The sequence below is a fragment of the Haliotis cracherodii genome, unplaced genomic scaffold (assembly GCF_022045235.1).
Source record: "Haliotis cracherodii isolate W230 unplaced genomic scaffold, xgHalCrac1.p SCAF_21, whole genome shotgun sequence".
In the NCBI taxonomy this organism is placed as follows: domain Eukaryota; kingdom Metazoa; phylum Mollusca; class Gastropoda; order Lepetellida; family Haliotidae; genus Haliotis; species Haliotis cracherodii.
In genome coordinates, this window is record NW_027266277.1 from 4,727,124 (window position 1) to 4,791,483 (window position 64,360).

The following is a 64,360-nucleotide window of genomic DNA, read 5'->3' on the forward strand; positions in this document are numbered from 1 at the left end:
TCGAAATTTATATCTCCAAAGTTGCCAAAACTTATAAAATGTCTTAGCTACGTCACAGTTAGACAATGGTTTTCAGTATATTAGACTGTTGGTTGAGATTTCCATATCCGTTGCTATAGTTATTGACATATCTACCTATGTATAGTGGTGGTTGAGATTTACAGATCCGTTGCCATAGTTATTGACATATCTATCGTGAATGTTGGGATTTCCAGATCCGTTGCTATAGTTATTGACATATTTATAGTGATTGTTGAGATTTCCACATCCGTTGTTATAGTTATTGACATATCTACCTACATGTATATATAGTGGTGGTTAAGATTTCCACATCCGTTGCTATAGTTATTGACATATCTGTAGTGATTGTTGAGGTGTCTTGGCTACATCAGCAGTATTGGCACGGGCCCTGCTGTGATGTTCCTGTATCAAAAGTTATCGCCGGAGCGGTTGTAGTAGAATCATACCTTCCTTCAACAGCGAACACAATGGCTGCTAATGGCAGTATCTATGTCAACAAGGTGACTGTAGTTTCCACTTGGTTGATGTAGTGATAGCGGATGGGGACCATGTTCTATGTGTTCTAGAGCGTGAACAGAACTACTAATGTGGCAACTGTGATACTTATAGTCCATATCTATATCCACGGTGATTGCTGTACTCGTTGCTAAGGGATATTTTCATACAAAGCTATTTGTACATTGGTTGCTATAGTAATGGTCACACAGCTTACCTGTTGCTACAGAGATTGACACAATGTTTGTTTCAGCCACAATTGTAGCAGTTGTCATTATATTACTCCATAGATATCGTCTCCATGGCAATGGTCTCTGTAGCAATTACGATATCTGTATCTATATGTCGTTGTTTTAGGAACTGTCGTACTATTGTACACAGAGAAAGACACAATCGTTGCTATAACAAAGACATAACTATATATAATTGCTGTACCCTCAGGCACAGTTACATACACGGCGACAGACACGACTACAAACATGGTGACGGACACGACTACAGACACGGCGACATACACGACTACAAACACGGTGACGGACACGACTACAGACACGATGACAGACACGACTACAGACATGGCTACAGACACAGCGCCCGACACGACTACAGACACGGCGACATACACGACTACAATCACGGTGACGGACACGACTACAGACATGGCTACAGACACGGCGACAGACACGACTACAGACACGGTGACGGACACGGCTACAGACACGATGACAGACACGACTACAGACACGGCACCAGACACCACTACAGAGATGGTGACACACACGACTACAGACGCGGCAACAGACAACAAGACTACAGACACGGCTACAGACACGACATCAGACATTGCTGCAGATGCGGTGACAGACACGATGACAGACACGAATACATACACTACAGATACGGCTAGAGAGGCTACAGACACGACTACAGTCTCGGTGACAGACGCCGATGTAGGTACATCAGCGGTTTCCAAGACTCCACGAACCACACACCAAACTACGCCTTCCCTGGCTTCGTCAACGACGCACTCAACAAGCCCGGTGTCTATCAACGCCACAAGTCCTACCGTCCGCAGCAGCGTCTGCAACCTTCGTAAGTAAGGAGTTTAGCAAGCGCAGATAATGCAAAGTATGTTTGTTGTTTAACGCCGCACACAGCAATTTTCAAGCTATATGACGGCGGCTTGTAAATAATCAAGTCTGAAACAGACAAGCCGGTAATATAGATAGAATGAGTATCGATCCACTCGATCCACGCAATTGGGATACGGAGATATGCAACAACCTGGTCAGCGAGCCTGACCACCCGATCCCGTTAGTCGACTCTTACGACAAGCATAGTCGCCTTTTACGGCAAGGATATAGTGCCAAAAGCCTATTCTACACTGGATCTTCACGGGTCTAATGCAGTGCAATCCTGTGGCAAGGAGTATTATTTGTTGTTCCATTTGCGGAACTGACTGACTTATTGTATGATCTTAACCTGACAATATGCAACAGGCATATAACACTGATGATGGCATAGCATGAGAAGTTATACGAACTTAATGTGATTTTTTTATCGTAACCGGTCCGATCACAATCCGATATTCATGATATATAAACAAAACAAAAAGGTAAAGGGATCATGAATATTTTGGGGGACAGTTTTTGTCGTGAAGCCTGAGCACACAATTTCATAAATAAATATACCAATATATTCACGATCCCTAACTTATCTTGTTCAGTATAGCTCTAACAAAGCGTTATGCAACGTTTTAGTTTAGTCTACACAAAGTCCACATTTCCGGTAAGGAGGACCTGGTATGACCTTGTTCTTGTTGAATGTGAGCAATAACGGCACATGTCACTAGCGTTGTACGTGTTCTATTTCCAGGTGCGTCTACGGCGCATGCGTGTTATACCTTCAAACTACTTCACAAAAACATGATCTTCAAAGAGGCCGCCATCTTCGAAGCCAGTGGGAAGACGTTAGCAAGCTGCGCGGAGATGTGCACGTCCGATGGTCAGTGCACGTGCTTCGTCGTCTACGACAACGGAGACTGTCGCCTGACTACGTGCTTACTGGGGGCACATCTGTTTGAACCCACCACAGAAATGACGTCAGTGTACAGCATCGTCAAGGTCGACTAGGTGTGCAAGACGGCCTTCAAATATCTGTTTGCACTGGGTGGGCTTACAATGCATGGCCACACGTATTGAAGTACCATGAGTGCGTCACTGTGGTGAAGTAAACGAAGCGCTTATAAAATCCTCAAATGCCTACCTTGTCTACGATGTCATTGTCGATTTCCCAGCACAATCACTACGTGTTTGCTGCATCACATAGACCAGTAATACCGTGTATGGTAGATATTTGTCCAGCATCCACCAATAGAAAGTATTCTGCTCAAAGCATCGTCAACTTCATCAGGCCTCTCAATAAACACATATTTGACCAGAAAAGACATTTTTCACCTTTTTTATGTTTTTGTGCGCCATTTTTGTGCACTCCGATATCCATTATGCCATTGAGAGGCTGACAGCAGTGCTGGAACTATAGTGTTGCACCACTTGATACATAACGCGGCTTATGATTGTTATATTAGAATAGAAAAAAAAATTGCAAGCGAATCCGTGGCATATGTTTGGCTTACCAAACTACTTTTTTGCGTTTGTTTGCATAAACCGAAAAACAATTCGCCCAAGCCCAGTACCAAACTACTGTTGCCTGATTGGCTGATAACAGAATGGGCGGGACTTGTGTTTCATCTTCTCACAGTTGGGTGTCACTTTTGTCTACATTTCGTTGAGTGCTTTAATAATAAAATAAGCGAAGTTTGTGAAGTTATTATTGTTGACGTGTTTATTTAGAACTGATTTTAATGTGTATTTCCGGTCATGGGGGTTTACCCTGGTTCACCCACTTTGCGTTAATCCGCACAGCGAATTTACACAGTTTGCACGTTGGGTTTTACGCCAAAAGACGTTGAGGTCATTTCTTAATTGAATGGTCAATGTAAGTATAATGCATTGACAGACGTGTCTCTTAATGTCGCCGACAGTTATGGAATATGTATATAATTATAATCGCCACTACCGTATAACTCGCTAGAAACACCATGCTTCTGACATTCCGGCGAAACTAGACTGCTGGTGATCCAGCCAGCATCGGAGTAGCAGCCTACCACTGCTGACTAATATACATATGTTTGAAAACGGAAATCAGCATCAATTTCACAATGACCTGGTTTTGTATAAAATCAATTAAGTTTAAAAATGTTAAGGAGTGTTGACATATGTCCGGCCATCGTGGGAGGCACACTTTCACAGTCCCCTGTCACATATAGTTATAATCTACCAAATTAGATTGTGTAGCGCAAATGTAAAATGTGAAATATTCCCCTGGTCCGGTTTCAAATATAATACACGTATAGCTGCCAACTTGTCATTCAAACAATTGATATAATATGTGTACAGTCTTCACGTCAGCTTGATCATGCACCGCCGCGATGTATTCGATGTATTCGAAGCGGACTATGAATCACCATAGCCATCCACATTCATACTTAAAATGCTCCCACGAACAAATCGACAGGGGAACGTAATTTTTCTGAAGCATTATCGTGAGTGGGTTAAATTTGCAATTGTTCATGATTCGTTTACCATGAATTGACCGCCAACACTGTACCCGTTAGGTAAAACGAACCAGGCCTTCGAGGTGCATAATTGACGCCCTTGCCACAGGGCTACTCAACACTTTCCTTAAGTTTTGTTTGTTTGGTGTTTCCTTACTCCTTAATGTGACTGTAATTTATGACGGCGGTCTGTAAAAAAATCGAATCTTGACAAGACAGTCCAGTGATTGACATCATGAGCAATTAGGATACGGTGACATACATCAACCAGAACAGCGAGCCTGACCACCCTATCCCGTTACATATTAGTCGCTTCTTACGACAAGCATGGCAGTCACGGGTTACTAGGCTGTGTGTTTTGCCACACTCGCTTAGGAGATCAACATTTTGGTTTTCAATGTAGAGCTGTGTTGTCTGTAGATATGACGGCACAAAGTTGAGGTAAGAAACTACGGCGTATAGATGGAGCTCGAGGTTTCAAACGTTGCATTTAGTGCTGCTGAATGTTATCTGTCCGTATAAGTATCCTCATTCTACTATAATCAATTTAGACTGACGGTAGTGGGCAGAACAATAACACATTGGCCAATGAACAGTCAACAAACACAATGAAACCGATCCGAGGGAATCCGAGAATTTCGAAACAGCTTGGATTTCCAAATTTATGGAAGCAAATGACAGACTATTTTTCTGACCCTAAATATCGCTTTTAGTTGCCAGTATTCCCATTTTTTCATGGCTGTTGGGGTTTCGTAGGTATAAAAATAATAGACATTTGAAACCTCTGATAAACAATCCCCAGTTCGCTGATTAGCTGACTGACTAAAATTGCTGAAGCTCATACATTCATTCATCTGCCTACTCAATGAATCTTCAGCCCAGCGTTCGTCATCGTCAGTACTATTCCATATGACTAACGTTCCGGCGATACAATAATATTATGATTGTTAATCTGACCTAATGTCCTCATTGTGATAGGGTGATGACTAATATTTACCAGAAATATGTCAGTCAGTGGAGATACACGATTTCAATTCAAGCGGGCAGTGTCCACTTCCGCTTGGCCATTTACGTAGAAATGTGACAAGCTTCTATATGTAGTAACTCCACACGGAAACCAGAGGTGGGAAACTCACGTAGCGGTATTAGGTTGCGAAAATAGCAGTGACTGTAACTGGCTTTCTGCTGCATCTAAAAGTTTGCCTGACTGCTTCCTAGTGCCTACTTTTGTTTCTCCATAATCTTAATTTAGACAACTTCGTGTTGGATTATAAATTGTTATTTCCTAGGAAAGATGTGATTACCTATAATTTGAAAATATGGGAAAGCCTGTAAGGGCGTTGTCATGTCGACCTGGTATGAATTTCAAGTGAAGGCTATTAGCTAAACTAAGCTTATTGCAAAAGCGACACCTTTAACATGGATTGGGTGATTATCACTAAATATTTTAACAATAAGATGTACGCTGTCAGTAGAAATGTATCTCAGATCCGTCAAATGTAATGTCGACGACCCTACATTTATCTATACTTTACAAATAGCTCACAAAGAAACATCCTATTGTACCTTGCAAGCAACTACCCTGCTCTGGAAACCAATCAATATACATGTACACATACAATTCAACCGACAAATTCAATAATGGTGCATTCACCAACTCCGTTCAATCCCCTTAACGCAATACTTATTAATACTTGACCGTGATATACAAACCCTGATGGAAGAGGCAGACAAAGCGCTAGTACTGTACTACAGCGGGGCTGAGCGTACCACCCCCTGCGTCAAGTAGGTTTCCGTCCAGTCACCCCCAGGCTCATTGTATATTACGTCCACCATATGGTCGGTGCACAATGCGCAATTTAACAAATCTGTTTTTGTCCAGATTGTCTCGTGGATAAATGTCTTAAGTATCGATGAAACTGTGATGAACTATATGTATGGCATGCTCAACGCACACGAACGCTGACTTTATGTTGGAATAAATATCGCCTAGGACCACATCAACATGTGTGGCATCTCTAACGTTTGCCTTTATCCATTGCAGACAGACAGCTATTTTATTAGAGTCGTCTCCACACACATAAATACAACACATTTGCAGTGAGAGGATTGAGCATTTCCACATTAAATTACGATAAAATGTACATTCGTTTGAATAAAAGAAAAGTGTACAGCATAAAATAAGCATATCTTTTATGCTTGAAATTTCTACAACATTGTACATAGTCACACTTTTTTCTTAGGACATATTAAAGCAGGTTCTGGCAGATAAAATACGCATTTCAGAAATGGATAAAAAAATCGTATCAGTCTGTTAGAATAGGTCTTCAGCAACCCATGCTTGTCGTAAGAGGCCACTAACGGGATCGGGTGGTCTGACTCGCTGTCTTGAGGCATGTCATCGTACTCAAATTGCGATGCTCGTGATGTCATTCTGTTGATTGTTTGGTTATGACTCGATTATTTACAGACCGCTGCCATATAGCTGGAATATTGTTGAGTGCTGCGTTAAAAAACAAAACAAACAAACAAACAAATACAAGAAATTGCGTAAACTCGCAGTTCGTTGCGTGCTGTGCTCGTGTTACTCTGTGGCACTGGTTAATTCCATCGGGTTTGGCATCTAACGAGTACTAATGCTTTACCCCTGATACAACAAAGATACATTATAGTTTTCAACAATTCTGAACTATCCAAGGCCGTGATCGTAAAGCTTAGCACTTGTCTTTAATTCCAAGTTCGTTACTTTGTTTCAGCTAATTATTGCTACAGATGCGTATTCTACTCGCTAACTGATCGGGGTCTGTATACCCCCATATACTCCACCTTGTCATGTCCCCACCCCTCCTCGAATAAACAAAGGGAAAAAGGATGTGTTTTATCACGCAAAGGTGTTTTTGTAACTGGTCATACAGTCATGGAGAAACTTGCGCAGCCACGAACCATGAAAATGCAACCATGTGCCAGTGTATGAACAACCGTTGTACGTCCTCACTTAGACAGGTGGCATTGCAGTGCGGAGCTTTATGAGATCTATAGCGGATGTATAAACGGAGACCTCTCGTTTAGGTTTAATTCTTACAAATTAAGCTGCAAACTATCTTAAATGTATGCATGTTGGTTTCGTTGCTTTCATGTGTGTATGCACAATATATACTAAAATACCTACGTATGACGTTGGATAGAATGAACAGAAGGTATATACAGTACATATAACAGTTGTTTAGTCAGTTGTTGTGTAAATAGCATTGCCGTACTAAATACGTACTTAAGCGTTCGGCTGTACAGTCAAGTTAATGGCCATCTCCTGATATCCTGTGTAGCTTCGCTGGTGTAATTGAGATAAGTGTCTGATGACCTCTAATTGCTTTGCCTGTACAGTCGCGACTTCAGGGATTACATCTTGTTTCCGCGAAGTGAATTAATGATGTGAGGCCATTGTGGCATATGTGACTGTACAGAATGGTTCAATATCTGGCTGACATCGTCAGAGTGAGGGATCACGGCATCCGCATCCTAGTCAAACCAGCATCTACACAACCATATGAGGACCTTCCAAGACTGACTCATTGCTGCCAGTTCCGTGTATGTAGTAATTATTCAGCAGTGTGGTTTCGGCTGTTGGGGTGTTGTCCGTGTCTAAAACACTGCTACGATATTTACTTACTTTCGTTTTAGAGGCAGTAGGGTAGCTTTGTGGATGAGCGTTCGCTCGTCTCGCCAAAGCCCGGATTCCTCATATGCGTACAATGTGTGAAGACATAATATTGACGGAATCGTTTTAAGAACGATGATAACACCACTCACTCACTCACTCACTCACATTGGCACAATAGCATATTCAAATAATTATTTAACTACACACAAGTTTAGTATGTTTCACTTCAATACGATGACCCATTTAAACGTATACCATATAAAAAAACAACTGCCGTGAAATAGACTTAAAAATTGGATCTGACCCACAAGTTCCAAACGGTATCAAGCTGGTACTATTCAAGGGAGATAGTTCTGTCGACATACAACTTCGATTTTACAAGGAATGTGGCATTTCGGTGAATATACAAACACCGTTATCAAGTAACGCAGCATGACTTTGTATATCCATAAAACTATCTCCCTTGTTCATCGAACCACCTGGGCGGTCGGGTAGCCACTCACTCACTCATCGAACCGCCTGGGCGGTCGGGTAGCCCAGTGGTTAAAGCGTTGGCTCGTCACGCCGAAGACTCGGGTTCGATTCCCGACATGAGTACAATGTGTGAAGCCCATTTCTGTGGTCCACCGCCGTGATATTGCTGGAATATTGCTAAAGGCGGCGTAAAACCATAATCACTCACTCACTCACTCACTCATCGAACCACCTTCTAAATGCCACTTAAAGACGGAATCGTAACTCGTCTGAAAACGGTCGCCGAAACACTGCAACCATAAGGTCCAAAACACAACTATGACACCCGTATCCAATACATCACCATCGAATAACCATTTCTTTTGTTTCATTTTTAACAAATCAAACACTCAAACTTGAGTGCATACCAACTTATGACCGGTACTCTACATGGTTGGGGACGGTGGGGTAGCCCAATGGTTAAAGCGTTCACTCGTCACGCCGAAGACCCGGGTTCGATTCCCCATATGGGTACAATGTGTGAAGCCCATTTATGGTGTCCCTCGCCATGATATTGTTGGAATATTGCTAAAAGCAGCGTAAAACCATACTCACTCACTTTACATGGTTGATAGTGATTACCTCCCCTGTGTTTCAGTATGTGTTCATGTGTGTAAGTCATCCTTCATCTGTGCTGCCGACACTTGAAGAACCGGATTACAGTTGGTCTTCAGGAACCCTTGCTTTTCGTAAGAGGCGACTAAAGGGATCGGGTGGTCAGGCTCGCTGACTTGGTTGATGCATGTCATCGTATCCCAATTGCGTAGATCGTCGCTCATGATGTCAATCACTTGATTGTCTGGTCAAGACTAGATTATTCTACAGACCGCCGTCATATAGCTGGAATATTGCTTAGTACGACGTTAAACAACACATAAACAAACAACATCTATGGTGCTTCCTACATGTGTATTTCGTATTGTAACCTCCAAAGACTGCGATGTTGCAGAAATATCTAATTGACATGTTAAATCAATAAATCTGATTCTACCCTATATTAGTTTACTGAAAGTTTAAACGGTGCATATTCGTGTTTAATGTTCACGATTGTGTCATCAATACGAGCGTATATTTCAGCTGGTACGCCTGGTTGGCATGGCGTGACTGTGTCCCGGGGCATGTGCGGGCCAATGCTGCCATGGGTCAAGAGTGTCGGGCATCATAGAGGAGATTGTGGCCGCACTCAGGAAGTCATTGAAGATATATCAGTGACAACAGGAACAGACAATACGCACGGCAACATATGTGAGTGGATATGTTGAAGCGATTCTTGGTATCAGTCGCTTTATTGAAAACATCATTTCGAGGACAGTTAAAACGTTTTTGACAATCAACTGTGTATCGTTAGGGAGAAAAAATGCATAAATGTGTAAGCTTGTACAAGTGTTTGCGTATTTAAGTTTCTTGTAATTTTGACCTAATCGTCTAATTATAAGGAGGTGCAATTCGCCACGTAGAGGCGTGCCTACAGAGTGACATCACCGAGTGGTTATGTCGAGTGGGATGTATCACCTGCAGTCAACTGTGTCTGTGGTGGTGTATATGTATTTGCTAGTTTGAAACAGTACACACGGGACTTTAAGTGTTGTCAGGATTTCCTTATTTTAGTAAATATAAGCCAAGATTCAAAACCTAAACTCATGAATTGTATAACATTGTTAGCTGGTAGCTTCAATGAAGATTTAAACGAATACTCGCTTTGGCTATTAGTCATGTGGCAGACGGTGGGGCCAAAACTTGATATCGTGTAGCGGCTGCACAAACAATCTTTCAAGTATGACGCCACACGAATCAATGGATTTCGTTTTAATGACACGATATTCGGCTCATACTGATTAGTTCTTTTGAAGCGCTACAGAAAAGGATCTCCAAGTGTTACGTGACTACCGCATATGGTCATCAACTAGACACAATTTACATTGATATACTACTGATTAATAATGCTTCATCTGACCACAAGGATATCACAATGAAAGTCTCACATGCGCCCATAATGACCACAACGCTTTCTCTCCAGATTCAGACCTCTGCAGACAGGTCTACATGTGTGTTACTTCATGGTCTTGTACCACAGTACAGACATGCATACATGTGTGTTACGTCATGGCCTTGTACCACAGTAAAGACAGGTCTACATGTGTGTTACTTCATGGCCTTGTACCACAGTACAGACAGGTCTACATGGGTGTTACGTCATGGCCTTGTACCACAGTACAGACAGGTCTACATGGGTGTTACTTCATGGCCTTGTACCACAGTACAGACAGGTCTACATGGGTGTTACTTCGTGGCCTTGTACCACAGTAAAGACAGGTCTACATGGGTGTTACTTCATGGCCTTGTACCACAGTATAGACAGGTCTACATGGGTGTTACTTCATGGCTTTGTGCCACAGTATAGACAGGTCTTCATGGGTGTTACTTCGTGGCCTTGTACCACAGTAAAGACAGGTCTACATGGGTGTTACTTCATGGCCTTGTACCACAGTAAAGACAGGTCTACATGGGTGTTACTTCGTGGCCTTGTACCACAGTAAAGACAGGTCTACATGGGTGTTACTTCATGGCCTTGTACCACGGTACAGACAGGTCTACATGGGTGTTACTTCATGGCCTTGTACCACAGTATAGACATGTGTACATGGGCGTTACTGCATGGCCTTGTACCACGGTACAGACAGGTCTACATGGGTGTGACTTCATGGCCTTGTACCACGGTACAGACAGGTCTACATGGGTGTTACTTCATGGCCTTGTACCACAGTACAGACAGGTCTTCATGGGTGTTACTTCGTGGCCTTGTACCACAGTATAGACAGGTCTACATGGGTGTTACTGCATGGCCTTGTACCACGGTACAGACAGGTCTACATGGGTGTTACTTCATGGCCTTGTACCACAGTATAGACATGTGTACATGGGCGTTACTGCATGGCCTTGTACCACGGTACAGACAGGTCTACATGGGTGTGACTTCATGGCTTTGTACCACAGTATAGACAGGTCTACATGGGTGTTACGTCATGGCTTTGTGCCACAGTACAGACATGCATACATGGGTGTTACTTCATGGCTTTGTACCACAGTATAGACAGGTCTACATGGGTGTTACGTCATGGCTTTGTGCCACAGTACAGACATGCATACATGGGTGTTACTTCGTGGCTTTGTACCACAGTATAGACAGGTCTACATGGGTGTTACGTCATGGCCTTGTTCCGCTCTATTGACAGGTCTACATGGGTATTACTTCGTGGCCTTGTTCCGCTCTATTGACGGGTCTACGTGGGTGTTACTTCATGGCCTTATACCACACGTGACGGGACACGTCCACATAATTTCACAGGATATTATGAAAGGATAGAGGTATTCTATATCAAAGTGTTGCTGTGTCTAAAAATACACACCCCGGGAAGTTGTAAGAAATTTGCTTTAATCGGGTTTACTCAAGGTCCACGTGTTCTTAATGAAAGTACACTGTGTGAATTGTGATAACACACGTGGCTCAGTCCGTCCTCGTCCGTTTCCCATTCCTTCCTTTGAGTTAGTAAGTTGGTATTTTACGCCTCTTTTGAAAGAAAGTAGACAAAACGTTTATGTAACAACGTCTTTATTATGCTGTAAAGGCGACGTTTCGGTATAGATCTTAATAGCGTTGTCAAGCAAAACTGAATAATACTTACTTACTGACTTACTTTGGAGATTTAACGTGCGCTTTCCGACTGATGCGTATTTCGCACACGGGCCCGGCCCGGCCATTTAATGTGTTTCCGAAAGGGGCGAAAGTGGTGTGTGCAACCCAAGAGGGGGCTTTAGGGGTTGGTTATATAGAATTTGGGAATTTTGAGATTTGGGAGTGAGTTAGTGAATATTGCTTAACGCCGCATCAGCAATTTTGCAGCTATTCGCGGCGATTGAGATTTGGAATAGATGCCGATGGGGTTGGGGAGTAGAACTAAGGGAGCTGGGTATGGTGGATGTTTGTTTGTTTATGTGATTTTGATTTGGTAGATTATAGTGTTTTTAGATGCGTTTTATTAGTTCCGTTTTGATTAAGAATACGCCTAAGGCCTTGAAGTTTTCTAGTTTATTTTGTGGGTTTAGTATTGCTTCTAGAGTGAGAGCCTTGTTTAGATTGAGGGTGGTTGGTAATGCGGTTCGATGTGTTAGGTAATGTGTGCAGTGGATGAGTACTTACTTACTTACTTACTTTGGAGATTTAACGTGCGCTTTCCGACTGATGCGTATTTCGCACACGGGCCCGGCCAGGCCATTTAATGTGTTTCCGAATGGGGCGAAGGTGGTCTGTGCAACCCAAGAGGGGGCTTTAGGGGTTGCTTATATATAATTTGGGAATTTTGAGATTTGGAATAGATGCCGATGGGGTTGGGGAGGAGAACTAAGGGAGCTGGGTATGGTGGATGTTTGTTTATGTGATTTTGATTTGGTAGGTTATTATGTTTTTAGATGCGTTTTATTAGTTCCGTTTTGATTAAGAATACGCCTAAGGCCTTGAAGTTTTCTAGTTTATTTTGTGGGTTAAGTATTGCTTCTAGAGTGAGAGCCTTGTTTAGATTGAGGGTGGTTTGTAATGCGGTTCGATGTGTGAGGTAGTGTGTGCAGTGGATGAGTGCGTGTTCTGGGGTTTCTAGTTGTTTGCAGTGTGGGCAGTTACCTGTAGTGTGTTTTTTTATTTTTTTTAGGTGGTTATTTAGGTTGGTGTGTCCTGTTTGGAGTTTAGTGATTACTCTGTCGATTTTTTTTTATGGATGGAGAATTTTTGGTTTGGTTAGTGGTTTGCTGAGTACTTTTTTGATTTGGCTATTTGAGTTTAGATATAGGTTATGCCATTTTTTGTGATTTTTTGTTTGTTCACACTTTTAATTTCTGATTTTGACATGGGTAAGTTTAAGCTTATTTCTGGGATTTTTCATTACCGTATATTCCTACGTGGGCGGGTATCCACAAGAAGGTTATTTGTTTGCCTGCCTTAGTTAGGTCGTTGGAGCTTTTAAGTGGATGAGTGCGTGTTCTGGAGTTTCTAGTTGTTTGCCTTGTGGGCAGGACTGAATAATGAACATGCTACCGAATATATATGGCAGGTGAAGGATTAACAGTAACAACAATTATCATACATGAGAGGGATTATCGGGGGTAGGTTGGAAAATAACAACAGGCGGATAATAATGTAAGAACGGGATGGACATAGAACACACGATGAGGAAGCCAGTTAATCAGGAAGCCAATTATACAGGAAGCCAATTGTACCGGATTTAAATACATGGTGGGAGATTGGAAAATACTACTGCTTGATGAGCTCATAGTAGGCGGATGGTATGAAAGAACCTTGATCTCTGATGATAGAAGGATATACCGACTATTTAGATTCATTTTGGCAAAATGCTTTTGTTTAAAAAGTGTACAAAAATTTAGATTGTCGGCTCCACGCCCCAGTATATACGGAGAACAGAATTGTACTATATTAATTGATGTTGTTACTAGGGCCATGTAGGGTGGTAGAATCAAATGTACTCGTGCGTTTGTTTAAATTCAGGAAACGTCTCCCTTGACTGCGACATCCGTTTATTTGAGCCAAAACTAGCCTTGGCGATCCAAAACTTTATTCAGTGTTATATCCATTTTGATAATACATCAAGAGATTAATAATGTATCAAAGTGATTAACTAATACCCGATTTCAAAACAAATTATTAAAGTACCTGTTACATATATAAGCCATCTTGGTCTGATATATATATTGAAGTATAAGCTATGTTGGTCTGTTCGATGCTCATGTACGAAATGTGTCAGCTTGGTGAGTTTAGATACATATACCCATGGTACCTTTCATTTAATGACTATATCTATAGATATGACTTTGTCCGACATTACTCTGGGGTATAAACATTATGCATATCACACTCTCGGCAGCTAGCACTGACATGTTATGATATATGAGATAAGCCATTTTTCCATAAATAGTACTTTACAATGATAGTTAACTTTGCTTTGTCATCAAGATTTAGCGAAGTGTTTCTTTCACCAATAAACACGTTTAATGAATCGCGTTCGTGAATTCTCTGTATATGTGGAAACATATGTCGGCACAGTCGCCAACATAGTACCTACATACGATTCCGATACTATACCTTAATTAGATCAAAATATCTATTCAATCCAAGCCTCTAACATCGATGAGATCTTGATTCTAGATTTGTTGCATCTGCAATATGTGATATATATAGCACCTCACAGATACACACTGCAATATGTGATATATATAGCACCTCACATATACACACTGCAATATGTGATATATATAGCACCTCACAGATACACACTGCAATATGTGATATATATAGCACCTCACAGATACACACTGCATTATGTGATATATATAGCACCTCACAGATACACACTGCAATATGTGATATATATATATAGCACCTCACAGATACACACTGCAATATATGATATATATAGCACCTCACAGATACACACTGCAATATGTGATTTATATAGCACCTCAGATACACACTGCAATATGTGATATATATAGCACCTCACAGATACACACTGCAATATGTGATATATATAGCACATCACATATACACACTGCAATATGTGATATATATATAGCACCTCACAGATACACACTGCAATGTGTGATATATATAGCACCTCACAGATACACACTGCAATATGTGATATATATAGCACCTCACAGATACACACTGCAATATGTGATATATATAGCACCTCACAGATACACACTGCAATATATGATATATATAGCACCTCACAGATACACACTGCAATATGTGATGTATATAGCACCTCACAGATACACACTGCAATATGTGATGTATATAGCATCTCACAGATACACACTGCAAAATGTGACGTACATGTATATAAAACCTCACAGACACACACTGCAATATGTGATGTATATAGCATCTCACAGATACACACTGCAATATGTGACGTACATGTATATAACACCTCACAGATACACACTGCAGTATGTTATGTATATAGCACCTCACAGACACACACTGCAATATGTGATGTATATAGCATCTCACAGATACACACTGCAATATGTGATATATATAGCACCACACAGATACACACAGCAGTATGTGATATATACATATAGCACCTCAAAGACACACACTGCAGTATGTGATGTATATAACACTTCACAGATACACACTGCAGTGAGTGATATATATATAGCACCTCACAGATACACACTGCAGTATGTGATGTACGTGTATATTGCGTCTCACAGATACACACTGCAATGTGTGATATATATATAGCACTTCACAGATACACACTGCAATGTGTGATGTACGTGTATATTGCGTCTCACAGATACACACTGCAATATGTAATGTATATAGCATCTCACAGATACACACTGCAATGTGTGATATATATATCACCTCACAGATACACACTGCAATATATGATATATATAGCACCTCACAGATACACACTGCAATATGTGATATATAGAGCACCTCACATATACACACTGCAATATGTGATGTATATAGCACCTCACATATACACACTGCAATATGTGATATATATAGCACCTCACAGATACACACTGCAATATGTGATATATATAGCACCTCACAGATACACACTGCAATATGTGATATATATAGCACCTCACAGATACACACTGCAATATGTGATATATATAGCACCTCACAGATACACACTGCAATATGTGATATATATAGCACCTCACAGATACACACTGCAATATGTGATATATATAGCACCTCACATATACAGACTGCAATATGTGATGTACATAGCACCTCACAGATACACACTGCAATATGTGATGTATATAGCACCTCACAGATACACACTGCAATATGTGATATATATAGCACCTCACATATACACACTGCAATATGTGACGTACATGTATATAAAACCTCAAAGACACACACTGCAGTATGTGATGTATATAGCATCTCACAGATACACACTGCAATATGTGACGTACATGTATATAACACCTCACAGACACACACTGCAATATGTGATGTATATAGCACCTCACAGATACACACTGCAAAATGTGACGTACATGTATATAAAACCTCACAGATACACACTGCAATATGTGATGTATATAGCATCTCACAGATACACACTGCAATATGTGACGTACATGTATATAACACCTCACAGACACACACTGCAGTATGTGATGTATATAGCATCTCACAGATACACACTGCAATATGTGACGTACATGTATATAAAACCTCACAGACACACACTGCAGTATGTGATGTATATAGCATCTCACAGATACACACTGCAATATGTGACGTACATGTATATAACACCTCACAGATACACACTGCAATATGTTATGTATATAGCACCTCACAGACACACACTGCAATATGTGATGTATATAGCATCTCACAGATACACACTGCAATATGTGACGTACATGTATATAACACCTCACAGATACACACTGCAGTATGTTATGTATATAGCACCTCACAGATACACACTGCAGTATGTGATGTATATAGCATCTCACAGATACACACTGCAATATGTGACGTACATGTATATAACACCTCACAGATACACACTGCAATATGTGATGTATATAGCATCTCACAGATACACACTGCAATATGTGACGTACATGTATATAACACCTCACAGATACACACTGCAGTATGTGATGTATATAGCACCTCACAGACACACACTGCAATATGTGATGTATATAGCATCTCACAGATACACACTGCAATATGTGATATCTATAGCACCACACAGATACACACAGCAGTATGTGATATATACATATAGCACCTCAAAGACACACACTGCAGTATGTGATGTATATAACACTTCACAGATACACACTGCAGTGTGTGATATATATATATAGCACCTCACAGATACACACTGCAGTATGTGATGTACGTGTATATTGCGTCTCACAGATACACACTGCAATGTGTGATATATATATAGCACCTCACAGATACACACTGCAATGTGTGATGTACGTGTATATTGCGTCTCACAGATACACACTGCAATATGTAATGTATATAGCATCTCACAGATACACACTGCAATGTGTGATGTACGTGTATATAGCACCTCACAGATACACACTGCAATATGTAATGTATATAGCATCTCACAGATACACACTGCAGTATGTGATGTATATAGCACCTCAAAGACACACACTGCAGTATGTGATATATATAGCACCTCAAAGATACATACTGCAAAATGTGACGTACATGTATATAGCACCTCACAGATACACACTGCAATGTGTGATATATATAACACCTCACAGACACACACTGCAGTATGTGATATATATAGCACCTCGCAGATACACACTGCAGTATACCATGACGCCTCCACCTCCAAACGGGTGAAATGCCCTTCGTCGAAAAACTCGAACTCTGCCATCGTTCCTGAACAGACAGAACCGACTTTCATCTGTAGAAAGCACTCTCACCCAGTCACGTCGCTGCCACCGACGTACAGTTCGTGCCATTGCAGTCTGCGTTGACGGTGTAGACGGGTCAAGGCCATTCCACGGAAGGGTCGGTAGGCTCGTTTACCAGCCGTACGAAGTCGTCGAAGGACTGTTCGTCTGCTGATGGCATGCCCTAGTGCTGCTGCCGCCGTTGACGTCGCCGTCACACATCTGTTTCGGAGGTGAATCTGCCGGATGTAGCGGTCTTCGGTCGGTGTTGTCACTCTCGGTCTTCCCGATCTTGGCCGGTCTTGAGTCTGTCCTGTCTGTTGGTAGCAGATTATCAACTTGCTGATGGTGGTCTGGGAGCAGTTGAAGGTTCTGGCTCTCTGACGTTGAGTAGCCCTCGATCGCTCTGTCTCGTTGCGCTTGTGTAAATCTGGGCATATTCTTGGTCCAACGTCGGTATTTATGCCACAATTACGCACGTGAATTTGGACCAATGTCTCAAAATCACGTTTTGCACGTTTTCAACAATGCATGATTTTGAAAGCTTCGTTCGAAAAATTTCGTTGCGGTTGTGGTCATGTTGCATTTAGGCAAATGTTTTCTGCGGGAGTTCAAACCTGTACCAGCCTTTTTGCCCGGAAGTTTATTACATTGCCTTTTTAAGCAAGGAAAAGAAAAATATAAACTACCACTCTTAACTGAATTTGTCTGAGAAATTCATTGTTGAAAATATTTAAAACCGAATAACCACCTTCGTCTTGTCATCAGTGTTTGAAATATCCGCCTGTCCGTAGGCCCGTGGCAGGTAAGTCTCGTTTCGGACCCGTAGTTTCATATTTGAATGGGCCGTTATGGCCTGCAGTAAATTTACATGTCTATTTAATTATCACAATAAGCTGCAGTTGTTTTTAAATGAGGCCCTGAAGTGTTTAGCGTCTGAAGCCTGTGGGTCACCCTGGCATTTTCTTTATTTCAAACACTGCTTGTCATGCAATTTTCTTCGTCCAATTTTTAAATCTTATTTAAAAATAGTAAGTTGCTGACAATTAATGCGTTGAATTGTTTAGCAAATACACATTAGAGAGGGGTAGAATAGGTCTTCAGCAACCCATGCTTGTCGTAAAAGGCGACTATGCTTGTAACGAACTAGAATTCCGGTTCGTAAACAACATGGATTTCAACGTGCATATTTCTGTCGACTGCGGGATTTGCAAAGCATGTGTACCGCAAACTGGAGGTCGACAGATATTTTGCAAATTCTTTCATGCTTACGTGATTTGATGCACTTCGTAGGGTAAGACCCGTTTTATTAAAATATATCGAGCAGATCGTCCTGACTGGGCGCCGCCATTTTGTTTGAAGCAAATGCAAGTGATATGAGAGATGGAATCTGATTAGCCAATAGAGGGTAAATCGAGTGACCACTGGATGCCCTACGATCGAGCCTGAAAATTCCAGCCTCGTTCAGCAAGGGTGGAAACTGGACGTTTATAGTCATTTAACTCCCTTGCCTCGGGAAGATGCATAAGAAGCGACTAACGGGATCGGGTGGTCTGACTTTGTTGATGCATGTCATCGTATTCCAATTGCGGAGATCGATGCACATGATATCAATCACTGAATTGTCTGGTCCAGGCTCGACAAGTTGCAGACCGCCGCCATATAGCTGGAGTACAGATTACTGTGGCGTTAAAACAAACAAACAAACAAACAAACAAACAAACTCATTTGCTCCAGTATTTTTGGTGTGACAACAGAACAGGAAAATTAAAAACCACAAGAATAATTTTATAACTCACTCCTGTACTGTGATAGGACGATAAGCACATTTGTGTTTAAAGCAATGCTATACACTGATATTGATTGTCCCGTCGGACTGATGTCACGGCAAATGCCACGCTGATTGACGGCTCATTGACACGCGTTATACTGAAGTTGAATGGTATCCGGACTAAGTGGATGTCACCACGTAAAAGCCAATGAATAAGCCGCTACTAAGTCGCACGGGCCAGGGGGGCAATTCACACTATCAAACAATTCGCTTTCTATAACTTTATAAATTACATAACACGCTCAACGAGTACTAATTCAACAAACTTAAAATTAATCTTGAACACGATGTCTAATCAGTCGTCTAATGCGCAGCAATTCGCTGTGCAGAGTTGCGTCCCTTGGGCACGCCAGAAACCTATGATTGTGGGTTCGAATCCCGGTTCGCCCCGATTATGTTTCTAGGTTTGTCAGCACCATACCCGTGCTCGTGGGTTTCACCGAAGTGGTAAACGTCTAAGACCTGCATCACTTCGGGCTTTCCTCCCACATTAAGCTGACACGCCGTGATATGACTGGAATACTGTTAAAAGCGGCGTTAAACCCCACTCACTCACTCCATCTCTTCGAACATCATTCAAGACATCAAGCACACATTATGGAGCAGTGCCATATTTTTTAAACTTGTTGTAGCATGTTTCCCCTTCGTCTTCATTGGTCTAGTGAGACGGGTAACTTAGGTATCGTTTTGCATATTGAAAAAGGTACTTAACAGTTAGCTACGCTGTATTGATGTCGGTATCATTCAGTCCATCTGTATCTATACAATTTATAAGAAACATTTAAACATCTTACATATATAATCTTTTTCCTTCATTCTGTTTGTATGTTGTTTAACGCCGCACTCAGCAATATTCAAGCTATATGACGTTGGTCTGTAAATAATCGAGTCAGGACCAGACAATCCAGTGATTGACATCATGGACATCGACCTAAGCAAATTGGGATACGATGACATGCATCAACCAAGTCAACGAGCGTGACCACCGGTTCCCTTTAGTCGCCTGTTACGGCAAGCATGGTGTGCTGAAGACCTATTTTACCCCAGATCTTCACGGTTATTTTCCTTTATAGGTCTGGGACATCAAATGCACCTCATTCGTGAGAATGAATGGGTTATCTCATATCTGAACTAATACTATATATAGTACTGGTCTAGAACTATAGATAATGATATATGAATGTCTTGATAACGTTCAGTTATTGTGGTTACACTGTATGTAGACGGGGTCATATACTGTGTTCTCCATGTGAGTTACAAGGATCAGGCTGATAATGTGTCATCGTACCTAAACGGCGTGGATCGTTGCTCATTTCATCAACCACTGGTTGCCTGTCTCATACTGGAATAGCTTGAACTGTGTTAACTTCCACTAAAAAAACCAAACAATCAATGTCTCACTCACTTTTCTCAACATAACCGCGCAGTCCGTCCTGCACAGCAGAGCGCGACATTCCGCGCGTCCGCGGTCACACCACTCACGGAAACATCCGACATCGTACGATGCCCGTGTGGCCTGATCAATACTCGCCAGTACGGTGAGCAAGCGGCTCCCTTGTGGGGAAACACTTGAACTAGTGTTCAATCGTATGGTTTATTGTGATCTGCATCTCAAAATTATGGAACAGAAACAAGTGATGTCCCTGCTACATATTTTCCAATATGTACGCCTTCTGACCACATGATGGTACACGATGAAATACAAGGAATTGCGCTTGATGAGAAAACTTCTGAAATTTATTAAACTTTATTTTGAATAACACTAAGGACCATTTCAAACAAGCAATTAGTGAACATTCCACACACGTGGGAATAGCACACGAAGAAAGGTAATTATGTTTTGGAAATTAGAAATACCTGTAAAGGAGAAGAATTAGATTACATGATTGTGAAAAATGAAAGAAATCAGGATTTAAAGCGCTGCGTCTTTTACACTCTTCCGTTTATCTAAGAATTCTGTCTCGTCAGAGAGCGTCAGTTATTTGCAATCTAATTTGCATTGTAACATGACTCGCGAATTCAACAGAACATTTAATAACGCCATGCATTATCATGCCGTGCGCTAGTTATCCCTCGGGATGTCAGGGTATTTGACGGACATCCATGAATTAGTATGTCAGTAATTTTTATTAACCTCATCTCGAACTCTGAACCAACGACTGTCAATGTGAGAAACCAGCTTTCATCGCTCCCTCCCGAGGACCAATGAAAAGCAGTGGACTTGCCCGAAGCTTGAGTAACTCAAGTAGCTGAGAGAATACCTTCACCACGGTATTACCCAGGGGAGGTAACTGCTGCCGGGTCGGGTGTGCTCCAACTGCGTGTCGTGTTTAGACCAGACCCAAACAAACGGGAAGTTTACAGTTCACAAATTTTTATGAGCAGACAGGAGGCTACTCATTTGTAGATTTCCAGCGGTATGGGTGTGACTATTTACATCGTGTTAGCTGGGATTCTAATTCTTGGAGCAGAAGGTAATCTTTTCATATTCTTTCAAGGTTATATGCAATTTTGGCGATAGTTTGGGGTCACATCGCTCAGCTGTGATAGCCCTTCTATCGCAGTCACCCTACAGTTAACGCTGCCGAAGGGAGTATATCCCCGTTACAACGCGCTCGGGAATTATGCCACGGTGTATCGACGCTTCCACGCTGTGTTCAAGAATTATTACCGATTCTATCACTTTAAAACTTTCACTAACACAACATCATATAAAATCAATTTCTTAAAAGGAACGCACCAGCTCCTTGAGATGTGTCAAGTTAAGGGCTATGAAGTATCTTCTTACCCTAGGCCACTGACATACTTTGTGAACAGGCGTCTGTAAGATCGCAATGTTTATATTTCGGGTGAGTGTATTTTGTGAGGTGCCTGTATCTCAGCGCCGCAACAAGCCACTCCCAAACATATCGCTGTTTGTATCTTATATGTTGGACTTTGAAAGGACAGCGCTTGTATTGAATGTTACAGTCCATGTATTATATACAAAGTCGGGTGGCGAGATGTTTGACGCACGATGTGAAACACTTCATTCTTCCGCGAAAACTATCGGGTTGTCAGTGTTGGTAGATTACACCAGTGACGAGACAGCGTGACAAGTTAACATTTTTAAGCTATTCACTGTAGATTGGTTTACTAGACATGGACGCATTGTGTATGTGTTATGAAATCCCCAAACTGTCAGCGCTCTTGTTGACAACAGTTTATCAACATTGAGTTCACAGAAAGGAGATAATCTGTCGTATGTTACGCGTTAGTTATCAAATGCAGAGAAGATCAATGGCAATATTATCTATTTTATGGCATCTGGTGTGTAGACAACCACATTAGTGATATCATGGTGATATTTTAAAGTTCATGTTACACATTTTGACATAAACATGTAGGTTAAACCAACGACGTATTGTATATACGTAGTAGTAGTAAACGTATGTGATTCTGTGATTCAGAATTATGAAACGGGCTGTTCTGATCCACATTTGTTTGAACGCGACAGTTTCTCATTGACTCATTGAGGTTTCAGAAGCATTCGTGTCGAGGATATGTGACCCAATTACCTTATATCTTCAATGTAGTTACCACCCCTGCCAGTTTGGATCATTTTACCTCAGCTGGCGTTTCTCTGTTTACTGCAGTGTTCGTGTAAATAACCCATCCAGGAATTGTTTCGAGTTCATACAAGCCGACTTGATTCACATTTGTATTCAATAACAGGTCGAGGTCGAGACACCCTTCTCATTTGGTTTCCCGCCAAACAATGCGAGCATTCCGCGTTGTGTGTTGACTGCAGCAATATAGAGTACGTTACCGACACCTCCACTTCAGCACTAAAACAGATGTAATGAGAGATGCGATCTGGTAGAGAGCTAATGCAGAAGACCGGCTGTGACCCGTGTCAGTGAAGACATGTATCGGGCAGCCCACTGATAGGTGCACACCGCTCAAATACACTGCACGTTGCCAGAATCCGCCATCACTTTCTATTTACCTCAGGGACGTGATATATTTTATTGTCAAAAACATGCACAGGAGGCTCCAGCTAACGCGGAATATCACTTTATGCATCTAGTAATATATAGCTCTTTCAAGTTTGAAAATAAGACGATGTGCTTATTATTTTTATAGTGCATGTGTAGATAAATTTACCAGGCACCGTAAGTTAAAACAGGTATGTTCATACCCTCAGGAGTTAGCCAAGTTTCACCCTGGGAACCCCTTGACTCCGAAAACATTACTAAACTGACGATTTTCTTCTACTTGTTCCCGATTAGGATAATTGTCAGACTGAACATCCTTGACCCAGTTTCTTGAAAATCGAATCTTTCAAATAAACTACATAGGAACACCTGAAACATTTCTTTACTAGTTTCTTTACAAGTTTCGTGTCTACTTCGCCTCTCCATAACCCGCCAATGGTCTTGTCGAAGCGTTTCGTATGGCCATCATGATGATACTATCATGATATAACATTTATACTAAGTTTTCCTATAATAATTAGATCCACATCAAGTGTTTTTATAAGTTATCATGGTGTAATATTTATACATCATTTCATTTGATTATAGTTTAGCATGTAATACTTATCATAAGGTAAAATGCATATATAATATATCAGTAGTTTCAGTTATAGCTTATAGATATATAGTTATAGATAGATGCTAGCCTAGTTCTAGGTAACGAGAACACATCTCCTAGACATACTTTTCAATAAGACAAAAGTTATGTCGACATAGTTTAATAGATTTAAATTTTTTAGATAAATACTAGCCTAAGGTATCAAGATCCCATCTCCCAGACATAATATCCAATAAGACAAAAGATATGTCTACATAGTCTTATAGATTGCTTTGAACTATTTTATTAAAGGAAATCTGTCATCACCTACATTAGAATAACATTCAGGAATTACTTCAATTTAGACTCATTAAGGATTAGCCCCCATACAAGCTCGTCTGTAGTGATACCATAATCTCTTTCCAAGCACCTAGTAAATATGTTTACAAGATTAGTGCCAGTCCAACAGGATTAAGTATTCCCCTCTGTCTAGCCATTCATCAACCATAAGGCACACCCCATCGTGTATCAACCAATCATATTCCTTTTTATTGTTCTACGTTTTGTTAAATACATACTGAACATGTGAAGCAAAATGTTAAGCAGAAGGGGTTTGTCGTTCTAACCAGGCAGATCTCTCTCCCACAGCCTAGAGGGTTGTACCGACTCTCTGTGGCACCCTCAGCTATATTCTAAGATATTGTAAATTGTTAATTGTTCTTTTAAATAAAATTGCGATTAGTCTCCTGTGACTCCGGCTCTTTGCTGACTAATTCCCCCAAGAAAACCAGCACCCCATTTGGAAGGTTTTGTTCATCCGAACAGAACCATAATAATACGTCAAACAGAGACCTGTAGTCCTGCCCCATGACTGTGGAATAATAGATATATATAGTCTTCGCAAGTCCAGAGCAAACTAAACCAAGTCTAGTTTCCCTGATTCCACAGCAGAAGGGGAAAGGTTCTGTTGAAAAGAAAAACAATTATTTTATAGAAATGTTTTCGTGGATTAAGTGTACGTCTGAGACTTGTAACATGGCTATATGTTGGTCAGTGAACTCTTCACTACATTGCGAACGTTCACAAAGTCACCAGCAGCAGTATCCGACCCAAAACATACCCCCACCAGTTGCAATGCCGTCTCTTCTTGGTGTTTACTTGTTTCCGTGTGAAACTAACTTTTAAGATTACAATATCACCGGACGAATGTTTTGAAAATTAACACGCACTCCCTTGCTTAGGTCACGCCCATATTAACAGTGTTGAATTATAGAGTGCACTTCCATTTGCGTCAATGTCTGCAAGCTTTCGAAATATTTGTGTTCTGTGATTTAAACCACATGGCAGATAACTCTGCTTATGCCGACACCTTCATAAGATGTATTGCATAGCGCGTATGACGGGACATTCACCAATGGGGCTGGGCACCAGCGTCAAACACATACTCTCTACATCTCGTCGCGTAGCACCGGGTATCCTTTAATTTAATTCCAATAATTACAGCTTGAACCGGAGCAATAAAACTTCACGGGAGTTCTTGCGTCAATTCCTTATCTGCGGGGACAGATCGTCAAAGAGACGGAGGTACATGTCAGTTATATATAAAAATAGTTTGTAAGTTTCAGGGAGTATGTTGAAATTTAACATCGCATCGGCACTATATAGTCGCATTCAGGAAAATATGATTTGAAAAATGGTCATGCAAAATCGCCATTGCAATGTATTACCGCACTTTCATACACTGGGCCAAGACGTGAAGTGTTTGTCTTTGTGTTTGGCGATATCTGACTCGCAATATGCAAATGTTCTTACTATATAGTTGGAGTACATGCAACTGGTTTACATTCATCCAACGCATGAGTTTGTGCTTAACAGCAGCGACTATTGTATTAGGTTACTGCCTCCAAATTATTCCCATGTGACTTCCGGTTGTCATGCATGGTGGGAAAGCCTATCCATTGTGTCACGTGATGACCCTCTGGCGACATGGGGGCAACACTATCTGATCATACACGCCATATTTGCACGTAATTGTTTTGTTTTTCTCAGCTGAACAAATCTAGGTCTCTGACACCGCTTTAAATTTACACAGATGTAACTGAAATCAAGCTGACAACCTTTTGAGTAGTAATCATCGCCAAGTAATTTGATTCGTTTTCAGAGCTATCGATGTATATTAAGAGCTGTGACATTTAGTATCCTAATATTCCATTTATTATTTGAACTCTTTATTCATATGGTCACGTGTTTGGAGAATTAGCAACAGTAACATGACGAAGTAATGTAGTACAGCTCGTGAATAGGTTGATTTTAAGCAAGTGTGGACGTGACTCTCATCATGAATTCAGTATGCCTAAAAGGTATTTGATCCGGAGTAGAAAAGGTCTTCAGCAACCCATGCTTGCCGTAACAGGCGACTATGCTTGTCGTAAGAGGCGACTAACGGGATCGGGTGGTCAGGCTCGCTGACTTGGTTGATGCATGTGGATCGATGCTTATGATATTAATCACTGGATTGTCTGGTCGATTGTCTGGACTCGATTATTTACAGACCGCCGTCATCATATAGCTGGAATATTGCTGAGAGTGCGGCGTTAAACAACCAACCAACCAACTACAAGGTATTCAAGATGTAGGGACAGAAACCACCTTCTAAATGCCACTGAAAGTCTTGATTGAAGATATAGTTATCAACCAATCAGTTGCATTAATATCAAGTTAAAACACCGTGCTCATGGACACAAGTCGTCGTGTCGTAAGTGTATGCGGATCGTTCATTTGCCACATTTTGAAAATAAGCGACTCTCCACGCAGGGCATAAAGTGTGGATGAACAGTCCTGTCTACATGCAAGACACTATATCAGATACACCGCCTGATGTGCATATGAGTATGATCAAGTGATCTTTGATGACTGACATTATTGATGAACGCGGGCATATTGCCCCGCCTTCAGCAGTACTATTACACTTAACAACATCGCGTCTAAGTAATTGTTGACTTTTGGGACAGCCTTCAGCTAATGTGTGTGATCTTCGGCTAACTGTAAACAGCACACGGCCTGACTAATTTGTGATCACGGTGATTGCAGACCTTTAGCCAATCTTTATTTGCACTATTGTATATCACCGAGAAAGGCAAAAGGGTAAAGTTTATTGTGTACCCGTGGGTTTCTATTATTTGGGATAAGGCGAAGAAATAAAGGAACATGTCCCTTATAGCGAACCTTCCGTGATAACTGATGACTGTTACATGTTCCGGCCTCTAGTTTACAAATAACATTTACGCAACTTGTTGGAGAAAATGAATAGAATTGGTGGTATTATATCACTGAAAACCAATCTCAATTAAACAATTTACAGCTATCCCTATGGATCGTGGAACTCTGCACTCTGTACTGTCAATTAAGTTTCAGTGCTTGAAATATTTAAGAATATGGTTACTCCTTGGCGAGCTGGATTGTAAAAGGAACGGCTTCATACTATGCGCAGATTTGAGCGACTGGATACAGCATTCCTTTACGTTACCCAACACTCAGCACAGCATATGCTGGTCATAGATCTAACCGCCTTCACTCAGAGAGGGGACAACAACCTGTTTCTGAATTCAGCATTTCTCAACATGTTTACGGAAAGGGCTTGCATGTTTCCCTTCGTACATATGGCGAGTTTCATAGCAGGCAGCAGATGGACGACCCCTCTATTTCCACATCATTAGGTTTACTCTGCCTCCGAACACAGCTCAGAAATTAACCAATTTACCATCTATCTGTTGAATTATTCATGCAATTTCAGATGTCGGTTATTTCATGCGATTTTGACCCCTTCTGAACACATCTATTCAATTCTGTCCCTGCGCAGTGTTCATGATTCATCCGGGACCTTTTATGATTACCCGTATGCAACAATTGCGAACGTGGTCAGTGGAATCTTACGTAATGGCGGCTACGCTTGGTAATCATCGACTGAATCGGAAGTTCATGGAGGTTAATGGGGGTATCATAAAATGACAAGTTCAATCATATGAGACGTGGAATCAGCTGTTGAAGTGATCCGCTATCGGCTTTGTTACATCAGTGGAAAATACTAATCTGAGCACGCTTAATCTTCATGAATAATTGAACATTGTTCATTAAAGTGAAAATAATTTTATGCTTTTATAGCCTGTTGATTATCAACATTAGATGAAAGTCGCTTATTAAATGTTTCATAAACTGACAAATAAAACTATCATTAATAGTCGTGTATCAAGTTATACTCTAATACTAATGATTTCAAATGGATATGACCGAATTAATTTTATCTGCCACTTAAAGCAAATGCCACTTATTCTGCACTTTCTTTGAAGGTTGTTATCATTTATATGATATTTATAACATTTATACAGTAGAATGCAATAAAAACAGTTTACAATTATGATAATGTCTTATGGCGATATGCCAATGGTAGCCATATGTACAACGATAAAATACCACAAACGGACTATCAAAAGCTAAATCCGAGCATGTCGCAAATACATCAATTGATTAACCTCCAGAAATGACCCAGATTAATGTGCTCACAATTATAACCTATTATCAACTGAATTGGCATACGATATAGACCGCTGTGTCGGTATAATTAGCCCTCCAAACATGACGAAGGCGAGCACGTGTTATAGCCGTTTGGCAAGGACCATTTTGTCCCATACATGCATCATTCCATCGTCTATGGGGACGTTTATCGGTCAGCTGTTTTGAAATGTACCATCCTGTAATGTTTGCTAATTTAGAAATAATACTTGAGACAATTATAAGTTAGTAATCACGCTTGGGCTGCTGAAATGAAAACAGCTGTGTAAAGAGGGCTTTATGATGATCAGATTAGTTTACTTTCTCTCAACCAAAGCTTATGTACACACATATTACGATGTAGACATAATTCGAAAAAGTGAAATGGTAAAGGTCTTTTCCATTTATATGCGCATGTTATTAACATCGAAACTTGTAACTGACATGTACATAATGTCTAAATGAAGAAGATGGTTTGGTTGATTGCCGTTTACTCCTTCGGTACAAATTACTGATGAAGTGGCAATAAACCGTGGTGGACGAGACACAGTACCTATTATCTCTTGACGTGATGACTTTCTGGCATTACATTGTGTTGTAACATTCGAGAGTTGTACTCGTGAAACACGTACACTGTCGTAAACCATGTCGTTTCAGAGATGTTACCATCGTTTGGGCCTTTCTGTACTTGATGGTAGACTTATAAAACATAACGGTGAAATATTGCAGAATGTGGACACAGTCTCTAGGTCTTGTTAGTGTTTCGGTTTGGGTGTTATTATAAAGGAAAAATGATCACTTACTTTAAATTCAAGAATAATGCAAAGAACAATAAACCCTTGGAAAAAAAGCAGTATTTAATTGGCACTTCCGTAGGCCGTGGGCTGCAAGGATGACTGTTCATTTTTGGAACGTTGTTTTCCTTCAGGAGAAAATGTCGGCAAAACCCCTGAGAAACAATGAACCAGGGGCGTGTAGGCATTGTAAGAATATACTGGAATCAAAGAGTCATTGATATGGACCACAACTGTAGGCTATGTAGCAGCACCGGGATCCGGCTCAAGAGATCCATTGAAGGAGCATCCCACATCTCCAGATGAGCTCTAATTAGCTTCGACACCTAATTAAGCCGCCATCTTTCTTGCAGGTGCTTTTGTCAGTTTTCTTTAACCCTGGGATCCCTTGATTAGCTGTATCGTATTAGGTGGCAAATGGGCTTCAATCGTCCCTGGATTACTCGGCCGCATTAATCAATGACAATGTTTACATTTTTGGTGGCAGCGGTGGGATCAATATCATTGTCCAAATGAAAGAGGTGGCGCAGAGGTCATTTTTATACATCGACGAACTGTCATCCTGGTGCTCCTTATGCAGTGAGCATTTAGTGATACTAATTATGGCCTCAACACAACCTTGTTCCAGGATATCTCATATTGAGATGGAGGCGGGCAATTAACCATCGAGATGTGCCCCTATTCCAGTATCGCTTTCATCCCCTTAAGATAAAAAAAGCGTTTAGCTAATGAATGTCTGCTATCTTAAACCCAGTTGTCACGGTCTGTATGAACATTGGTTGGGATAGATGTTTTGAATAAATTCTTTTTTTAAAGCTGTTTGAGGAACAAGAATCTTACTGCAGTTTACGGTTCCGTGTGTTGCCATAATGATGTTGGCAACTGTATTGCATGAGTGAGTGACCATCATCAAGTGCTGTGTCATACGGAAAGAGAAATGGTTAATGTGATGTTTTCAAATGAACCCTTACTACGGCTGGGATATTCATGAAGCAATCAAACAGCATTATTGATGCACGCTCCCGTGTTTCTCTATTTGTTTTGGTGTTCTTTGACATCGCTTCCGAAACGCTTTGTAGCACAAGAATGTTGAACAGCTGACGTAATCTGCGCCTGAATTGTAATGTGAAAATCAGGCATAATTAAACTGTAAAATTACTACTGCTTGATTATCGTAGCATAAACAATTGTCTATCTCATTAAGAGCAGGGAAGACTGTATGGTTAGCGGAACAAGAGCTGAGAATTCAACGCGTAGAAATCTTGTGCTTTTTCACAGGCAAGTGTTTTGAGCTTTGAATTTTCATGAGAAACCACTTAAGCTTAGCACGTGGAGGGTGTCGTGACGTAAACCAACACGCAGCCAGTGGAGTGGCCTTGCCAGGGTGGAGAGAAGTTTGATTAAGAATTTCAAGGAAGTGTCGCTCTGTGTTACTTGACGGGGAATTAAGCTCTAACGACATAAAATCGAAGGATTTTGTCATCCGAGTTAATTTAAGCTGTCGTTTCGTGATGCGACATGACTGACTATTAATCCGTTTTGAATATCGTGTCATGCGCAATAACACAAGAGGTCATAGAAGAACACGCTGATGGCTCGCAGATGTTGGCTTGTTTTTTATAAAGTTTTTCTCACAAAGGATAATGTTATTTCTCTTTCGTCATTAGTTCACCTAGGCTAAAACGTTTTGATTATCTGTGATATTATGGTGTATTTAAACGCAATAGTGAAGGGGTGTACTTCATATCTAAATGTTTTGACTTTCTACATATTTACTGGTACACGAATAGCCAGTATATGACAATATAGGTCATTATTATTTACATAAATACAGCTGAGGCAGCAAAACTCACTCCTAAAACCAAGTTGTTTTATAAGAGGGACGTTTTCTTCACATACAGTAAACTACGGTTATAACGAACTCTAAGGGACCACTCATTTTAGTTCGTAATAACCGTAGTTCGTTATAAGCATACATACAACATTTATACAACAAATGGTAAGGACCAAAAAAACAGTTCGTTTTATCGGTCAGTTCGTTATAAGCGTGTTCGTTATAAACGTAGTTTACTGTATAACGATTGGGTGTTCAGGTCCAAATGAATTGGTTTTGTTTCGAATTGACGTCGGACTCATTTTGATACAGATATTGTATTAACCAAATTGTTGTGGATAAAAAAAAATTATATGACAATGTAATTACTACATGTAAGAATGTTTTAACTTTGTAAACAAACAAATGATGAATCCTCAACATTCGCATTGTGAGGTGCCTAACCATCAACAAACAACACCTGATAAGTATTCACCGACAAACGCTCAAGGTATCAAACAGTTTCAACGTCATGAAAAAAGGCGTGATGCTTAACCACTTCCATCAGAACAGCGATATCCTCCTAGCACCTGCTCATGAAGACTATTTTCTTTGCTTGAGTGTGTCTGCCTCCAGCAAGAAGAAGACACCTCTAATTATCTGACAGAGCTGCGAACACACTCGGTGAAGCTGTACAGAAACGTGTGGAATCATATAACACCTTCTGTTACCACACATAACAAACGTCCATGGTATCACAGCTTCACCGCATTACCGTGAAGGGGACTTGAATGTTGATCCACATACACAGCTACAGTACTGCTGAGTGGTGTAACTGCGGTGGCTCTTACAAACTCTAAAGCACAGGGCCGCACCAAACAAGCGATCTAAGCGCTAAGATGATCGTAACTCCCATACGTTTACCAAGGCTTACGATAGTCGATTAACGGACCCTCCTAGTCTGCGAGTTTCAGCACTGAGAAAAAAGCAAGTGCATCATCCCCAGTGTATAACAGGCAGGATGTAAGTTATTTTTTAGATGTGAAAAAGATGGTAGTGACGTAAGTCCAATGGGGAACCTTTGTTGATACATCTGCTAGTTCTGTATTTGTGTGCAATTGATAGTCTGCGAAAGTAGACGGGATAAAGACGCAATGTATTTGTGTTGATATGTATAAGCCGCTCGGGGTATATAACACTTAAGAATTTTCAAATGTTCTTTTCATTTGTCCCCGTCTCCTTCGTCCAGTGGATAGAGCGAAAGGTCGGTGATTTGATCCCCGGCCGCGTGATATCAAAAGACGTCAAAAGGTGGTACTTGTTGTTACCTTCGGCGTATAAAACAAGGACTGGTCTGATTGGTGTCAGTATACTCTGTCTGAGTGGGATAGCCATGTTACGCTGCACCATGGTATCCCATTTGGGTAGTGGTAGAGCGGCCCCTAGCGAGTGGAAGGTCCGGGGTTTGATCACCGGCCACATCATACCAAAATACGCTAAAGGATGATACTTGTTGTTACCCTGCCTGGCGCTCGGCATTAAGGAGCTAAAACAGGAACTGTTCGGCTCGGAGTCTGTATACTGTGTCTGAGTGGGGTATTTATATTAAACTGCACTATGGTGTCTCAGTGGGCTAGCACTATTAAACCGGCATTAGTCCGGACTAGTACAAGCAGCCACACAGACAACAACATGCACGTCGTTATATACGTGCCAGAATCTTGAATACGACATTAATCTCCATTTTACCTCTCATAGTCATTGTTGCCACTCCCGTCAAAAACTGTTCGCCTTTTCATCCCTAACAAAATACTGATGTAAGATCTGTAGGAATTACCAGAACATCTATCATCGAGCGTAAGAAGAAAGAACGCAATCTAAAAGTAGGGGTTGTTGACAGTGATAGATGTGCGTGTAGTTAAGCAGACTGTTTAGACTGCCGCAGCTAGTGGGGATAATGCATGTTCCCCCCGATTCTGACAGCAACTGTTGCCTGAACTGCCAGTTACAAGTAGAGTGTGGACAAGATAGAGATGCCGCATTGAGGGCTCAGATGAAGGTTTTCATTACCCATGGCTGTTCTAAACCAGTCCAACCTTTCAGTGGTGTCCACTCCGGCGAGGACGGACATTCTGTCCCCACTAATTGTCAAACATGCGAAACTGCATGTCAAGAATATTGATGTTTGTATGCCTTCAGTGGGAAGTATTCAAAAGGTCAATCCCGATACTATAAGGGGTGGCTGAAAAGTTCGGAGTTGGACTGTGTTGATGGTTGGTAATTATTCTACAACATAACCTCGTGTAAGATCCACACTCGATGCTGGAGCGTCTGATGAGTCATATGTGGAATATCCTCAACATGTGGACCATAAAACGTTTTGAAAATTTTACTGAGACCTTGAGTGTTATTTCCCTGATCAAACACCTTTAGCCGCCTATGTCACGTTACTTCATCAATATCCTCATTGTAGTTCATCGCCGATGGATATGAAATCAGTTGTCATGTGTCATTATTTCAAATGATTCCCTGTAAATATATAAGCAATAGGTCTAATGTGCTAAATCTAAGAGGTTCAGTTGAGCTATATGAGCTGCGAAGCATTTATACAGAAGTAAAGAAGCGTTGCACGAGGCTGCTTTTGTCTTCATAGGCGTCTCCAAATGGTAATTACTCTTGAAGCTAATGTCTTTCTACATTGTAACAACACATGTCGGTCCCCATCACAGGGGTCTGTAGGAGGATTAATAATGGTTTAGTCAGTCTCAGTGTCGTCAACGAACTTTCTAATTGTCAGAAAGATCAGATTTCTATAAGAAGATTGTCTTTGTAGGTTTCGCCTTTGTAAAGGACATGCTAGAAGTTTGTAAGGTAATAGCAATGAGTTGGTCACTGCGTGGAGCAGCTAACATGTCAGACAGTCGGTTATCGGACAAGCGTCAGTTCTAGGAGTCCGTTAATGTCGAAATGTCAGTGTGAAGAGTTTGGATCCAGATTCCCGACATTAATCTCACTGGACGCATCATCTTCAATTGTGGTAATACGATTCCACATCTCCAGGGAAATTACATACTGTAAAGGTCACGTTTCCTTTGCTGTTGGCCGCCAATGAGTGAAATGTAACATTGCATGGCGAAGTAGGCCAATCACACTGTCCATGCACGCATTTACCTCGACAAACCCGTAGAGATCCGGGTGAGAAAATGTTTTCAGCAACCCATGCTTGCCGTAAGAGGCGACTATATTTGCTTGTCGTAACAGGCGACAAACGTGATCGGGTGGTCAAGCTCGCTGATTTGGTTGATGCAAGTCATCGTATCCAAATTGCGTTGATGCTCATGATGTCAATCACTGGATTGTCTGGTCCAGACTCGATTATCTGCTGTGTGTCATTATTCCTATCATTGAATCAGGTGTTTATTCCGACTAAATTGAGAAGAATATGACTAATGGGATATACAAAGTGCTATATAAGAACAAAAGAGGGATTCAGGCAGATATGTGGTAGAAGTGAGCATCCATGTCTAAATGTGTCAGCAAATAATTCAAGTAGCACTCATTGTTGACTTGAAGTTCGAAACGTTGCGAAGTGTTCATACATGAGCAAGAATTAGATATTGCAGTTGAAACGACGTCACGTGTATTAACATGACATGCAGATCATGTTCTATGAGCAGTTTTGCCTGGCCAACCGATCCATTAGCAGAAAGTCTTGTTTCATTAAACAACCTTTGACGTTTGTTTTTAACTTGTCGTAGTGCTGGCATGTCGTCTTGCGACATTGGGAACACTCCTGGCAGGGTCAAATAGAGCGAGTGTGTCTTTTATCCTGTTAAAAGGAAACCTTTAGGATCAAAACAGCTGAATCTGGCTAAACAAATTGGAAGGTTTAATTATCCTATAGTACATAAATGCAAACAGTGAAGATCCCCTGATAATATCCAAACGTCTATCATGACACTTCATGAAATGTGATTTTCTATGATCTGATGATATTGTTTGTGTGGTTATTTGTTGTTTAACACCGCAACATACCAGCTAAGTGTCTGTAAATAATCGAGTCTGGACCAGACAATCCAGTGATTGACATCATCAGCATCGATCTACGCAATTAGGAGGATACGATGACATGCATCAACCAAGTCAGCGAGCCTGACAATCCGATCCCACCCGTTAGTTACTTACTTACGCCAAGAATGGTGTGTGTGTGTGGAGGGTGTGTGTGTGTGTGTGTGTGTGTGTGTGTGTGTTGGTGGGAGGGGTGACAAGCATGCGTAGATGAAGACCAATGCTTATCCGGATCTTCACGAGGGTCAACACGCATGGGTCACTGAAGACCAATTCCATGTATGACAGACTAAGGACGTCATTACTCTTTCATCTTGTGCCACAAAGGGTCTGCTCTCTGTCATGGGATGGAAGATATGTTTGTGAAAAACATCATAGTTGCCTGTCTGTGGATCATATTGATTACATGGCTTGCTGTGATGTGACTAGGTTTTCAAAAAGCTGATGTCAAATTGAAATATGCACCTTAATCTAATGGATTAGAATGAAAGCGTTTGCTCAAATGGAATGTGAATTTCACGCTCACGAACTGTAATTATTCATGAAGCAAATCTAGCCAATCTGATCTTTGAGGGTTTCCTACGGCTACCAAAATAAGAGTTGAAGTTTTGCAAAATGACTCTGAGATTTTAAAATTAAAATAAGCTTGCAGCAATTTTACACAAAGGACAACAACAATGCATTATGGCATCATCTAAAGTTCATGTGAAATTCATTAAGAGAAAAAGAAAGGACAATTTTCCGGTCGCAGTGAACCAATATCTTGAGGGTAGCCATTCCTGGCGCAATCCTCGTAGTTTGCCATCTTCAAAAACCTTGCCAATTGGGCATGGAAAGAAAAGATCGAAGATCACCCTTTGGGAGAATTAGATTTCAACGGTTCCCAGAAATGAGACCAGAAAAGTCATTAATACTAATTTGCACAAGTACAGGATGTCTTGACCTTCTATAAGCATCGACACCATCGCCTTTAACGTGGTAACGTCCACCAAGGGGCATCATATGTGGAGGTCTCATGGGGCATGGAGGAAATGGTCAATTTATCTTGTACATTAGATCACGAGTGGGTAACTTAGCAGGTCTATATATTGTGATATTCTGTCATTCAGAGTGGATGTGGTCATTTTGTACCTGCACGAAAACTGTCTTAGGACGTATCGCTGTGATATGTTTTAGAATAAGGTATTTATTGCACACCGCTAAAAACGGCGGGTTCAAACAGATCATTGATTTGTTGTATTAGTTTATACTTGAAATGACAGGTACATCGGAATAAGCCTCATTACTATCATTGCTGCTGGACAACTCATTTTCAAAGCTGCAGGCCTTTTGCGTTTGTTGCTGCAATAATAGAAAATTTACACCTGCATTTACTCCTTATAAACAGATATATTCACTTTGCCATAAGTCAGTTAGTTATATGAGGTTCGGTTGGGCAGCCTAGTGGTTAAAGCGGTCGCTCCTGACCCGGTTCGATTCCCCCGCATGGTACCATGTTTGAAGCCCATTTCTGATGTCTCCCGCCGTGATATTGCAGGAACATTATTAAAGCGGCGTACTACCATTCTCACCCACAGTTATGTGTGATAGATGCTCGACTGGTGACAATAGGGAGTTGAGCAGAGGCTTCATTAAGTTGCTGAGAAAAATTCATTCGTCATTTCGTGTGATGCAAGGTGTAATGTAGGCGCAGGAGAACCCTCATTTATCTGATTCGGGATTGTATCATTGTGCAAGGGTTGTCAACCAGCACGCACTGCACGTGCTAGTAGTTGATCGCAACATCGACTAGCGTTTAAATTACAGGGCTGATTTGAAGCAATCGATCTACTGCAAGATTTTTTCAGCCCATGTGACAAAGGTCACGAAATTAGGATAACTTCATCAAATGGTAGTCGTATGTGATACGTCACCTTCATTTAACTGTTAAATACACAGAAAGAAGAGGCGGCATGTGTAATCTTCCCCATCTGACTTCCGCGGAACGCCGTCTTGCCTTTAACGCTGTCAATCAGGAGAGATTAAGCCTCCCCGTCCTACTTTTTGTTCGTTTGGGAACCTCCGGTAGTTACTTGATCAAACATGTAATTAATTTCTCAGAGATCTCCCCTTCGCCGAATCTGAATTTTTATTGAAAATGTCATGGCGGATTTGGAAGTAATTTGTCTGAAAACAAGGTTCTTGACTCTTGCTGTTCTTTGACTGCTTGTGTTTTAGCCGTCAAAGGAATGCACGACTATAGAACGGTAGATTAAAGTATCTATTTCAGTACGCGGATAATAACCCTTTCTATTAAATTCTCTCAATCAAAGTTCTGGTCGTGAGACACGATCTTCATAAGGCTCTTACCTAACGTGCTGTAGTATCTAATGTGAGTCTCACAGTCGTTAGACGTTTATTAAATGACACTTCGTGGCACTTTTCCACTAATTTGGTTGGACAGATGGGTAGCCTTATGTTCGAGATCAGTGACTTGTGTTTTCTGAATGGAACAAATATTCTAATGATGACTTCAGATCAAGCAGCATATACCGAAATCATTGTCTCCCTACTAGATTCCCTGTTAAAACAAGGAACAAGTCCAGTTGAACTTTGTCACTCTAGTCTGGCTCCAAAACCTTTACTGAATGGTAGATCCATGGATGTATATCAATTTTATCTTTATAATAAACAAGTATAGATAAGCGGGCAGTACAAAGACGCCAATCTCTTTCAGAGACAACTTCTTATTATTTTTATAATCTAGAAATTATGATTTAAATAAAACATTATTGCCACAGAGATTTGTGCAAGTTTAATCTTGCACATTCGTTAGCTCCTTTTCTACATGACCTTTAAAGCCTTGTTTTCTTATATTTTCGTTTCACAAATCTTTCATTGATCAGAGAAATTATTATCAACATATTTACATAAGGGCGAAAGCATACACGAAGATTTATTGGTGTTGGGAATTATCTTGCCACCTGCCACCTGCCATACAACTACAGACTGTACATGTTCATTTTAAAAGCGAAGTTGAAAATAATTGTCCTTAAAAAAGTGTAAAAGCATAGAGAAGTATCGACCAGCAATTCCCCCCTGACAGAGTTGTGTCCGTGAGATGTTGGAAGCTAGGAAACTGCTAAGTTATCACGGGGAGAGTCGGTAGATGGCTTATGTACTTTTTAGGTGACAATGTAATTATCTTTCGCGTTGCCGGATGCCTCCATGCCTTACGAGGGCAAAATCATACTGAGATATTCTCAAGTCAGAAAAGAATACAGTTAAATCACAGGAAACAGTATGAGGGTTGTTGATTTATGGTAGGAGACATGAGATCTATGGGATTTCCACGCCAAACGTAAGAGCTATTTGAAGACGTTAAAGAAATGTATAGATTATTGCCTGGCTCATTGTTTAAGACATCACTAGCACGGGTGAAACTGTTATTAAGGTGGAGCGGCGTTTGCTCTATACATCACACTGATGTGGGTTGGGTTCTCTGGACAGCGTTAGTGGTAGAATGGGTTGTTTTCCGATTGATTATTCTTTCCTTATCGCGAGGTTCGATTCTGATGCGCCAGTTTGTGTAATCTCGCTTTGACTTTCTTTGATTGAACATATCTTTGATTGTTCTGGTGATTTTGAAATGGTATTGTTTTGCATCTGTCCACATCTGTTACACTCTCATGTATGACCAAGACTGGACGTTTGGTGGTGCATCTGCCTCCAAATCAGACCCCAGGGGGGTTCCGGGATCCGCAAGGTCTGCAGTCGTCCCATGCCTGTCAATTCATTTAATTTGAAGTTCTTTCGTATGCATGTCATTCATATATTTCATGACACATAGCACATTCAGATATTTACCAAAGTTTCATACTTACCGTCAGTTCAAGTCATTGCTTGAACCATTTATCAAACTTACGGTACAGGAACTTTCGTAACATCATTATTCGTTTTTGACTTTAGGCTTGAATGATCAAAATTAGCAAAGGAACCCTGTGACGATGTTTGGATTCTTTGTTCTAACCCTGTGACGATGTTGCGTAGCTTCTGTGACGTATGTTTGGAAAATTTGTTCTGTTCTGTGTGACGATGTTTAGATTGCTTGGTCTAACCCTGTGACGACGTTTTGATTGTTTGTTTGTTTTAACCAAGTGATGATGTTGCATAGTTTGTTCTAACCCTGTGACGTTGTTTAGATTGCTTGGTCTAACCCTGTGACGACGTTTTGATTGTTTGTTTTAACCCAGTGACGATGTTGCATAGTTTGTTCTAACCCTGTGACGTTGTTTAGATTGCTTGTTCTAACCCTGTGACGATGTTTGGGTAGTTTGTTGGCAATACGGTTCTGTAGGAAGTTGTCCACAATCACCAGAATCCTCGACAACGTAAATATATACACTTTCGTACACATGTCTTCATATTTGCATTTTTACAAACAGTTTACACGAGAACGTCATGATCCACATGGGCAGTATATGCTGTTTAGTTTCAGACTTCCGTATTCAGAACTTAACTGTGAAATTCCTCCCCGGATGCACACATAGCACATGTGCCATGCCCAAAATCCGATACTTGACAGCTGGTCCTGTTTTGCCGTGTCATATACAATGTCACCTGTGTTGCACCATAAGCGCGAGAGATGTGACTATTGATTCCTACAACTTGGCGGAGATCGACATTAGGTCAACGTGACCTGAAAGTTAACATAAAACAGGTTGTGTGGGAGGTAGGCAGAGCATTCCAACATAGTTTCGTTGCCATGGCTGCAAGGATTTCCCCTTATTTTCCCCCACTTTGAAAAGATTTTAAGCCAAAGGAAAAGAAACTTAGATCGAAAATAACATGTGAAAGACTCCATACAGATCCGTCCAATTTGCTCGCGTCACTGACGTATGTTCATATGTAACTTAAAACCTTTTGGCTCAACATAATGGGTTTCCAAAAGTATATTTTAGTTGCATAAATGTATTAATGAGCCAAAGAAATATAAAAATCGATGGCGGAGAAACAGCTGCGGTATATTATTATGCATTCAAAGTAGGTACGTGATTACAGCTGTGAGAAGAAACACAAGTCCGTCATTGTCGGTGGTCAATACAGAATTTGACTCAACCTTTGTCCTACTGGTAAACTGTGAGATAATGTGTGCGGCTATCTAGTGTCCACCCTCGCACTGTTATCACCGTCCCTTACAACAGACTGACCTTTATCAGGACTGCCAGCTTCTCATCTCGGACTCGTCATTTACCCCGTCCACGTTTGTGTCATTATCTACTACGCCACGACAGCAGCTGTCTGGTGGTACCTGTAGATTTCTTGTATCTCTGGAACTGTCCGTCCGCGTTATAATTCAACTCATATGTCGGCCTCGGGCAGATCTGGGGAATATTATCCCTGAGAGACATGTCAGTTGGAAAAATGGAAGTTATTCCTCCTCAGACAGATTTGACATTCACAGATTAATGTAAAAATATTTGATGGAGATGCAGACAACAGCATGAATAATCGTATCAAAGGATTTGAATTACGGCATAATGAGGGATGATAGACAAGCAGAAACATGCGACAAACCGTGGTAATATGCATTGAGGCACTAGGTTAATGTCTTTATGAAGGTAATATTGAGGCACCAGGTTAATGTCTTTATGAAGGTAATATTGAGGCACCAGGTTAATGTCTTTATGAAGGTAATATTGAGGCACCATAATAGTGTCTTTATGAAGGTAATATTGAGGCACCAGAATAGTGTCTTTATGAAATAACGGGGTGGTGTCTTTATGAACGTAATATGCATTGAGGCAACAGGAAAGTGTCTTTATGAAAGTAATTTCGAATTGCTGTTGTTTGAATATTTCTGTTTCAGTTATAATTTCGAGGGGGCGTTCGGGTAGCCTAGTGGTTAAAGCGTTCGTTCGTCACGCCAAAGACCCGGGTTCGATTCCCGACATGGGTACAATGTGTGAAGCCCATTACTGGTGTCCCCCGCCGTGTTATTGCTGGAATATTGCTAAAAACGGCGTAAAACCATACTCAATCAATATAACTTCGAATTACACACAGAGACTACTTGCCCGTTATATTTATTGTGTAACGTACCAACACTGAACAAAGCGAGGACAAAGCATCTATCTGTCTGTGTGAAGGAAACAATAGCAAAACATTTATGGAAACAATCCCTAAACACCGTGTACTCATTTTGGCTGTCACGATGCGTATTGCCTATGTCCCATACATTTGGCTATACATGAACTGCAAGGAAAAATAAAAATAGTGAACATGATGTACTATACTATCAGTAGTATCAATGGACGTTGAAATGAAAGAGTTGCATCGCAAATAGACAATGTGGTAGAACATTTGGTGTTTGTTCAGAATATTTGATGAATTTTAAGGGACGATGGATAGCCTAGCGGTTAAAGCGTTCGCTCGTCACGACAAAAGCCCGTGTTCTGTTCCCCACATGGGTACAATATGTGAAGCCCACTTCTGGTGTTCCCCCGCCGTGATATTTCCGGAATATTGCGGAATATTCGAAAACCCATGCACAACTCACTCACTCAAAAATGTAATACCTGAATTAGCTCTCTAAATATCCTTCTGAATCTATGACATAGCGGACGTTCTAGGGATATAATGTCGCTAATGCGCTGACATGTAAATTGTTGGAATTAAAATGTCCCAGTAGTGGGCGAGGGATCGCGACGCCCTTGCCATTTCTTGCGAGGATCTCTACCTTAATGCATTTCCGCCAATCGGTCTTCTTAGAATAGAAGGTGGTTTGAAGCTATTGCAATAGTTAAAGCACCCTAAATAGTAACCCCATCTGCTCATAGCAACGCACAAAAGACAATACTGAATAGGGCGTTTTGCTCCACTTTGAAATAAAGTCATTGCAGAAAGTTGTAACCTAAATGCCAAATGTGATCTTTGAAGCTCCTCTTCGGGGCGTTCCAATGGGGTCGTTATATTGCTGTATACCCTATTCATGGCAAACCGTCTGTTTCACTGCTCAAGGATCACAACGGGCAGTTGTAGGTCGTGCTGAAATAAGCCAGGTTAGTCATCACGTTATGGAAACATATCTAGACACAAGAAAAATCGCTTCACTTAAACCTCCCGAGTTCTCGTCTTCGCAAGTGTGGATATTTAGCGTGCATATCTGTGAGATGAACTTGATGTGAAATGATGTCTAGGGTTAAGACAAAATATCCCGATAATTCGTGTGGAAGATGTATCATGAATGATTGATGGGTGTCCATGACAAATGGATCTAATTGAAGATAGCATGCGATTAAAATCGGTCAACATTGCACCAGCCTGCTCATTGATTTCTCGGTCTTTAGGCTCGGTGGCAAATTGGCTACTGGTCTGGGTTTGCATGATTGAAAGTTTAGTAAAAATCTTTGAAGAATTTGGGATTTTCTCCAGAGAGCAAACCAATTCTGTGTTTATGACCACTTTGTGCAAACGTGTTCTGAAAACACGGGGCTGCGTCGCCCATGAAATTGGTTTGCTCGTGAAACTAACTGCATCCATTCTTTCCCGTTGTCATTTGAGTAAAATTAGTGAATTTCTCTGCCTCATGTTGATTTTTACTTCGTTAAAGCGAAATTGTCTAACCACGATCTGGTCGAACGTATTACTTAATTATACAGACTATGTTCCTTTATATCCCAGTCTGTTTGAATGCTATTGGTGTGCTCATGAAAGTTGAAATTATGCAAATTTCAAACAAAGGTTTGGAATGTTTTCTAAATTGCCCGGAGGGTTAACGTGTTGAATGATTCATAGCTGCCCCACATAGACTCCAATCTAGGGACCAGCCAGTGAGTGTGGACTTTGAACTACCAGCATGTAATTGTTTTTGTCCAATGTGTGGTAAAACCGACACCTGGGTATTTGTTGTGAGGCTTACCGAGAACTGTACACACGTAACACTGATGGTCGATGTAGTGTAGATTATGAATACATATACTACTCAAAAGAAGTAAGAACCACCCTAATATTTCATGTTACTATAGTTTATCTGTCATGGCATGACGATGAGTATGATTATGCTTTTATTTCAAAAGTGTTACAGAGAAATTAATCTTATTGAATACGGATCTTCAGTACACGCTTGCGCCGAACCTTAACAGAAGGTAAAATACATTGCGGCGTTGTGTTGTCCGTGCGATCAGTACACCACCAAGCGTTATCAGTGTCGTACGTACACACGTGCGAAAGGGAGTGGGTAGGTGGAAAATTTCCTCTCTGGATTATGTTTTCAATTATCAACCATTTTCACAAAGGACGTTTTCTCATTCCCTCCGCCCATTGACCAGCGTCTTGACCATTCAAACAGAGTATTTGATGCGAAACCAAACATATAATCGATATAATCTTATATTTTGTCCTGGTCATTGATGCCATGGGATAGAAGCTTGAAGACCCCACCACCACCCCTCCCACACTGAGGTACAAACATGGATATCCCCACCCTTTTTTCTACTCTGGGAGAAATGATCCTACGTACGGGCCTACTTCTCGAAACATTCCATATCCAGTCAACACACATTGTCAAGTGTCCGGATAAGCATACCTGGTTAGTCCTACACGTTGTGTACCGTCCCCGGGGAGCTTGTTCAGTTGGTTTCAACTTCCCCCATGACTGACATTTACCCTGCGATAAAATTGAAATGCGTTGTGTAAGTCCATCTGTAATCTGTAATCTTAACAAGAAGACAATGGGATGTCTCATGTTTAGATATAACCCACCTATAAAATATGACAAAATGGTTAATAAAATTAACTCGAAATATGAATGTATTAATGAATGTGGGTAAATACTGCAGCATGCAACAATATCATGAAGAAAAAACTAATAGTTTTATTGTGTTCTTGTGGAGCCAACACACAAACACAACCCACTTCGCCTGTGTCTAAATATACAGGCGGTTTCACGTACGCACGATTGCTTTTGTGTTTGTTGTTTAACGCCGCACTCAGGAATATTTCAGCTATATGACGGCGGTCTGTAAATAATCAAGTCTGGACCAGACAATCCAGTGATTGATGTCACTGGCAATTGTCATCTACGCATTTTGGATGCGATGAAATGCATCAAACAACTCAGCAAGCCTGACCACCCGATCCCACCTGTTAGTCGCCTCTTACGACAAGCATGGTGTGCGTGTGCGTCGCCTCTCAACACGAAGGGTTCTGCAATCATGATCGCGACGCATCCTTTAAATTTTACTCAACATGAGACAAAGATGAATTAATTAGCGTGGTACTACTGACAAAAGGTAGACCAAGGTGACGTTAGTTGGTGATGATGGTGGTCACAATTACTGGAACAATACAACAGCAGGATGTTATTCTGCGTTAACAACCATGTTGGAAACCTGGCCATGTATCCCTTAGTTTAGGCTTATGTAATGGGTTCGGGCGATACATCTTCACAAGTAACACAAGAGCTTAATTTCTTATATTTTGTAGTTGCGTCTCTTGGGCACACCAGAAATACCGAATACCGGTTCGCCCCGATTATGCTTTAGGTTTGTCGGTACGATGACCGTGCTCGTGGGTTTCACCAAAGTGGTAAACGTCTCTGACCCGCATTGGGTTTTCCTCCCTCATGAAGCTGACACGCCGTGATACAATTGGAATACTGTTAAAAGCGGCGTTAAACCCAAGTCACTCACTCACTCACTCATTCACCCATCCTTGGCTCCTTAGGATCTCAGAAGCACAAGATGGTATCCAAATACATGTCTGTTGTACAATCTGTGTCGTTTTTAAAGTGGAAATGATCCCCCACTGCCCATTACGGTCTCCGAGTTTTGAGCGTGTTGTCGTGTAGATATTGCCCAAACATTCGTTTTATTTGTTGAGAATCTGTCGGGTCCTAACATTTCCCTGCATCTATCTATGTCCTAGTTTAAGCGTTTCAACGGCTGTAAACGTTCATAAATGGTACGAAAGCTTAATACGTGCCAAATTTAGAACAGCCCTTGCTGTTTCTGGCATTAAACAAGAGCCCTATTATATTCAAGCGTGGGAGACCCAACGGCATCTGAAGTTTAGACGAAATTATACAGCTATACATTTCGTCGGTATGTTACATCAGAAAAACCGCCATTGCATACGCTCCATCTTTTGACACACTCTTGTATGAGAAAAGGGTTGATTAAGTGGCTCATGTCTGTTCTGGATATTTCACTGACAGAGGAGATTCATTTTTGATCAATTTACATTTGAGCCGGCGCCAGACATTTTCTTTTGTATAAGTCATAGCTCACTTTGAACATACACAATAAACATATCTCCAGTATTGATATTGATAAATATGCGCAGGTTGTTCAAGTTGCAAAAATGTGAAATTCACCTAATGGGAAAGTATGGTTACTGGGTAACTGAATGTGTTGCAGTCTCGTCCTGGTGTTGTTGTCTCGTGTTCTTCATTCAGAAGAGAAAAATTCTATACCAACTAATAAAAGGAAAAATCCAAATGGAGCCCGGAACAATCGTCAATTTTAGAAGCTGGGGTAATCTAGACTTGCCTATTCATACTAGACTTGAGTTGAACTCCTTTTTAAATCTTTTTCTCAAGGATCTGGGAGACAGACTAGTGTCCTTATTTATCTGGTTTCCATATAAGGAAACAATGAATACGAGAAACGTCCAGTGTTGAATCACGCCATCTCTGATTCGCTGTAGAGCAACTACAAGACAGGAATACGAAACCAGTAAATGAAGGGGGAATTATTTTCTGGGAAGGCCGGAAATAGTGTAAAGCTTATCATGAAGAGTCCTTGCCAATGATGATGGGAGTTGAGAGTTCATTTCGCGATGATTCTCCCGATGATTCTCCCAAGCTCACAAGTAACCGTTTGTTTGATGCTAGGCCCAGGGTGTCAATGTCTACTCGTGTGTATTCATGTACATAGTGTTCAGTTCAGGGCGTCAGTGTTGCACCATGATTGGCCAAATGGGTTTTGATTTTGTTACGGTCATGGTACGATTCTGGCCGATATTAATTGTGCAATGACGCGCATCTTCAATGACACCATCCTTGATATTAAGAAAACATTGAGGGAATAAACCTACTGTGTTTTGAAATTAGAGGTAGTATAACGGATTTGTACAAGCTCTAAATTTAATTTAAAACCGAACGCGTTACCTCTAATTGACACAGATTTAATCAATTAGAATGAAGTATTAACTCATGGTAGAATGCTGCTTATTTATCCACTAAAACTGACAATTGTTAGGTATATGATTTAATGAAACCAAAGTAACAAAGAACCATAGAGCTTCTGAAGGGTCTGACAAGAGAATGAGCGTGGGAGGGTGTGATGCTATGTATGTTGTAGGGCCTGCACAAGAGACCAGATCCCACTAGGTCAACCATATAGGAGGAGAAACTAAGGAATGGTTTTATTTCAGGGTATAAACAACTTTTCAATGCAAGAAAGTTTTGTTGGTAAAAGGATCTTGTCGGTTTTGGAACCTTCCTTGTGAAGTCGTTACAAGACCAGGGTGGGACATCCCAACGTACTCAAGTAGCAGATTTAGTTGTCACACTTCTGAAACTGGAGCACCCACGTAGAGGAAAGACGAAGCTTTATCGTTATTTACCCTGACATTTACCATAGACAGATTGGTGAAAGTCCTGTGTTTTTGCACGTGTGAAACAATAGTCTGCCAGTCAAGTGTTTCGAGGCAGAATTATCCAACTTGTAAACACAAGGCACAGGCCTTTCCAGGGGGAATTTAGAACACATGGTCCATGGTTCTGGGCCACGAGGAATCTATTCCAGCCGCGCCTTTTCCAACTCAAATGACCCATTCTGTTGTGTCGTTATGTCGGTGTTTACGTTTGGTCGGAAGCGGCGGTTCTTTTGACCAAAGTTGTTTTCTTGTTAAGGACACAACCCAATGTCAACTTAACATGGGGAAGTTATTGCAACTCAATAAACAAAAATTCTCAAATTCGTTTGATGTTTCATTTTTCTAAGGGACACAACCGTTGCCGGAATGAAGTGTTTTGCATGCTTGCGTCCTTCCCAGGAGTAGAATCCAAACTGTGAGCGAGGCACATTTCCGTTTTAATCAGAGTCACGCAGTTGTAGATGTGGCGGCAATAATGGCCGGAACGCTGAGGTTTTATCAAAGTCAAACCGTTGCTTGATGTCATACCGACCGTGTCCTCTGAAACAGATGACAACACCCACGTACGACCGACACGGCACCTCGAGGAGAACCGCTTTACAGAGGCACAGCTTCTGGCTCCGTGATAGCAGCAACATCAGACTCTATCCTCGACTCGTCATGAATAGTTCACATCAGGTTCAATTGCTTCTAATCGCCCGGCCAGCATTACCTTTACTGAAAAAATCAAAGTAATGCAATGATTTATAGGTCGGAGAATTACATCGATGAGAGAAATTAAACGTGGGGCGAGTTACGTCCCTTTAAAGGATGACGATTACACCTGCATCATGTGTGAAGGGCGTTGACGAACGAAATATATCACCCAATAACGATGGGACTCGTGAAGATCCGGGGTAGAATAGGTCTTCCTCAGCCCATGCTTGCCTTAAAAGGCGACTATGCTTGTCATAAGAGGCGACTAACGGGATCGGGTGGTCAGGCTCGCTGACTCGGTTCTTGCATGTCATCGTATCCCAATTGCGTGGAATGATGCTCATGTCATCAATCACTGAATTGTCTGGTTCAGACTCGATTATTTACAGACCGCCGTCATATAGCTGGAATATGGCTGAGTGCGGCGTTAAACAGCAAACATACAAACAAACAATAACGATGGTGTCTGCACGAAACACATTGCACACGGTTTTATTATGTGACCAAGAACAGCAGCTATATAATAGTATCACGTGCGTTTACTCTGAAACTGACGTGGTTTATCGCAATTTCTCTGATCTCGATAACATGGCGGACCAGTTGCGGAATTGCGCCCTGTCCTTTTCTGTCACGTTTAATTCGTCTGAAATATTTTTGCAAGAGACATTTCAATATTTCATCATTGAACATCAATAGATTACGTCATGATTTTCAAAGCTGTACAATTTATCTGCCGAAATTAAGGGAGATTGCTTTTTGTGATATGTTGGGGCATTGGAAGAAAAACATGTCTTAATAATGAAATGTATGAAATGTCACCTCGTATGGTTAAATCAATAAAGAGATCCACATTCTCCATCACGTTGGGGTTGTCGATGGTATTAGGACTTGGCATACTTGTGCTGCAGTCGCTAACTACATTAGACATTGCCGTATGCGTGGGCTGGGTCACGACAGAGATTTGCTGTACTTGTCAACACACGGCTAATCACTTACACAAATACCCAGGCAGATATAGCACTACAGATGCACCTACTCCAGATATCTGTGTATCAACATGTTGCCATTTGTAAGGGATATTGAAATGTGACTATATGTCTTTTGAGTGAGTGGGTGAGTTGGGTTTAACGCCGCTTTGAATATTAGTCCAGTATTATCACAGCCTGTCAGCTCGATGTGGAAGGAAAGCTCACTTTGGTGAAACCAACGAGCACGGGTATGGTGCTGAAAAACCTAGAAACGTAATTGGGTCGAATTCGAACCTCGACCATAGGTCGAGAATTTCGTCGCCTTTGACGACTAGGGCCCCCGTGTCCCGCTGTTTTGATAAAGAGTACGAGATGTTTATTGTTTACATTTGACGAAATATTATATAATATGGTCTTGCTGAATAAAATAGTTTTGCCAAATCATACAGGATAGTAGCATCTGCGTTGCTGAAATACATTGTGTATGAGGCAAATAGCTCAAATGGGTAATGGGTTTTCAGGAGTTTTCAGGGAAGGGAAGTGTGGGTAAGGCACACACAGCCTCTGTGGTGGGCGTGATTTCAAACTCATTACATTACCATTTGTAATATCGATAGCTTGTTTTCCTTAACATGACATGATAACTAGGAAAGAGAAACTTGTTCAGGATACTTTGTCAATGACTCACTGTATCAACTCATTCGCGGACCCATTCATGAGACAGCTAAACACGCTATCACTATTTGAAAAGAATCCAAAATAAGGCCGATTTTCAAAGGACCTGAGCAGACTGAACCCACGTCACAATTCTCGCTGCATTACTGTTACAATAAGACATAACACGCTTTTGTTAAGCGTTGCACGGGCGGGTTATATTTAATGCGGTATTTGGTGGCTGCTGTTCAGCCCTTGTGCCCTTCCTAGAAGTCACACAGTGCATGGTGACACGGTAAAGACATTGACAAGTCAAACATGTACGTGACGACACATAACCAACATAGATGTAATACCGCAGCGTCTTAGATTGATAATCTAAGCTGGTTAAATAATCAGTACAGATATATTCCTATTTGAGTCCAGTGTTATGAAATATCCTACCTTCCAACATGCTTCAATATATGTGTGTGTTTGTTTGTTGTTTAACGCCGCGCTCAACAATATTCCAGCTATAAAACGGCGATCTGTAAACAATCGGGTCTGGACCACACAACCCAGTGATTGATATCATGAGCATCGATCCACGCAATTGGGATATGATGATATGCATCAACCAAGTCTTACGAAAAGCATGGGTTGCTGAAGACCTATTCTACCCCGGGTCTTCACAAGTCTCAGATATTGTTGATCCATTACATTTTAACTCACAAATTTAGTTTAGTTTATAGCAGAACACACGCTCCCTAAAATAGGATTAAATAAAATATAAAACGAGCCAGTTTGATTCAAGACGTTCAATCACTACTTAGTTTTTCTACAGCATACATTATATAATGTGTATGAATCTTACAGCTAAGAATTACCCTAATACATCGTGAATATTTTCCTCAATTTCACAAATAGTAGTTATTACAACGTCTAGCCCTAAACAGGAATTTGGCACCAGAGCATGGAGCTGCTATATCCATAGAGAGAAATGATAACATACATTTTTAAGTCAATGCAAAATATGCCCCAGTTCTGTCCGTAATATTAGCTTCGCTCTGCTCTGTCTGCTGTTGGCGCAGCGGGTCGCCGTATTGTCTCAGGACTTGACAGGGAGGTAATCGCTTTAGCTCGTGATGAATCCCTTAATATCTCGCTACGGAACACACGATGTCTACAAATCCGATGAGCATTGTAAGCGTCAAGCAGTTGTCGAACTGTTAAAAAAATCATCACTCAGTTTTAAAAGAGGGTGTCACATTTAATGGTGTAGAAATTACAAGAACGTCCTATCAGGCAAAAATATTAGAATTATGACCCTTACAATACCACAACATTTGGCTGAAGGCAGACCGACTATAATCGAAACTCTGAGACTCCTTATGTTTTGACACGTAATGCGTCAAGATGGTTGATATATTGCCTGAATTAAAATGTGGGTTAAGGGTTAGGGGGCAGTAAGAGGGCAGTAATGTGTTCAAGGGATTGGGTGGAGAGCAACAGAAAGTAATACCATGACATGTTTGGGTAAGGGTAGGTTAGGCATACCATGACATATTTGGGTAAGGGTAGGTTAGGCATACCATGACATGTTTGGGTAAGGGTAGGTTAGGCATACCATGACATGTTTGGGTAAGGGTAGGTTACGCATACCATGACATATTTGGGTAAGGGTTGGTAAGGCATACCCTGACATATTTGGGTAAGGGTAGGTTAGGCATACCATGACATGTTTGGGTAAGGGTAGGTAAGGCATACCATGACATATTTGGGTAAGGGTAGGTAAGACATACCATAATATGTTTGGGTAAGGGTAGGTTAGACATACCATGACATATTTGGGTAAGGGTAGGTTAGGCATACCATGACATATTTGGGTAAGGGTAGGTTAGGCATACCATGACATGTTTGGGTAAGGGTAGGTTAGGCATACCATGACATGTTTGGGTAAGGGTAGGCAAGGCATACCATGACATATTTGGGTAAGGGTAGGTTAGGCATACCATGATATGTTTGGATAAGGGTAGGTTAGGCATACCATGACATATTTGGGTAAGGGTAGGTTAGGCATACCATGACATATTTGGGTAAGGGTAGGTTAGGCATACCATGACATATTCGGGTAAGGTTAGGTTAGGCATACCATGACATGTTTGGGTAAGGGTAGTGTCATGTGTCATCAATAATACTTCTCATTTGTTTTCAGGGACTGTCAGTTTAATGCTTGTTGAAAAACTGGAAAAATATAGGAAACAGCAGACAGATTTACGTTGAGGTTGAATTATAGGGGAATATATCTATAGGGTAGCTTAATGGCATACACAAGGAGGGTGCTTTTCCGTACGCTCCGTCGAACGTTCTTTGTTGAATGATATAACTGGACGTTGAATGGAATGAAGTCCAAATGCCGCATGTTAGTTTTCTCTCATATGCGTATAACACTGAAACACAAGGATACTCTCAGCCCTCCTCGCGCTTCAAAAGGCCAGTATGGCGCAGATGTAAAGGTCGGCTATCAATTGAGGAAGCTGCTTATTAACTTAGCTTATACAATTGCTAAGTGCACTAAATGTATTTTTCTAGAACAAATATCAGACTGCATAAACAAGTCACAACGTAGTTTTTGGTTTCAACACCGCAGACATGTGTTGTGTGATAGTCACGTTCAGTAAACATACTGATGATATTACCATGCGTCAACTGCAGAGAGTACAGTTGACCGTCTGTGTGGTCAGAACTGTCTCATGATCCAGAGTTCTGTACTTCCTTCTCTTAGAGAGGACTCGAAGCGTGGTTATGATGGCATAATCTGACATAATGTTCATTTCTGGTTACCACTGAATTCACACGCGAGAACCCGGAAACCATTTAGTGTTTTTAGCGAGGGATAACGAAACAGCCTTAAATATCAGGGAATTCTCACTGTGTGGGGCCATGAGGAGTACCATGTATACTGAACAAAAAAATATATTTGTAGTGAAGACAGAGCAAGCAACTTCATAAACATATTCATGATCCCTAATTCATTATGTTCAGTATGTAAACACGTAAGTAATATAGAGATCAGAGAGGAAGATGGCAACAGTGGATGACAACATTCAGCTATCCTTGACCTGATTGCTGAAGACCAATTCTAACCCGGAATCGTCAAGGGACCCAACGCTTCTAATTACAAAATAGGTCTCTCCTGCTTCTATATCATAGGGATCAATTTCTTGTCATCCCAGTTGACGCGAGTTTTCAATCGGCGATCTGTTTCAAAATCAATCACATTTTTTTCACCGCGTTTCTGCACTCCAGCCAACACGTCCTGTAGGTTGATACTTGTAGGTTGATGATTATAGTTACAGTGAGATGTTCAGTAACATGTGCACTCTGTGTCTCTTCCAGCCGGGGATCTGTCCCGATGTCCCTCCAACCTGTCCAGGAACCCCTACCTCAAAAGTTTCGGCGAGCTGTGTTACCAGTTTGTGCAGTATGAGAAATACTGGGGAGCAGCGAACAGAGATTGTAGGCAGCGGGGAGGACACCTGGTGGTCGTCAAGGACATGGACACACAGCAGTTCATCATGAGGTCCCTGAGAGACCTCCGTTGGAGGACAAATGGCGTCTGGATTGGTGCCAATGACCTCTCAAGGGAGATGAGATGGGAATGGATCACAGGTAAATTGTCAGCAACAGCGTGAAGACCTCTCAGAGTAACAGCCAGCTTGTCTGTCTGCTTTGTCCGAAGCTGCTTCGTCCACATCCGCATGCTACTGATAACTGGTAACAATATCTCTGCTCCCTATAAACACTTTGATTTTGACGTGTCGCAACACAGAGCTACGGCTGTCCAATAGTGTTTTCCGGAATCGGAACATGCCGCACAAACAACCCTGCCATAAAGTACATGAGTCGCATTCCCACGGAAACTCAACACGATTCGCTTCCTAAAACACTTGCCTTCAAATATATGTACCTATAGTTTCTGTCATGCAGGGTTACGGATTGTCTGCCGCCATTGTTGAGCGCAGTGGCAGGTAAAAAATTTTTGACCGGTCCAGTTTGAAGTTAGGAAGTCAGTCATGTTGCGTTTGTAGTTAGATCACGACGCATACACCTTGCTGAAGCATATAAAGTGCGATGTAGATTTGGCTCTATAAGGAGAACACTTTGGGACGGTCTGTAGCTCTGTGTAGCGACATGCCAGCATCGTTTATAAGGAGCTGCACAGATATACTGTTACCGCAGCTTGAGTGATAGTAATGTTCCAGTCATACATTCCCAATGCCCAGGTATATAAGGTACATGACATATTGCAGGTGAGCGAGTTGGCTTCAGCTACTGGGCGCCGGGTCAGCCGAGCTGCCACATCTTGTGTATGGAGGACTGTGCTCAGATCCGACTGGATGATGGCGGCCGATGGCACGACTACAAGTGTGACGGTCTGGCCTTCCACTACAGCTATGTCTGCCAGTACAGTGAGTACCCACCTGCAGTTGGACACATTTCTCTTCTGTACACAAAATGAATACAATTATGATCAAGAAATGGATTGGTATGAACAATCTCGCCTGCTGTCGGTTCAAGTGTCGATGTTATTTCTACTTGTTAATCTTACGTAACCTGTGAATCTGAAAGACGAACTCATATTTAAATTTAAAAGTACAATACGTAAGGTATATTTCAGACTATTTCAGTACATGTTCGAGCTCTCGCAGTACTATAACATATTGAGTGGACATTTGTTATATGGTATCCTTAATAAAATCGGGACAGGGAAGAACGTTCGTATGTGAAGAATGTCTAAAGTTCTATTTGTTACCGATAGGCGTCGTCGATAAACAGCCTTTCACAGACTATAGATGTACAAACGTATTCTATAATCGTTATTAATGTCATCATGGGGACTGTTGCTGTAATTGGAGCATGACTAGATCAACCATGTAAATGTCCATGTACATGCACAGAATTATTTCAAAGTGAATACACATTCTTCCAGATATGGTACCCACCACAACCAGTACGACGACGACCACCACCACCACCACAACAACAACTACAACTACAACAACCACAACACCGACAACGACAGAACCCACAAGCACGACGAAGCCGACAACAGAGACTCCTCCAAATTCAACCATCACCTACGTGGTCATCAAACCCCTGGAGAAGAAGACGAACCTCCAGTCTGCCAACAAGATGAGGACCACGACAGCGGAGACCACCCAGTCGACCTTGACCTCCACCACAGAGAGGCCACAGGTCAATGTGATTGGTTAGTACCGTTTCGTTGTTTTTTCCTCAGTGTTTAATTTTTTAATATTATTCTTTCCTGCACACCATCAACACTGACCGATACTAATATTCTCATGAAAACATGTGGCGTCTCATTGGCATAGTTTTGTATGCCTGGAATACCGACCGACACCTATGTTTTCGTAGAATCAATTCCCTACAATGGGTACAATGTGTGAAGTCCATTTCTGGTGTCCCCCGCTGTGATATTGCTGGAATATTGCTAAAAGCGGAGTAAAACCATACATACTCACTCACTCGTTCATTCAGACCAGCTGTGAGTTATAGATATCAGATGTAAGCACTGTCACGGTTACATACATGTCCCTAGACCTCCTTTGACGCAATGAAATAATTTCTTTTGTATTTGTGCATGCAGGACAACTGAGTGAAGTAAAGAAGATTGAGCCAACCGAACCAGCTAAATGGACTACAGGTAAGCATCATCATGTGAAAATACATCATTTATGGTCACGTCAGTTGTACCAAATACACACACCCACCCACCCACACACACACACACACACACACACACACACACACGACATAGAGACGTGTATAGGCTATCAGAGGTCAAGGTGACACTCAGTTAATTATTAACCAACAATACTTTGATATAGTCAAGTACAAAGTGTTGCGTTGTCACTGCAGTGACAGAATACCTGTTAGCTGGTGTATCTGAGCTCGTCTGAAAGTGTTTATCTGTCTGTCACAGGTACAATGATCGGGCTCATCCTGGCTGTCCTGCTCGGACTTCTTATTGGCGTGTGTTTGGGCGCTTTCTTCTTCGTCAGACGGTGAGTTTCCCTTTTTTTTAATATCACGTGAGTGAGGGACTATGGTTTTATGCCTCCTTTAGCAACATTCCAGCAATATTAATAGAATTAAATTAAATTAATAAACATTTATATACCGCAGGTATCTAGGTACTAGGTACAAATGCGGTTTATATCTGTTCCACGACAAGCGGATCCGTTTGCATTTCAGTTATCATTCTCAACTCCCTGGGGAGTATACAACCCAAGCTTCACGCGTTGCACCCATGTAGGGAATCGAACCGGGTCTTCGGCGTGACGAGCGAACGCTTTAGCCACTAGGTTAACCCACCGTTCCTTAATCTCATTTGAACCTCAAATTGTGCCTGTCGTAAATAGTGAATCAATGATAAGATGTTTTGTGACATGTACTGATGTCTCTTCTATTGGGGACGTCTAAGCTGAGTAGAGTTGCGTCCCTTGGGCATGCCAGAAATCTATGATTACTATGGGTTCGAATCGCAGTTCGCCCCTATTATGTTTCTAGGTTTGTCGGCACCGTACCCCTGCTCATGGGTTTTCTCCAAAGTTGTAAACATCTAGGGCCTGCATCACTTCGGGCTTTCCTCTCACATTCAGTTGACACGCCGTGATGTAACTGGAATACTGTTCATTGTTGAATGTTTTACCTCCATCCCTGTATATACACTTACAGCGCTATTCAAAATGAGATCATTTCACTAAATATTTAAATAAAGCCTTATATGTGGCATATATATTATTTCTGTCTGTAGGCGCAGGAAGTCGGACAAAGAGGACCTGCCTAGAGTCGTCTACGAGAACCCTTACTATGGCGAAGTAACCCGACCACTGACGGAAGGTCACGAAGATTCAGACGATGGGGAAAAGGCAACGGAAGTGAAATTCCTGGATGATGATATTCCAAAGAACCAGTACGACATCCCTCCCTCACTCAGTCTCAGCAACCCCACGTACGGGGCTAACGTCATGCTGTCTGGGATGGAGGGGACGTACGATGTGGTGCGCACAAGGAAGGTCAGTGACTATGACTGTCCACCCAAGCCGTTTCCCTGCTGTGAGGCCATGAGCCCTGAAGGCGACCACGTGGAAAACCTGTACGAGAGTCTAGAAAATCTCCAGAACTTAAAAGCAGCTCTAGCTGAGAAAGAAGGCTGCTGTTCCGAGAAACCACCAGAGGAGGAGGAGCGATATGTAGTGATGGGCTCCATTCCAAGACAAAACAAGGAGCCATGAGTGGGCAACACTGCCCTATATCTGGCCTAGGGCATTTGTGCTAAGACATATAGAAGAACCAGGGTTATTTTGATATCCACAGTCGTGTGTTCAAAACAACCTATCCCTAACATCGAATTATTTCCTATTTCATCTGGTAATGAAGGATGATGATTGCTTGTTAATGTACAAGGTGAATCGCATGTGCCAATGTCTTCCTGTGTAACAGATTGTCAACTTACAAACCACCCGACAAAGGGTGCGGGGTGCACAGTGGTCTAAGGCAGAGTTGTACGTCTTAGCCATACAAGGATCCGCTGATCCTTGATTCGTACTCCTGAACCCCATGCACGTCGGTATCACCACATCTGTGACATGTATCGCATCGAGCATTCGTGTCACGTCAAGCGGACACGGTATGAAATATCTGAAATACTGTTAAAACTGCGTTAAACCACTTCACATTCTCTGACTCACTTAAAAACATGATAATCATTTTTAAAAAACAATACGAAAAGGATCGATAAACAACACCAAATGATAACAAAATGTCCTATCGAGGAGTTATCCTGATCATTGCAATGCTTGTGTGACGAGCATATTAACATGGGGTGACCATATTCATTCCGCTCAATTGTCTGTCCCTTTATGTTTTCTCTTGTCATTTCATCAAGACAAGAACCCTTCATAATTATGATACACAATCTTCATTGACTTGACCCTGTCCAGATGTTGGAGAACTAGTCACAACGTGTTCTAAGGCGCCGCAATCATTGTGCAGGGTTGTGTTCCTGAGCTATCAGGTTCCACTGATAGTGGGTTAGAACCTGGGATTCTCCCTGTTCATACTCCCAATCACCATGTACCCTTGCTCTGCATTATACGTTCCTATGTAGGGCTACCCTACACCACACGTGGCCCTACATGGACATAACTGAAGCGGCGCCATAACCCAAACCACTCACTCATTAACACGGAAGTGTGTGTTGCGAGAGTTTTCTCATGTATCTTTCATTCTATTGTTTGTCATCAAATGAACAATACAATAATTTTACTGTTTTTTGGTAAGTTCTGAAACCATACCGGGGCAACATTATTCACTGATGTTTACGTACCATATAAATTAACCAGAACAATGTTCAATGACAAATATCTTAGCGAGAGTATATAATGTTATATATATATATATATAAACTGATTTCTAATATCTGGAACTTACCTTCTTTCCTTAAGTAAACTGCCTTCAAAGAAGTCCAAGCCATTCTGGAGAGTTATATTCAGACGAAAAGACTCCGTGTCTTAGTGTAAACTGTATATCACTCTGTTGTCTAACAGTTGTCGCCATTACACATTATAACACCTAATGTCTGGCGTGTTAATATCGCTGTAGCGATACAAGGGAGTATGAGTCTGATTACATTTGAACATTATTTATGCATGTTGATAATTAGGCAACGAGATAATATAAATGGCAATGGGAGTAATTGCAGAATTGAACATGTTTGGAATGGTTACTGAAATTGTGCTTGTTGTCATGTTTATAATATATTACAGTGCCGACGTTAAAGTGAAGTCTGTATTTATGATTACATTGTGTCTGTGTTGATGGCATGGTAAATCGCGGGTGATATTCAGATCTTCACGTTTTCTTTCATATATAATTCAAAGGGACAATATAGCCATGCATTAAGAACTGTTAAAACCACAGGTGCGTCGATGCTTGGGTCTCCTGGACGCAACCCTGTCCTGTTCCGTGTTGTCATTGCTTCTAAACATCCCCACAAGGTAGTGGACTGTAAAAGTCCAGTTTCCACCCTTGCCGAACTAGGCTGGAATTTCTGGGCTCGATCCTAGCGCCACCAGTGACCATTACGAGTCCCTTCTATATCCCTCCTATTGACCAATCAGATTCCACTTCTCATATCACTTGCATTTGCGGAGCCCAGTCAGGATCTGCGTTGTAATAAAACGGGTCTTACTTCAAAGTGCAACAAATCATGCAAGCACCTTCATTCAAAACACGAAAAGATTTGAAAAATATCTGTTGATGCCGAGTTGGCGGCACACATGCTTTGCAAATCCTGCGATCGACCGAAATCTGCACGGCAGTTTATGAACAGGATGTCGATTACGTCACGCGAATTTGATTGGTCTTTGCATAGATTTGTTAGTCCAGCCAAAATGTAACTCCATAATTCCAGCCTAGGTCGGCAAGGGTGGAAAAGGGACTTTTACAATCAGTTGACTCCCTTGCCTCGGGAAGATTAACATTTTTAGGCAGTCTTTCGGATTGCGAACATAATGTATATGTTATCGGTTTTGTTTGTATGTTGTGTGTATGAAGTGTCTTAGGATGACGCCAACTCGATACACCACTGACTTCGTTGGAAATAATCTCAAAATAATGTGTCACTGCCAGGAACTGTAGTGCCAAAGTCGGATCTCAGTGGAGGGGGGTATATCTGAATCCTACTTTTATGACTTCCGGTGTCCGTTCAAGGAGCACCGTGTTCTACATGGCCCCTTTGCCTCTATTGTTTATTGTAATTACAGTCAGGGTTAACACATTGATTGAATATCCCTTATCGATTGCCTTTACTTGTGGAACTGCAAACGTTGTTCGCTGTCTGAGGAAATATGAAATGATGATGTAAAGTCAAATCAATATGGCTCTAGTCCGCAATAATTTCTCATGTCATAGTATTACTGTAAAGTAGAGCGATATATTGCGTGAAGCCAACATTATTCTGATTATTTTACAAACGTATGTTTATGACTATGTTGTAACCTGTCAACAAATATTGACTTCTTGTAGTGTGACACAGTCGACACATGTACCCATTATTTAACATCACGGCAGACCCAGGTTTCAACTTTGTTGCATTAAGAAGAATGGGTTAATATTTCTTTTTTAAAACTAATATCAAATTTTCACCGCGATAATTATACATGAAATAATAGTAACTGTTTCAAACAATTACATTTATGGTTTCACAAAATGGCCGAAAGTGCTATTGTGATTGTAGATTGACTGAAAACGTCACACAAGAATGTAGATACTGAGACTAGTGCTTCTTATGTATGCAATAGCATCACCATGTATAACTGCCATAGCTTTTGTAAGCATGAGCCGTACTAAATGTGCAATTTTTATCTAGGAACTTTAAGTGTATCTTGTTGTAATATGTGTAAAAAGCCATCGTATTGTACATAGCATGTATGAATATATTATATTTTTTGTCAAAGTGCATGTGATTATGTCAATTTGTGACTGGTGCATTATGAACAAGATGTTTGGCAAGAAACAAATCATTCATCGAATAGCGCAAAGGTCGTGAAGATGCTGACACCGTCAAAATGTGTGACAGATAAAGACGTTTCCATCCTAAACAACTCAAAACGTCATGGATGCAACATATACCTTTTCCACCGAAATCGGGCGTTGTGGGGCACGTTTCTATCTACTGTTTTGACAGTGTGGTCGAGTTGCTGGGTGGTATGTGTAGGTGTGCTTGTGCATAATATCCATTAGTACAGATGCATATTCATGTGGATGCATTTACCCCCAATATCCTATACAGCACAAAGCAAGTGATACAATTTAATACATTGGAGTACACACTGCGATGCATCTTCACAAATCGTTCCCATTATTTTGACAATCAGTTCGAAATTGTTATACCTTTACACGGTTCGACAAAATATGTGACGCGTTTGGCGAAATACAATGGGGTATGCATTCGTTTTGAGCTACAGTTGTGTATTTCTTCTCAATTTAATGGTAGTACAAATGACATTACTGTCGTGAAAAAATCTTTGCATGTGACCAGTTAATTATCCACGGCCAGTCTTGACCTACATTTCATCATACACGTCTTTTCATTATATATACCATTGTTTCAGTTTATTCCATGGATATCATACAGTGCTATGTGTATGTAGAGGTACCTAGTGATGGGCGAAACAGGTCCCCGTCATTGTACATAGCATCTTTCTGTTGTTCAAAGGTATAAAAATTTATCATTGATAGTAAGATTTTGTATTAAACTTTCAAGGCTTAGAAACGACATTGTTTTGTTTATTTGTGAAGTGTGTCTATTGCGACTTGACCAGGATCTGCCAGAATGCACCTGACCCGTGATGATACGGGTTAGAATAGGTCTTCAGCAACCCATGCTTGCCGTAAGAAGCGACTAACGGGATTGGGTGGTCAGGCTTGCTGACTTGGTCGATGCATGTCATCGTATCCCAATAGCGTAGATCGATGCTCATGATATCAATCACTGGATTGTCTGGTCCAGACTCGATTGTTTACAGACCGCCGTCATATAGCTGGAATATTGTTGAGTGCGGCGTTAAACAACAAACAGTACACACCTAGGATATGAACATGGATACTTAAGTGCGGTTTGCAGTGAGAACACAATGACCCATTTTGCCATCATGACTACGACACAGATGTTTCTGCTGCAGACACACACACACATTAGTAACAGATTTCCGCATGGATGGTGGTTTGTTGTGTTACGCCGCACTCAGCAATATTCCAGCTACATGACGGCGGTCTGTAAATAATCGAGTCTGGACCAGACAATCCAGTGATACACGCAAATGGGATTCAATGACATCAACCAAGTCCGCGAGCCTGACCACCCGATCCCGTTAGTCGCCTCTTACGACAAGTACAGTGGCTTTTTACGGCAAGCATGGGTTGGATGGTTGTGTATTCGGTTCAGTGTAAGTCTTGTAAGTGTGGCAAGGGCGGTCGGGTAGCCTAGTGCTTAAAGCGTTCGCTCGTCACGCCGAAGATCCGGGTTCGATTCCCGACATGGGTACAATGTGTGAAGCCCATTTCTGGTGTCTTCCGCCATGATATTGCTGGAATATTGCTAAAAGCGGCGTAAAACCATACTCACTCACTCACTGTAAGCGTGGCAAGTATTGCAGTTGATACAGGCAAACAGTTAGTCTCAGAACGTTTCAGCCGCCCCTGGTATACCGTCACACTTACACGACAGAGTTACAACAGATAGGCACTGGTTTCTTCCCATGTGTTAACCTAGATGGACTGTTTTACCCTTTCTCCTTTAACAGAGACAACACAAAAGGTGTAAGAAATGACTTTGTCCCCGCTCAGAACGGTTCAGGATGTCTCGTTTTGTCCTTTCCTCTTGGAGCTGATATGAGATGTGGTGCTTACGGCTGTTGAACTTGCTGCCATTAACCTTTCAAAATAATGTACTCAAAGAAAATGTGTCTGCTAATGGGTTTACACCATCAGTCGAAATGAGAGTGGTTGTTGCTTTCTAGAGGACAGTTGTAACTAGCAAATAAACAAGGACGGGGCCACGGCAATGGCATGGTACCAAGGAACATTGACTCGCCCCAGTGTTGCATGATACCTTGAAAATCATCGGCCATTTCGCATCGGGTGTCATTACGCAAATCACTTGAATGGTGCGTGGTGAGGGGAGGTGAAATGGGGCTTAACGTCGCGAGCAAGAATATTGCACATAACAAGCGACGTGCATGCACGTGTATGTGTGTGTGGCTGCTTGTACTAGTCCGGACTGATGCCGATTTTATAGTTCTAGTCCACTGAGATACCATGCCGCAGTATACGTCCCGACCAGCCCGTGTTTTAGCTCCTAAATGCCGAGCGCCAGGCAGGGTTACAAAGAGTACCATCTTTTAACGTCTTTTAGTATGATGCAGCCGGGAATCGAACCCCAGACCTTCCGCTTTACCACTAGACTACGGAGACGGTCTACGGAAATAGGGAATTGCGAGCTTTTCAAAATCACATAATGTCATTAATCGATGCCTGCGCTCTTGGTGTATGAGTAGTTCCATATTCCTACATGGTGATGTATATTTCCTGAATAGATTAAAAAAGGGGAGAAGAGACATTGTTGGCTTAATACAACCGCACATTATGGTATCACACACACTTAGTTGTGAATTCTACTAATTATAGGGATTTGTCAGTGACAGGCTTGGACCATGGCGTGTCGTCGTAACCCGTCACCGTTGAAAGTTGTACATAACATCAACCACTGGATTGTCTGGTCCAGACTGGATTAACATGTGTTTGTTTGTTTTTTAACGCCGCACTCAGCAATAGTCCAGCTATATGACGGCGATGTGTAAATAATCGAGTCTGGATCAGACAATCCAGTGATTGATGTCATGAGCGTCGATCCACGCAATTGGGATACGATGACAAGCATCAACAAAGTCAGCAAGCCTGACCACCCGATCCCGTTAGTCGCCTTTTACAGCTAGCATAGGTTGCTGAAGACCTATTCTTCCCCGGATACTCACTGGTAGACTTGATAAACAGGTCCCGGTCATATAACTGTAATATTACCGAGTACGGATTTAAACCACAAACAAGTTACGAAATAATGATTGTTAGATATGTTTTTGCAAGTGGCCTTGCTAGCATCAATTTCTTCCAATCAATCTCCAGACCATTTTGCAACGTGACAATAAAACTCGTCTCGAACAGTGACGTCTGTTCCATTGTTTGTACACACCATCAACCGAACCCTGAGGAATGTCAGTCTTACACCTCTGCTGTGAAATATTCTAAAACGACGTTTTCGCACTGCAGACATAGGAACCAGTTCAGTGCTGGGACGTATACACGGTGACGGGATAACTAATGACCTTCATCAACAAATGAGTTTAGATGCTGAAGTTAACATATCTTGGAAGTCAAAAACCCATTTCCCTCCCATGTCCCATCACAACATGGCTGCAGATGTATCCCAAACACACGCACACGGCATTAGCGCCCGGTGATTCAGTGTGTGGCTTGTACAGTCTGACTGCAGCATTCCATAACATCTTTTTGTACCAATACACAAAAAGTATTTGGAAAAACACCAAAATGCAAAAATTCCTTTTTGTCTTGTTCTTAATGGTCGCATTCCGACGAAGATTCCAACTGAGAAGTGCCTTGGCCACACAAATGGTTTATTTTTAAAAAATCAATATGTTCCTTCGAACAAGTGCTAGAAATTCATAACTCTGATCGAATCGCAAATTCTACAGAACAGGCTAGCATATTAATTATTTAATAAGTGGAAGTGCAAGATACCTTGAAGAGTTATCTCCCCTCAAGAAGCTGGAGCGCCAATGAAGCGCGCGACACCTTCACCTTCGTAACCAACCGGCAACATCGCTGCTAGTCTGTCCATGAACCAAATTATTTTCCCTTCCGCCCAGGCCTTACTGTAATCATGGTCGTAAATGAAGCACGTGTTGTCTGTTCCCTGGTATATATCCCATCTTACTGGGGCTCCTTTTCAATTCAAAAGTAGTTGTTTGTTTCCATCAAAATCATATATTTTCTTAAACTTGGCATGAGCGTATATCGCTGCCACCAGCGAGGGCGTGGTCGGCTATTACGGGAATCCACAGTAGTGATAGCAATGATTGACGTAGACACCACGTCCTCGTGGACTAAACTATACTTAAATCTATATTAAAGTACTGTCGGAAATGCTAGAAAACTGCTTTTCTGGCTTCATTTAATAAATACGAGTCATAGGACTATAAAGAGAGCATATATCAAAATAACGCGAATTGCCCTAATCTAGCCTGTCCTAGCTGACACTGTGATTACCCTTCACATGTCATTTTACAGGTAAAACGATGATAAACTTAGAAAATATTCGTGTGTTG

General features: G+C 41.4%; 2 protein-coding genes across 3 annotated transcripts in view; both read left to right on the forward strand.

Moving 5' to 3' along the window:
- LOC139470865 (uncharacterized) overlaps positions 1–3,274 on the forward strand; it is a 14,273-nt gene extending 10,999 nt beyond the window's left edge. Inside the window, exons 5-6 of the mRNA XM_071253187.1 lie at positions 958–1,608; positions 2,392–3,274. Coding sequence (XP_071109288.1) covers positions 958–1,608; positions 2,392–2,648 — 908 coding nt within the window. The 3' untranslated portion in view covers positions 2,649–3,274. The remainder of the gene's footprint in view (positions 1–957; positions 1,609–2,391) is intronic.
- Positions 3,275–21,955: 18,681 nt separating this feature from the next.
- LOC139470706 (uncharacterized) lies at positions 21,956–60,481 on the forward strand. 2 transcript variants are annotated; one of them, XM_071252970.1, is made up of 7 exons: positions 21,956–22,127; positions 52,767–53,039; positions 53,681–53,839; positions 54,361–54,639; positions 55,039–55,095; positions 55,375–55,456; positions 56,209–60,481. In XM_071252970.1, the coding sequence occupies exons 1-7, from the start codon at positions 22,073–22,075 to the stop codon at positions 56,687–56,689; spliced, it is 1,386 nt and encodes a 461-aa protein (XP_071109071.1). In that variant the 5' UTR covers positions 21,956–22,072; the 3' UTR covers positions 56,690–60,481. The 2 variants fall into 2 exon arrangements, with proteins under 2 accessions (XP_071109071.1, XP_071109072.1); XM_071252971.1 differs by lacking the exon at positions 21,956–22,127 and adding an exon at positions 52,061–52,556.
- The last annotated feature ends 3,879 nt before the right edge of the window (positions 60,482–64,360 follow it).

What these genes read in the sequence shown, in the direction of transcription:
- LOC139470706 (XM_071252970.1), top strand. Translation starts at nt 22,073, where the DNA reads ATGGGTGTGACTATTTACATCGTGTTAGCTGGGATTCTAATTCTTGGA. An exon ending in TCTAATTCTTGGAGCAGAAG is followed by an intron (nt 22,128 to 52,766) that starts GTAATCTTTTCA and finishes TGTCTCTTCCAG; the next exon opens with CCGGGGATCTGTCCCGATGT. An exon ending in GCCACAGGTCAATGTGATTG is followed by an intron (nt 54,640 to 55,038) that starts GTTAGTACCGTT and finishes TTGTGCATGCAG; the next exon opens with GACAACTGAGTGAAGTAAAG.